The following is a 72,089-nucleotide window of genomic DNA, read 5'->3' as shown; positions in this document are numbered from 1 at the left end:
ATATCTTACAAGAAGCTAAGACTGCTTTTCTGACAAACTTTGACCAGATATCCTGGTTTTATCTAGTTTGAATGTTTATCTGAGCAAGAAAGATTATGATCCCAAAGTTCTGATGAGTGAGAGACATGGTGGACTGCCTGCTTAGCATGCTTGCTTGGCTTCCTGTCAGTATCACATTCTTCTGCAGAAGTAAATTATGCCTTGCTGGGTTCCTTTTGAGTTGGGATATCAGGTGTCACATAGGAGAGAACATCAAGATATTTCCAACAACTGCTCTGATGAGCTTAAACTTACTTGGGATAACTTTGGAAAAGCACAATTTAAAACTGTATATTAATTATACAAAGGGATTTTACTGTTACTTCCATGTTTACAAGGTGTACTTTTAACAGAATTTGATCACTCTTCCCCTTTTTATGGGCAACTTTATGGAACATACTTCAATCATCTTCATCTCCATCACTTTCACCTTTCCTGTTCCCCATCTGGCCGGTTATTGCTCCAGTCTGTGGGTTCTTGTTTGCCTTGTATATCTTTGGCATAAGTTATTGTAAGCAAAAATACTTACAGAAAATAGACTAAAGACTGTGCTAACAAGATTTAAAAGTCTTAGAATGGAAGAAGCATTATGTTAACTCGGATATGTCTATCTTCAAAGTTTTCTGTTTTCATTCTTTTCCATGAGGGGGCTGCTTTCAAATCTGAAGTGTTTATTATTATTTTCTGTTTAACCATTGAAACATAAGCATCTCCCATTACTTATTCTGAAAATGTAGGCACCCATTGGTGGTGAGACTGCCTGTTAGTGAGCAAGGGTAGTTTTCATTTTATTGGAGCTTTGGTTCTGGTTATCATTTTATCTGCTTCTCCCTCTGCAATCTGCTTTTCACTCTGCAGTCTTTCCGGGAATAAAGCTGAGCAGTGGCAGAGCAAGTAGTCAAATGCTATGTTCACTCAGTGTGCTAGTCAGCAATCTGCAAAGTAGGTATGTGCTAACGGTGGTCCATTGAGGCATGGTGAGAAACTATTATGTAAGTTATACATACACACCAGGAAGTAATCTGTCTTTAGCAGTGATGTCATAAATACAAGATTTTGAAAATATTTTTGGGACTTCTCTACAATTAAGCTGGAGTTAATTTTGTGTTGCTATTACAAATACTTGATAGTCACCTTAGAAAGGCTTATTTTATCTCAAAAATTTTGTGGTTCCAATCTATAATTGGGCAGACCTACTGTGGTAAGGCCTCCTATGTGGAGGATGGGGATGACATGATGGGTGTATGGTGTAGGAAATCTATTCACTTCATGGTCAAGAAAAATCTGGGGTCCTATTTTTCAATTCAAGGACACACCCTACATAACCAGAAGACCTCCCATGACACACCCTAAATAACCAGAAGACATCCCCCTGGGTATTACATTCTCATTTGCACCATCTCCAAGAAGCTAAGGGCTGAGTCTTTAAAACACAGGCATTAGGTGGACACTTAAGATCCAGCCTATAGCATTACTTTATGAATAGTAATGTGCATATAAATTATTTGGGAGTTTGAAATGTAGCTTCAGATTCAATGAGGCTGGGGCTGCTGAGAATTTTTGAGTTTCTAATAGGTTCTATATTAACACATGTTTGGGTTTGGGGATTACTATTGGAGTAACACTGCTCTTTGTACTGCATTTGTGCCATAAGCTTCAAGTATTCAGTCAGTATCTTAACACTGGAGGAATGAGAACAAGCAAAAGAAGATACATAGCTATTAGGCCCCTAAAAGCCACAGAAGATAGTCAAAGAGGTAGCTTAAACACTAGCACAGATTTATTTGGAAGAAAAGTCTACAGAGTTAGCCCTGGACGGTCAATTGAATAAACTATCTTTTAAGACACTGGCCAGTGTCTGTGACTATGTCCAGGGGGTCAGTCCACTTCATCTGGAGGGCCCAATGAGATCCTATTCTTGCCTGAACAGGATGACCCCTGTCGGACCTGACTCCTGTGTCAGGGGACAGGCCACATGGGTGCACCTAGTGGAAGGCCTCTGAGGGACATTCCTCAGCACCAGGTGCCCTTGCTCTGTGGAACTCCTGAAATTGACTCTGAAGTTTGTTCTACCAGTAAATTTCTGCCTGTCATCATCATGTAAAAACATAAATGAGTTGTTTTAAACTCCCAAGCAAAGTCATCAAGTTTTGGTGTTAGCAAAAACTTGAAAATTAACTACTGTTCCTCTTCAAAATAATGAAATAATCCCTTACGTTTTTGATAAATCAGATAATTTGATTACAATGAACAGCTTAATGAATTAAAACACCAGATTGGTTTTCTGTAATATCCGAGTTACTAATTCATTGGCAGAAATTTCTTCCTGTTGTCTGGCCTCAGTCCCTCCTGCAGTTAGAAATTTACTCTCCCCTTGCCGGGCGCTGGTGGCTCACGCCTGTAATCCTAGCTACTCAGGAGGCTGAGATCTGAGGATCACGGTTCAAAGCCAGCCCGGGCAGGAGAGACCATGAGACTCCTATCTCCAATAAACCACCAGAAAACCGGAAGTGGCGCTGTAGCTCAAGTGGTAGAGCGCTCTCCTTGAGCTGAAGAGCTGAGGGACAGCGCCCAGGCCCAGAGTTCAAGCCCCACGACCGACAAAAAAAAAAAAAAAAGAAATTTACTCTCCCCTTTTCCCTGGGAAAAGAATAGCCATGGGTACAAAACTGTGAAATCAGAAAACAAAACAAAATTATTGATAAATGGCAAAAACCTCCTGGTAAAGAAAACACCCAGACAAAGGCTGACCAGTATTCAGCTTTTGTCTCTTCCCCAATCTTGATAAAAAGCAAAAGAACATCACTCCCTCACTCAAGTTTTCCAAACTGGCAGCTTTGCAAAAGGCTATTGCCAACCTGAGGCTTATCACCAGCTGCATTAAATTGCTCTGTTAGGAGCTTATAATAAAAATAATTTCTAAAATAGTGTCAATAGCTTTGATAGTATTGATCATGCTGACCAAGTCAAGATTATGTTTTGCCTATGCTCCTGTGAGTCAAGGCTATGTTTCTGCCATGTTTAGCTTCTGTAACCTTGCTTGTTTGCCTCAATAACAAGGCCTTAAGCTCACCAATTGAAGACTACCGCTGAGTGGTCCCACTATGAGTGGCCTATTACAAATTATTACATATGATATTATCATAAAGAACAAATTAATTTAAAGATCATATAACTGTAACTAATGAAAAATATGGCAAACCTGCCTTGCATGGCTTGTCTATATAACTCTATGTAACCTAGCCCTATAAAAACACATCCTAACCTGAGCTCAAGACTCTCCTACTTTCCCGGTGGTAGGAAGTGGTCCCATGTGGTGGTAACAAAGTTCCTAAGTCCTTTAAATGGGTTTCATGGAGTCCCTTCTGGATCCGGGATATAATAGATGTAGGCACCAGTGAGATCCAGGACGCCAGGCCTTGAGCTAAGGGATTTTGGACTGGTGTCCAGAAGGGCCACTCCCTAGGAGATGGCTGTGGAGTGAAGTTCCTAGCAGGAACTTAGAACTCAAAAGCCTCTAGAGGTAAGTTGAAAAGCCTGGCCAGGTGTAGTAGAAGGGGTAGAGGGGAAGTGGGGCACAGCAGAACTCCCAGCCCTGGAGGAGATTGGGATGCCTCTCTCCCCAGTGGAGGCAGATTAGGGTTCTTAACCTGGACTCTGGCCTCACTTGGGTTGTCTCATTTGTTCTGTCTGTGTCTGTTGGAGGTGCCTTCTGGTGCTGTTTGCTTAGATCTGTCTGACCATTTGGTTTGTGTGGCCACCTGTCTGTGTCTGTTTTACTTGACATTTCTGTCTAAATGTCTGAGAACCATAAGCATTGGAGAAAGGGATGAGATGGAGAATTTCCTGTCAAACCAATGTCCCCAACACCAGATGTTGGAGAAATTGTGGGATGAGGTGGAGAATCTCCTCTCAAACTTGGGTCTCCACTCTGGTGCTGATAAAATGCCAAGGGCAAAGCTTATTTGGCCCAAGCAGGAAAAGTAAGAAACAACTTCTGTTTAAGCTAATTCTGAGATCACTGATTGCTTTCATTTTACAGAAATGCACCAAACTTATTTATCCATTATTTTTGGAAATGCTTTTAGGTCCCTTTTCTTATTTTCAGGAAAAAGCCAGGGCATATGAGTACAGTTACCCAAGGTCATCTCTGTACTCTCTGCCAGGTAGATTGGCCCTCCCTTAATGTAAACTGGTTGCAGGAGAGCTCCTCTAAACTAACCCCTCTCCTCTAGGTTCAGAGAGTTATTTGGGGGCTCTCAGTCACCGAAATCAGGTCCCCTAAATGCCAGAGCTCACCATTCTCTGAAAAAACCCCAGACAATTATTCAAGTGATTAGAATCTGTTATTGTTATTCATTTGGACATCTCTGGGGGAATAAAAGTTCCAGCTCTGTCTGGGCCTGGTCATAGACCTGCTCTGTTTTGTCCATGTTGCAACAGTCAAGAGGTGGGCATGCAACGACAAATGCTAGAGGGGATGTGGAGAAAGAAGAACCCTATTACACTGCTGGTGGGAATGTACACTCATACAACCACTTTGGAAAGCAGTCTGGAGGGTCCTTAGAAAGCTAAAGATTGACCTCCCTTATGACCCAGTCATACCACTTCTAGCCATCTACCCTGAATAACAGGAACCAATATACAAGGACACGTGCACCTCCATGTTTATTGCAGCCCTGTTCACAATAGCTAGGATATGGAAACAACCCAGATGCCCCACCACAGATGAATTATTCCAAAAATTGTGGTATCTATACACAATGGAATATTATGCAGCCATTAGAAATGACAAAATAATGGCATTTGCAGGGAAATGGATGGAGCTAGAAGGAATCATGTTGAGCGAGGTAAGCCAAGAATGAAGAGACAAATGGTACATGGTCTCCCTGATAAGTGGATGATAAATCCAAAATGTTAGGTGACACAACAAAACTAACAGGACTTAAGAAACAAAGAACTCCCACTCATCTGGTTGAACCACTACTAAATATCCCCATGCTGCTGATCACATATATGGTATATAACATGTGAACACCGTTATATGTTACAGACTGTGATAGGCAATTTGCTCCAGGAAAGTTAGAATGAACTTGTGACTTTAAATGAGCATCATTATTCCACAATACTGTGAATTTCCGGAAATTATGTAATCACTTAATCACAATCAAAAAGAAAAAAAGAACCTTGGGGAAGGTAGGGAGGGAGGGGATGGTAGGGGGAAAACAATGGAGGGGGTAACAATGTTCAAGAGGAAGTGTACTCATTACCTCACTCATGTAACTGTAACCCTCTGTATAGTATCTTTACAATAAAAAAAAACCAAAAAAAAAAAAAAAGGCAACATTTAAGGATCTTACCAAACACTAAAAAAAAAAAAAAAAAGAGGTGGGCATGGAAGGTTGTTCGACCTTACAAGCTTCAGGCTGCATTTTCCTGCAGAGGCAGCTGGAGGTGAAGGCATAGACAGTTTGAGCCCAGTTTGGACATTTGGCTTGTCCGAACAGTTAAAAAAACTTGTAAAATGCTCTTGTCTGAAAAAAAATGGATAAAAGATAGGCCAGTTCAGTTTCAGGTGACTCCCACCTAGCCTTCCTCCAGCTGAAGGTATTCACAAGGCCAATTCGTAACATGCCTTGCTAAACAAGCAAGCCCTGGGTAAATGAAGCTCAGCAAAGGCACTCTGTTTCACAAATCTTAAATCTTTAGATCAAGATTCTGGAAATGTAAGACTGATTTTCATTTTTGTGCACTTTAAGGTTTGTGTGAGTATGTTGGAGCATGTGCAAGATGAAAATCAGCATGTTGTAAAAAAAGAGCTTAAACTCTAAGGAAGGTCATCAGATTAGGATGCCAAGTGTCTTAAAGGATTATTGTATTGTTTTAAACAGGAAGTTTAGTTAAACTTTCTAAGAATTCTTTGATTTACAAATCAAAATCTGTATTTTAAAATTTGGTATTTTAAAATGCAAAGGCTGTTTACACTGTAATCAAGTTATCTGACTCAACGAAAAGACATTGGCTGTTTGGAATTTAGTTCCCTCTGCTAAAACTTGGGGATACTATTAGAAATTTAAATATAAAGGTTTATTTAACACTGCCAAAGATTTTACCTGTTCTGTCTGTCTAAAACTATTTCATTCAAGAACCAAGAGAAAAAAAAGGAAAAACGTAGATTCCAATAGAAGACCTATTTTTAGAGGTGAGGGCTGTACAGGCAGAAGTGCAGCTCAGCCAGTCATGCCTAGGGTGGGACAGGCCCTGGGGGGAGTCCATGCATGATAGAAGAGAGCAAACTGTCACAAAGGCAGCTCAACTAACCCTAAAGAGATGGGTGCATGCCCATTCCTTAGGAGGGGCCGTGTGGCCTATCTTTGTCCTGTCCCTTTCTCTTGCAGATAGACACTGGAAACATAATGGTAAAAATGAGTGATGCCATGATCTGATTAACATTGAAAAAGTCTTAAAAATATGGTTAGAAAGTTTATCAGTATGTGATTTGCTTTCAATGATATTCTGCAATTGGATATTTTTATTAAAAGGCATATAGGTGGGCTGGGAAGGTGGCTCATTGGTAGTGCACTTGCCTTGCATGCATGAGGCCCTGGGTTCGATTCCTCGGCACCAAATAAGCAGGAAAAAAAGCCGGAAGTGGCACTGTGGCTCAAGTGGTAGAGCTTTAGCCTTGAGCTGAAGAGCTGAGGGACAGCACCCAGGCCCAGAGTTCAGGCCCAAGACGAGGAACCCCCCCCCCCAAAAAAAAAACTATAGGTGTTAATTCTACCTTCTTGGTACAGTGCTGGTGATTAATTCTTGCATTAACAAAAAATGGTCATTTGAGTTCAAAAGTTTTTAATGTATATCTGTTTTAAAATGAGCAGCAAGAGGAAATGAGTGGTATCTAGCCTCAAGCTTTCAAAGGATTTTTCAAAATGCAAATGAAAAATAAAGTATAAAATGATAACGCAGAGATTAATAAAAGGCTTAAAAAATTAGGATTGGTAAGTCTTTAGCCCACTTATTTCTTGGGCAGTTGTATCTTTGAGGTTTGTTGCTGGGGGATTTAATTTTTTGAGTTCCAGGTATATTTTAGATATGAGACCCTTGTTGGGCTGAAGGTGGCTCAGTGGTAGAGTGCTTGCCTAGCATGCTTGAGTCCCTGGGTTCGATTCCTCAGCACCACACTTTCAGCCCCTAATAAGTTCTAGGTAGACTATGCTTTAAAAAATTATTTCTAATGACCATCTTTGTTGCTTTTAATTGGAGTAAACGTGGCCTTTTGTTTAGACTTGTTGATCTGAGAACTGAGGTTCAAAGCCAGCCTGAGCAGAGAAAGGTCCCTGTGAGATTATTTCTAATTGGTCAGCAGAAGAGTTGCTTTGGGGTTCAAAGTGGCAGAGTGCTAGCCTTGAACTCAGGGTCTGAGCACTATCCCTCATCTCTCCAGCTCAAGCCCAGTGATTAAGGAAAATGCCAAGGTGTATGTATCCTAGCATGGAGAAAGACACTCCTGGGACCCTGGCAATGATGAAACATCCAGAAGCAGTTACAAGCCACTTCTCGGATGGCAGATATGGTATCAGATCCTATTTCAACCTTCAAAAATTGAGGGGCTGGGAAGGTGGCTCAGTGGTAGAGCACTTGCCTTGCATGCATGAGTCCCTGGGTTCGATTCCTCAGCACCACATAAGCAAAAAGAAAAAAGCGGGAAGTGGCACTGTGGCTTAAGTGGTAGAGCACTAGCCTTGAGCTGAAGAGCTGAGGGACAGCACCCAGCCCCAGAGTTCAGGCCCCACAACCAGACCCCCCCGCCAAAAAAATAATCAGAGCCAGGAAGTCATGGGAAAGTAAATTGTAATCTTGCCTTTCTAAATGTCTGTCTGCTACATAACTGGGCAAGAATGTGCCAGTCATCTAAGTGGGTTGTAAAATATGGGGGATAGTTTAAATCCCCAAATTAGGACTTTGAGAAGATATAGGGCATAACTGTTGGAGACTTCTTTCGTTACAGAAGGGGTTCATTTCACCTAACATCATCTTATCTGATCTTTTCGGGTTGTCTCAGACATATACTAGTTATTGCAAATAAGGGAAACCATGGTGAAGAGCAATAGTAACTCCATTTTAAGATCAAACCCCCTGAGCTGTGCCGCCCTCAGAGTAACCCCAAAAGAGAAAGTTCTAGAGCTAAAGAGCTGAGGGACAGTGCCCAGACCCCCCCCCAAAGAAAAGATGTAATAGTCATACTGTAAACATTTTGCATCTCTTTTGTGACCTAATTTTACAAATATTTAAAATTGTGTTGCATTTCTGCTTTGCTGTTTAATAAGAAGAAGTTTCAGAGAAAAACCAAGCTTTCTCTTATATATGCTATGATATACCAGCTCTAGGGTTTGGTTGCAAGGTTTATTTGTTGTACCCAGTTGTAACCAACTTTCTCTTCAGAAGCTAGTTTTTGCAGCTCGGAAAGAGTGCCTTTTCTGTCCATGCTTCACATCTGTTGTCTGCTGTAAAGGAGACCCAAGCAGTGGTGGGCAGGCCCCCAGAACCCAACACCAGCAGCAGCTCTTCCTCAGAGAGCTTGGCATGGAGGCCCACAACTTCCTTGCTGATAACTTGGAGCCTAAAAATCATCTTTCTTACCTTGGCTTCTCTGTGCCAACCACCGCAGCCAGTGCCATCTTAGGACCTCATCGTGGTGGGGTCTTAAGCATTTTATTATATAATAGTACAAATTCTCTCACAACTTACAGTAAATTATTTACTCAGTCTTCTATGGTAATATCATATTTTCTTGTTGTCTGTCTCTTTAATAGAAAAACAAAGAACACTTTGGTTCATATGTTAATTTCAAACTTTCCGTGGGCACTACGGTGCAAGGAGACAATTAAGAGGTTAGTCTCTATCTTAAAAGAGCTTAATGTAAATGCCTAAATCAGAATGAAATACTTGCTTGGTGGAGCTACAAATGTGTCCTTGTAGTTTAGGTGAAACAGTTTATCCTAATACTCTGTATTTTATTGTTACTCCCTGACTTTATCCTAATACTCTGAAAGTCAGGGAACAACAATAACATATAAAGTTTGACTAAAATGAGAAAATGACTTAAAAGTTAAGAGAGTCCAAGGATCAGAAAGAGACAGGTGTAGCAAAAGATCTGCTGTACAGAAGTGGTAAATAGAAATATTTAAATAAGTCTTTCTGATCTTGAACTCATTTTTTATTATCTCCGGTTGTACATATGAGTTACCATTTAACAAAGCAATTTATAATACAACTCACTTGATCAGTGTTACTCAACATTCTCACTCACCCCTCCTGACCTTTTCTTAGTAGTTCTTCCTTTTCTTAGTTGTTTGGAATATACATGGAATTCTTGATTTCTCCCCCTCTTCTCTTCATTTGTCTACTGCTCTCTCCTTGGCCCCACCTACCTCTTGCAAGTACTGTTTCTTGGTGCTTATTTTGTTGGGCTATAACTTAGCCTTTGTAAGGAATTTTGAGTACTTTGAGTATTCACTTAAATCTGCCACTTGGATATCATCCATGTTTACTTACAGGTTTCATTGTTTAAATATGCCACATTTTCTTGACTCACTTGTCCATTTAAGAGCATCTGTGCTGATTCCATTCCATACTGGATATCCACTTGCTATTCCTTAGGTTACACAGCCTTTTTGTTAACTCATAGAATCCAGCCAGACGTCACATGTCTCCAATCCTAAGTGTCTGTTACTTTCACTGATCTGTTTGTTCTTCAAGTTTCTCATCTGCAAAATGGGGTAATTGGACACACCCATCTTTCTAATGTTGCTAAAATTAGCAATTAAATGTCAATATACAAAATATAATTGAAACAGTTCCTGACATATAGTGTTCAATGTTATGTGAATCCATACCATAATTTGCTGGTGTTTAAAATGAAGATAACAAGGAGATGGCAATTCTGACCTCTTAAGATTAAATGAGATGTTGAAGTACCTAACATATAATAAATATAAGATCCCTTACTACTTTCATTATAAAGTACTTTTACAAAACTAGACGCTGGTGGCTTAGGCCTTTAGTCCTAGCTTGTCAGGAGGCTGAGCTCTGAGGATCATGGTTCAAAGCCAGCCAGGGCAGAAAAGTCCATGAGACTCTTATCTCCAATAAACAACTCAGAAAACCAGAAGTGGCACTGTGGCTCAAGTGGTAGAGCTATAGCCTTGGGCTGAAGAGCTGAGGGACAGCACTGAGGCCCAGAGTTCAAGCCCCATGACCCACACCAAAAAAGGACTTTTACAGTTTGAAATAACATGCACGCATGTGCATGCATGTAAACACACACACACACACACACACACACACACACACACACACACACTTAAAGAATACCATGGTAAACTCTCAGAAGGCAGTTTTAGAAATCTGTGAAGTTGCCAGTAAAAGGATTGGCTTAAGTTTTGCAGGGCAATGTCTTTATGCCTAAGGTCCAAAAGTTATCAACTTCCAAAAACTGACATAGAAATTTACATGATATACTTGATGAACCTTTTGGAGAGACTTATTTATGTCATTTTAGAATAAAGCAATTCTATCTATGTTGATAAAGTTTTGCAGCACTCATTTTTTCCACCCACTTGAACAACTTTAAAGACTGTAAGCTTGTCAAGAAGCTGTTTTTCATTTCACTTTGGAACTATCCATGATAATAAATGAGAAAGCCTACGTTAAAGGGCATTTATAAAAATAGTAAAAAAAAAAAAAAAAAAAAAAAAAAAAACGCTCTTACACTTGGAGATAAACCAACTTTAAAAAATGAGTTTTGGCTATAAACTTTCAGATTAAAATATTTTGAACAAAAGCATGCAAATGTTTGTGTGGGTAGCTGTATTTTTTTCATAAATAGGGTTTTTTGAGGTTTTATATTTCACAGCAAAAAGATATTAAGTAGAAGATACAGAGATTTCCTATGTACCCTGCCATACTATCACTATCCTCTGAGTAGTATATTGTTAAAAATGATACCTCATTATCAACTGAAGTGCCCCCCACAGTTTCTATCAGGGTTAACTCTTGGTATAAATTTATTCACATTCATGGGATGAACATCACCATGAATCTATCATGATAGCATCAGTCGATCTCTTTATCCTGCTTTCTCATTGCTGCACTCTGTCCCTTTGCCCCTGGCAACTACTGACCTTTCTACTATCTCCATGGCTTTGCCTTTTTATGCCATGTAATTGGAAAGGGAACATACATTTAAAAATAGTGCATACATATGTACTATTCTTTTTGGTTTCTTTTAATAAGAGATTAAATTTCCTCCATGTCTATTGCTGGATACTCACTTATATTTTAGCACAGATTACTACATTGGATGGGCCACAGCTTATTCATTCAGTTAGTTACTGAAGGACATCTTCTTTCCAAATTTAGACAAGTATGGATAAACCTGTTGTGAATGCCCACATTGTAATTTCATTTTAGACATGAGTTTCTAGCTCTTCTGTGTAAATAGTAAGGACATGATTTCTGACAAAACATTTTCACCAGATGACCTCGCCATTATGTTCCTTACTTCCAGTGTACCTGTACAATTGCATTCTCAATAGAAATGAGTGAGTTTCTGTTCATGTCCTTCAGCATTTGGTGGAGTGAATGCTCTGGATTTGGGCCATTCTAATAGGCTTATAATAATACTTTTTGGTTAAATGCATCATTCCCTTGGAGCATTTTTCAGGCATATTTGTCATCCTTGCATATTTTTGTAATATACACAGTAGGATTTTTTCACATGTTTTTGCTTGGGTTGATTATTAATAGTATATTTATCAGGATATTCAGACTTTTTTCTTGCTCCTTAGTAAGATTTTATCCAATTCCTGTTAATTACTGAGTTTTTTACCCCATAATTGTCCTGTGTTTGGAATGAGTTTCATGGAAATCAGCTGCACCAATACCTCAATCTGTAGTAACACCAAATAACCTTTAAATTTTGATATGGTTTGCACCAATAAACTTTAAAAAGTCTTGGTGCAGATCAATTGAAAACTGTAAGTTGAATTTTTTAAATCAAAGCTAGTTTTATTAAAAATAGCATTTAAACTAGAGATCTGAGAATCTTGATGTCATGGCTTCACAGTTTGAAGCCAGTCTGTTTAGGAATGTCTGTCAGACTGTTAACCTCTATTAGACAAAAAAAAGGCTGGAAGGGGAACTATGGTTCAAGTGGTAGATGGCTAGCCTTGACAAAAACTTGGAGACAGTGGCCATGCCTTGAGTTAAACCCAGGACTAGCACCAAAAAAAAAGGTATTTAATAGGATGGAATTTGTGCATTTAAAACTATGACATTAAGTAATTCAAAGAAAAGGTAAATGAATGAAAGTATAGTCTATGTAAGGGACTTAACAAAAATTGCTGAAAATGTCCATGCACTAAGAAGCAATGCATAGATTCAATTCAATCTTTTAAATTTCCAGTGGCACTATTCATAGAAATAGTTAAAAAAATAGAATATACAAATGGTACCACAAAAGACCTATAACCAAAGCAATCTTGATTAAAAAAAATGAGCTGGATTATAACTCTAGCTACTTAAGAGTCTGGGATCTGAGGATCACAGTTCAAAGCCATCCTAGATAGGTAGTCCCCTTATATGATTCCTGTTAGTGAAATGAGCTCCTTTCCCATAACTTAGTATACTTCTTCCCCTCTCTACAGCTTAGCATGCTCCCTTCCTAGGCAACACTAGGCCCATTTAGCAAATGCAGTAAATAATCAGACTCCAACCACTTTTATCTTGAGAAGGCATTACCACCATATAAGGCAACAAGAGCCCCTTACAGTGACCTTCAGGTCTGGGCAGTTGCAGGACAACTTATCTATCATTTGGATAGCAGCCATAAACCCTAGTCTGCCATGATGAAGCCCCTGGCCCACAGAACCACATCAGGGTCTCCTCCTAGCCCCATCTAGCTCCTCCTAAGCCTCCTAGGTTATATAGGTCACCTCAGACAATAGCTGGTACTTCTCACTTCTCCCTTGTGGGAAGGGGTCTTGTGGTTCCTTTCCTGGCAGCAATAAAACTTTCTTTGTTCTCTGTACCTGGATGTCTGCATGATTTTCTGGCAAAGTGTAATTTATTCTAACAATTCCTTATAGAATCATTTTTGAAAAATGTGGTTCTGCCTAGCACTTTGGAATGTTACAAGTATTATGTTGGAATGGCATAGTTAAAATCCAGTTTATGCCAGGAACCAGTGGCTCATGCCTGTAATCCTAACTACCCAGGAGGCTGAGATCTGAGGGTTTTGGTTCAAAGCCAGCCCAGGCAGAAAAGACAATGAGACTCTTGTCTCTAATAAAATATTCAAAAGGCCAAAAGTGGCACTGTAGTGCAAGTGGTAGAGTTCTAGCCTTGATCACAAAAAGGCTCAGGGAGAGTGCCCACACCTTGAGTTCATGCCCCAGGACTGGAAAAAAAATCCAATTTACTATCATCTCACAAATCCAAGGAAGGCTATCTATTTTTGGAATGTTCTAACTATGCAAAGCACTTTATCGTACACTTATAAAACAACCCACAGTTTTCCATAGCTAGCTATGTTTAGGGTTGCACAAAGCAGCTAATTCTTGCTGGATCATTATGGTAGGTTCAACAATGGTTTCCCAAAAAAATAGTTACATTGTAATTCGTAGTACCTGTGGGTGTTGATGGTAAAGAAAGAATATTTGATTAAGAATCTTAAGACTAGATTATTCAAATAGATCCCTCATGGCTATAATCATGACTGTACTTAAACTAAACACAGAGAAATATAGAGTACATTATCTCCTTCATTTGTGGTAGCTACAATGTGCCTATAACTTTCTAAAAACCAGAGGGTAAGCAGTGGGTGAGCAAGGGGTTACAAATGAATTAACTGAAGTGTGATAGACTCTATGATAGAGAGTGCAAATAGAATAATTCTTTAAAAAACCTCTTCAAAGTTCTTTAAAAAGTCAAAGTCCAACAAAATAAATACCAGGAAATGGGTACTAGTAAGAAGGGCAGGTGAGGCCAAGTGGAGGGAATGAAGAGAGAAGGGGTAGAATACAGGCAAGTATTAATTGTGTATTCCACAGAATTGAGAAATATAAGGGAAGGAATGTGTCAAAAGTGGTGATGATGTTGAAGTGACAATACAGATTAAGATGCATTGTCACAAACTGCTGGGCTAAATGGCAAATTTAATGCATAACCCAAAATTAAGATAAATGAGGGAAAGGTGTGTTGGGAAAGATGGATGATTAAGAAGTTTTACAAAAGAGTTTCCATTCACCAAAGCATAGGTAGATTTCATTAGAGAGGAGGTAATGTGATGAAAGCAGAGTTGGGGTGATTATGGTTTGGTGATGGAAGAAGACACCACAGAGAAAGAAATAGTAATGGTCACTAGAAGCTGGAAAAAATAAGCTAAAAATTTGCTGTAGAAACTTGGATCCATAAGTATATTTCAACAAGGAATGTGATGGTTATAAGCCATCAAGTTCTTTCCACAGAGCACACTTAATTTCCAAGAAAAAATAATGCAGCTAAGAAAAATCAAACAACCATTACCTTAGAATAGAATTGAAGTGAAGATCATCAGTAATGGAACTGAGTGAAAACAGGGACTTTCAAGTGGATATCCTGGGAAGAACTCAGAAGTACTGCTGTACATTCCTCTAAGCATGGATTCTTTAGTCTAACCCTGATGGAAAGCGCACAAGTCCACACCAAAGGATATTCAGGAATATAAGTGGTTGTGATCCTCAAGACTGATAAGATCAGGGGACTGAAGGGACTTTGGAAGATTTCCAGGGAAGAGGAGGAAAGGCAGATCCAGGAAAATCTGACCTAGACTGAACTATTATGTGACAAAAGACAATGGGGGATAATTGTCAGTATTTGACATGAGCCTAAGAAAGAATTAGACTTGTATATTAAGGTTATCTTCCTGGGGTATGAATGCTGATTTCTTATTTGTTGCAAGTAAATAGAAATACACAAGAGAGTATGTTTCTTACTTATTCAATTTGCTACAGATGGATCAGGGAACATCTACTTTGTGTTATACTTTTAACATTTCTTCTTGAAATAGTTTCCCTTTAAAAACTCAAACAGCACTTGTTGAGTACAGACTGAAAATGTTCTAACACCTTTAACAAGGTGGGTTTGTCTCATTCTTATAGGCATTAAAAACAGTAATTAACCTGGCATGGGTATCTCACACCTGTAATCCTAGCTACTTAGGCTGAGATCTGAGGATCACAATTTAAAGATCATTTAGGCAAGACAGGCTGTAAGACTCTTACATTCAATTAAGCACCAAAAAAAGCTGAAAGTGGAGCTGTGGATCAAATGATAGAATGTTAACTCAGAACAAAAAACTTAGGGACAGTGCCCAAGCCCTGAGTTCAAGCCCCAGGACTGACACTACACACAAAATAACAATATTTGTGTTATCTTTTTTCTTTTTCCAAGTACAATTTAAGACCCTGGGACTGAATCCTGCATTATGAAAAACAGGAATCCCTGGGTCCTACAAGACTCTCTGACAATAAATCTTCCATTTGTGGTCTCAGAGAAGACTATCTGGGGTATGATCCTGAGTTGCAGAAAGAGCACGGGAGGATAGTGATTTAGGATAAAGATGGAGGCAGTGTGATTAACAGTGTAATTGGCCTACCAGCCTGCAAGTGATAATCAGAATTTGGGCAATCATTGTCTGACTGGACAGTGTCAGAACGTACTCTGTGCACAGTGAGTGGTCTCAGAGGCACTTGTGAGTAACAGCTCAAAACCAGATGATACTGATTAACATCATTGGACACCTTCACATTTCTGTTCTCAATTTTTTTCTATAAACTTTAGTTACAAACAGCATTCTGATTTATTAAATAACATGTAATTCTCCAAAAAGAAAATCTATGATGCAAAGTGTGTGGGCACATATACAGCTACTTAAAGCATATTGACCATCATCAGTACCAATTTTGATGCTATTGTCTTTCTTTGTTGGGACTGAAGTTTGTATTCAGGAATTCAAACAATCTGGGTAAATGACCACATTCCAGCACTTTGACTCTAGCACATTTTTGAGGGAGAATCTCAGGCTGTACTGAGGGTGCTCACAGAACACAGTACTCTTACCTTCTTACCTATGCTTTCCATATAATCACAGTTATAGACTTACAAGTGTGAGGTTTGCTAAATTTTTGCCCTGGCTGCTGAGGAAAAACATTAAAACAACACTATTTTTTTACCTGCCTCTATTTACATTTTATTGGAAAGGTGACATATGGAGGATTTACAGTTACATGAGTCAGGTAAATAGTACATTTCCTTTAGAACAGTGTCACATCTTCCCTCCTTTCCTCCCAGTGTTGCCTTTTGAAATTTGAAATCATCTTTGGAACTCCTCATTTTACAGTATTGAGATCTCCATGAAGAGCACATGTGTCCAGTGAAATACGACATTTACGGAAGAGTGAGGCATGGTGCTTCCATAATCATAGCTAGCTGGAAACCAGTGAACCTGACAGGGCTCACTGTGACCCCAGAAGCACATTGCCTTTTGCTTGCCCTGGTTGAGATGCATTAGAAAATCTTATAGTGCAGATTTAAAGAAAAATGAATGAGACAAAGGATGCCTGTTTTCCTTTATATATGGAAGCCAGATTTAGCTTATAAATTTACTAGTAAATAGGTTAGTTGGTTTACAAATATATACAAATATATTCATTGGAACATGGTAGATTCCAGGGAGCACTCAAATAGTATTATTCCTTAGAATGGTGAAGTCAAATTTCACCAAAACAAGAGTAGAGGGCAGGCACTTGAATGAAATGGAGTGGGATCAAGGGCAAAGGGGAAGAAGAATGAAGCTGAGAAAAGGAGAATGCAGATAAGAATTCAATGCAAAGCCAGGTGCTGGTGGCTCACACCTGTAATCCTAGCTACTCAGGAGGCTGAGATCTGAGCATCTCAGTTCAAAGCCAGCCTGGGTAGGAAATTCTGTGAGACTCTTACCTACAACAAACCACTAGAAAACTGGAAGTGGCGCTGTGGCTCAAGCGGTAGAGCAATCACCTTGAGCTGAAGAGCACAGGGACAGCACCCACACCCAGATTATAAAGAGTGCACAAAGAGTGGGTAGGGATGGATGGTGAGAATGTTTTAAGGGAAGACATTGATCAAGATGATTGTATTCATAACTTGCTTTTTAAAATGGCAATTCTTTTGTACAACTGCTGAAACATTAAAACTTGAGAAACAAAATTAATGATGGAATGGTAAAGTAGGTCCTCTCTGTGTATGGGTACTCATGGGACAGAGAGAGAAAACAGAGTTAAAGTAGGTAAATATGGTCGAAATACTAGATGAACATATAAAAATGTTTCTAATGAACATTCAGCGGTGTAATTGTGCAGTGATAGAAACCACATGAGTCTAAGAAGTGAGGGTATGTAATGTGTAAAAGAGCCAGATCATGATTTTCAAGGAAGGACAGCAAAACTGTTTTGAATTAAAAGCAGACTGAGATCTAGACCAGTTAAGGCAACCTGTAAGTGGGTCCTTTTGTTACAAATGCTGTTACAATTGTCAAAGTCAAAATGGTCTTGCAGTCCACAGGGCATGATTTAGAATATAATCATTTTATTGGGTCATATTAGAGAATGCCCTGTTTTTAAGAAATTTTTAGTGTGTAAAACTATGTGGGCATATTCTGAAATGAATGAGAAGAAAATACATTTTTTACTACACTTACAACCCGTCTGTAAGGGTAAAAATGTTTCAAATAATTTACAATACAAAATAAAATTGCTTAACCATATGCTGAAATTATTCTTCCTTTGTAAGACAAATCACTTTTCTACAAGTATCCAAGATAATAATGTTTCCTCAAGGATATGACCCTTAAAAACCCATATGTTTCTTAATGCCCACCTAATAATTGCCTAAGTCTTGCTCTTGTTTAGGGACCTCCATATTCTGTCCTTTGAGTGTGGCCTAATTGGAAGTTCTTACCAGTAATGATAAATATATTTGTCAAAGAGAAATTAATTTTCACTTCTTCCAGCCAAGCAAGATGGAACCAGAATTAGGATAAACCTAAAACCCTGGACTAGTCATGATCTATTGCAAAACAATGACTCCCAAGTAAGATTCAAATCAACATCACATCACTGAGTTTGGAAACATAGAGAGGAACAGAGAAGACAGAGATCAAAAGCTCCACTAGGAATGTAAGAATGCCAGAAAGTCCTGACACCTGATGAATCACGAAGGACCCTATGAAAAAGGCAGTGTCTTCATTCAAGTCTTTATCTTCTTTTTCAATTGGAGCCTTATCATGTCACAACAATAATCAGAGCGTCTGGTCAACCAGAAAGAACTTGGAAACCCAGAAAATGTGGTATCACTCTTTAATATATTTCATTGCTCCCAGAAATTAGACCACTCACATAGTGCTCCTTCAGTCATTCTGACAGAGTGGACAATTCAAGTATCAAATTTCCTTTGGAGGAATGGGGGAGTATGATGGAGGGGCTGACACGATGTATTGAACTAATAAACTGATTTGGAGAATGATACCTTCTTATGCTAATACTTAATAAAAACATAATTTACAAGGTATCAATTATTTTCATCATCATTACCATGTGGCAACAAAAGTTTCAAACTAAAAAGTTCAAGCCTAAATTTCATAGACTCTATGTGTTTCTTCATTGGATCTATCCTGTTCATAGGATAGATCACAGCAGTAGTCCATTCCCCAGGTCCACAGTGGGGCCAACCCTGCTGCAGGGAAAGAGAGCTCAGTTGCTCCTCTATTTTTGTTTGACTTCAGGTTTGAAAGCCTGCAAAACTGCCCACATTGGCTTCTTCTGGCAGGTCCACTAGATAGTATGTTGATTAGCCACATAATGTTTAGGTGATGTTCTTGGAGTAAACTGGCTTCCCTTGCTCCTGTGTGGAATGGCTACTCTTGCTGATAGTTGTAAATATGAATAACAGGCAGAAAATGCACATTCTGGAATTCAAATTACACAGTTTTATGAAGTGTTATGGAATAGATTCCTGCAAAGCTTTAAGAAACGCATCCAACAAGGCCACTGCTAATTAAGCCTGCAGAAGCATCCCCAACACCTGTGGCTTCAGTTTCAGGAGACTCTCTAGCGAAGAAAGATATTCCTGTAACTCAGAAGTATTACAACTCTGTAACAGTACAGATACCAGAGACCAAGGCTCTTGGCCTGCAGCCTTTCCTGTATGGACTATGTCACATTTGTATTTCTTGAGGATTCATCCATTGTGTTATCCCAAACCACCAATCTGATCTTGGATATAGATGCAATGTATATTTTCCCACATACAAATTCACATTTTGTGAAACATCAGGAGAAATACATGACCACAGAATACATTGCAAACATATTCTTTGCAAACAAAAGTTATTTATCTCAATTCAGATGAGAACCACCCACTTGGTGGTTCTTCTTCAGAAGTCTCAAGTAAAATTCTAGGACTAAATTATAATGGGAATCCAAAGGAGTATTTCATTTATAGACTTTTAAAGAAAATAATAATCTTCTTATTTGCAATAACTACTATATGTTTAGGAAAAGCAGAAAAGGTCAAAAGCTATGTACTTATGACCATAAGATGACATTAAGTGAATTGTTTATAATGTACGTATAATGTACTATGTGATTTTGTTTGTTTCTTTGGTATCTTCCTCCTCACAGTATAACCCGTGTTTCACTGTATTTTTGGGGAGGGGAAGGGAAAAACAAAATGTTTAAATAGGGATACAGGTTGACCCATTGTAAAAATGAGATGTACATGACACTATACTGAATATGAACTTTACAACTTCGGCGCGGGGGGGAGGGTGGGTTGAGGGGTGGGAAGGGGTTGGGGGGTTAGTTGTAGTTGGGAATTGTAGAGAGCTGCGAGAGGCCACACCTGGAAGATGGCGCCGGCTTCCGCCCTCCGCCTTCCCGATGGCGAGTGCTCTCTGTGGTAAACAACAACTTATATGGCTAAGGCAAAGAATCTGGCTTGCTTCCGCGCACCTGAACCTATTGGCGGTTCCCACGTGGCGTATCAGGGTTGGCTACCCAGCGGGTACTTAAGGCTGTGGGGAATTCTCCCCGGGGTTGGGGTCAGAAGATTACTAAAAGGTCCTGAATAAACTGCAGAGAGAAGAGTTCGGTGTCGCGTCTTCCTTGCTGGTCGAGGCGGTAGCGAAACGTGGTGGCCCGTACGGGGAACTCAGCCATAACCCCAACGAGGACTCAGAACTCTCTGCGGTCAGGGTGGTGCACTGGTAAGTTCCCAGGTAAAAGGGGAATCCGCGACAAAAGCGGGGGTAAGTCCCCAGGTAAAAGGGGAATCCGCGACAAAAGCGGGGGTAAGTCCCCAGGTAAAAGGGAAATCCGCCAAAAGAGCGGGAGTAAGTTCCCAGGTAAAAGGGGAATCCGCGACAAGAGCGGGGGATTTTTGCTCTTCTCGGTAGATAAAGAGAGAGTGAGAACCCGGGGCTAGTCAGTAGAGTAGCCAAAAGTGAAAGTAAAAGTTTGTTTACCAGCTTTAAATGTTTAAAACATGGGCGCTTCTTCTTCGCACCCAATTTTTTTGGCTCTCAATGAGCTACTGCACTCAAAAAAGTTAAAAATAAAAAAGAGTACTTTAGAGAGATTTTTGAATGAATGTGACATCATTGCCCCATGGTTCGCTGTCTCCGGAAGCCTCATGGTGGCCTCTTGGGAGAAACTAGGGAGGGACCTAGATTTTGCCTCTGAACAAGGAACGCTTAAGAGCGGAGTGAGACCAATATGGAAACTAAGAGGCTGTCTCGAGGACCAGCGTTGCAGTGAGGCGGTAGAGAATGGTCAGGCCGCCTTAGAAATGCTGCAGGAAGAAAGATTGGAAAGGGCAGACAGCGAAAAGGAGGAGAGCAGGGGGGGGTCATACCCTGATTTTGCCGAACTAGAGACCTCTGAGTCTACAGACTCAGAGGAACTACAATCACTCATAGAACAAATAGAAAAAAACAAAGATAAGAAAGAGGAGGAAAGGGAAGGAGAGAGAGGACCCAGATAAAGACAAATACATGCCCTCCGTGCACCGCCCCACACCCTCGGCCCCTCTGCTCTATGCGGAGGACCCCGGGAGTGGCAGCCCTGGCTGTTCTTTCAGCCCAGGCGTGTGGAAAGCAGTCAGAACCGAGTTACATCTAGCCTGTCCAATATTTCAGGATCCACAGGGACAGCGATATCATGAACCCTTAGATTTTAAGGTTATAAAATCTTTAGCTGAGTCTGTGCGGACATACGGAATCACAGCCTCCTTTACTGTAGCCCAGGTGGAGGCCCTAAACAGACACTGCATGACACCCGGTGATTGGAGTGGGCTCGCACGAGCTTGTTAGAGGCCAGGTCAGTATTTAGATTGGAAGGCCTTTGTGATTGAATTTGCTAGTGAAGAGGCTGCGGCCAATCAGGCTGGGGGAAACCCAGCTTGGGACAGAGATATGCTGCTTCGACAGGGGAGATTTGCCAATCAGCAGATAGGCTACCCGGTTCAAGTTTATGAACAAATCAATAAAATTGGCATAAAGGCATGGAAGGCCTTACCAAATAAAGGCGAGGTGAGTGGCAATCTCACCAAAATCCTGCAGGGCTCTATGGAGCCGTTTTTGGACTTTGTTGCTCATATGGTCGAGGCTGCTGGCAGAATTTTTGGTGACCCAGACGCAGCCATGCCATTAATTAAACAGCTTGTTTACGAGCAGTGCACTAAGGAATGCAGAGCCGCCATAACCCCATATAAGAATAGGGGACTTGAAGCATGGATGAAAGTTTGCAGAGAGCTGGGCGGACCACTAACTAATGCTGGATTAGCTGCTGCTGTGGTGCAATTAACCCAGAAGAAAGGGGGAGGCTCAGGTGCGTGCTTTAGATGCGGCAAGATGGGACACATAAAGCGTAATTGCCCTGAAAGAGGAAGTGTGATAGAAACAGGAAAGGGACAACAGCCTAAGCGGCTTGGGCTGTGCCCTAAATGTAAAAGGGGGAAGCACTGGGCAGTTGAATGCCGATCTGTGAAAGACATCAACGGTCGAACCTTAACGCAGGCCCATTCAAAAAACGGGCAGCAGGGCCCCCGCCCTCAGGGCCCGCAAATATATGGGGCAGTCGAGAACCAGGACAGGAGCTACTACCCAGAACAGTGGCCGACCCTCCGGCACCCCAAGGACCGCGGAGAGCCACTGCGGGCTCAGCAGGACTGGACCTCCGTGCCACCACCAGACTCGTATTAACTCCCCGAATGGGGGTCCAGTTAGTTGACACAGACTTCCAAGGACCCCTTGAGCCTGGCACGGTGGGATTGTTGATAGGGAGGTATCCACAATTCTGCGGGGCCTTAAGGTGCATCCTGGTGTGATTGACCTAGACTATACTGGAATTGTAAAGATTATGGTTGAATCTCCTAAAGGAATTTTAGCCATCTCCCCAGGAGATAGAATTGCTCAGCTTTTGATTTTACTCAGTTTACATGACCATTTTGCGGCTCAGCCCAAGCTAAGAGGAAAAGGGGGTTTTGGATCCACGAGAACAGACTTAACATTCCTGTCTCTTGATTTGGACCAAAGACCAGTTCTTGAACTCAATGTTGATAATAAGAAAATTTTGGGTCTTTTGGATACTGGGGCAGACAGGAGCATTATTGCCAGAAAATATTGGCCATCAGGATGGCCTGTACAAGCGTCCTCCCAAACCTTACAAGGTCTGGGATATGCTAAGGCCCCTGACATGAGTGCGAGACAGCTGCACTGGAGTGATGAAGAAGGACATTCTGGTATAATACAGCCTTATGTGTTAGAGCTCCCGGTTTCCTTATGGGGCAGAGACCTTATGAAAGAAATGGGATTTAAATTAAGTAATGACTATTCCCCTGCATCACAGGACATGATGGTGCGTATGGGTTATCACCCCAGTTTTGGACTAGGTAAATTTCTACGAGGGAACAAGGAGCCTATTAAAGTGTACCAGAGAAACCACAGGCAGGGCTTGGGTTTTTCCTAGGGCCACTGGGGGAGGGATCCTCATATCCTGGAAAACAGAGGAGCCGGTGTGGGTGCCTCAGTGGCCACTTTCCTCTGAAAAATTAACTGCCGCCAGGACATTAGTACAGGAACAGTTAACCCAAGGACACATTAAACCATCAGTATCCCCGTGGAATACACCCATTTTTGTTATTAAAAAGAAATCTGGAAAATGGCGTTTGTTACATGATTTACGAGCCATCAATAACCAGATGCAAATTATGGGCCCCGTACAACGAGGCCTACCTTTGCATTCTTCCCTGCCGGCCTTTTGGCCCATTATTGTGATTGATATAAAGGATTGTTTTTTTTTTCCATTCCCCTACATGATCAAGACAGTGTGAGGTTTGCTTTTACTATTCCCTCCTGCAATCATGAGGAGCCAGATAAAAGATATGAGTGTGGGTAGTTTTGCCTCAGGGGATGGCCAATAGTCCTACTATGTGCCAACTTTATGTGGATGAAACTCTTGCCCCTCTTAGACAAAAATATCCCAAATTAAGATGCATTCATTATATGGATGATATTTTACTAACAGCAAAGAGTAAACATATGCTGGAAAAGGCGTATGTGGATTTGATTGAGATGCTAAAGCACAGAGGACTGTTTATAGCTCCTGAAAAGGTACAGCAGGACCAGGTTATAGATTACTTAGGAGCGAAAATATGTAAAAATTGCGTTACTCCACAAAAGGTAGAGTTGAGAAAAGATAATCTAAAAACCTTAAATGATTTTCAAAAATTGTTAGGAGATATTAATTGGGTTAGAAGCTATTTAACGCTACCAAATTATGAGTTGAGACCCCTTTATGCTATATTACAAGGAGACTCTGCTTTGGATTCTCCTAGACAGTTAACCAAAGAGGCAAGAGAGACTTTACATAAGATAGAAGAGAGATTACAAAATGCCTGCTTACAGAGAATACAGGAAGACAAGAGTATTACCCTGTGTATACTCCCTACCTTGTCTCAACCTACTGGGTTGTTGTGGCAAGAAGGCCCGTTGTTTTGGATTCACCCGAAAATATCACCGGCCAAGTCCATTGAATGTTACCCTACTGCTGTGGCTGGTGTTGCACTCTCTGGAATTCAACAATGCTTACAGTATTTTGGAATTGCCCCGTCTATCATTATAGTTCCTTACACCAGCCATCAAGTTCAAACTTTGTGTGCTACTATAGATTATTGGGCTATTTTACAATGTAGCTTTACTGGACAAATAGACAACCACTTTCCAAAACATCCCCTTTTGGGGTTTTTCAAGGAACACCCAATTATCTTTCCTAAGGTAACGACTTCTCAACCTATTGTAAGTGCCCCTAATGTATTTACTGATGGCTCAAAAACGGGATGTGGTGTATACATGGTTGAGGCACAACGACCGGTACAACACCAGTTTGAGCCCGGTGCTCCTCAGATGGTAGAGTTGAAAATTGTTATAAAAGTTTTTGAAGCATGCCCGTTTTCTTTTAATTTAATATCTGATTCTGCTTATGTTATTAATGCTCTCAAGGTTTTAGAGGTTCCCGGACCTATTAAGAGTTCCAGTCCGGTTGGTCCATTGTTTCAACAATTACAACAGTTGATTTGGCAGAGAAAATCATGCTTTTATCCCTTGCATATTCGGGCTCATACGGGCCTGCCAGGACCCCTGGGCAAAGGAGATGATGTAGTGGATCAATGGACCAGACAAGAATGGGTATTTATTAGCTCTGTCTTAGACAGAGCCAAAACCTTTCATAAAACATTTCATGTTAATGCAAAAGCACTACAACAAAAATTTCAAATTTCTCGAGCCGATGTGAGACAGGTGATATTAGACTGTCCTCGATGTGTAATTTATCAGCATCTGCCTAGTGTTGGGGTTAATCCCTGGGGTTTGCTCCCACTAAAAGTTTGGCAGATGGATGTGACTCACATCTCTGAGTTTGGACACCAAAAATATGTACATGTGTCTGTGGACACCTGTTCAGGTGTTATACATGCCACGCCCTCGGCTGGAGAAAAGGCACTCAATGTTATTGCCCATTGCTTGGAGGCCTGGGCAGCCTGGGGAAAACCTTATCAACTTAAGACTGACAATGGACCTGCATACACAGGACAACAGTTTGCCTCCTTTTGTCATCAAATGGAGGTGCAACTTATACATGGTTTGCCCTACAATCCCCAAGGCCAAGGCATTGTGGAACGTGCTCACCACACGATAAAAGAGTGCCTACAAAAACAAAAGGGGGGAATTGGCCATGGCCGTACCCCAAAGGAAAGACTTTCTCTTGCTCTATTTACTATTAATTTTTTAAATTTGGATGCTCAGAGTCAATCCGCAGCAGATAGACATAATGAACCTTATGGCCCAGCAAAAGGGATGGTAAAATGGAAGGATGTATTGACAGGGCTCTGGCGTGGGCCCGATCCCGTACTGACATGGGCACGAGGCTCTGTTTGTGTTTTTCCTCAGGACAAACAAGATCCGGTGTGGGTGCCTGAACGCCTCACTAGAAAAGCCCAGTGTGAAGAGGCACGAGATGCGGGGAGTGATGGTCCTCCTGCTCATCCTTGCGATGGTGCAACCGGGAAGACCAGTACTGAGATGGGGAACCCTGTCTGTGTTCCCGAGACCGATGCCCGTACGACATGATGCATAACTGTTTCCTTGATTACAGCCTCTTCGGGTTCTGGTGCCGTGACTCGTGTTGTGGCAACTGCTACGGGTTGCGGCGGTCAAAGTGTTAAACCTAAATTTTCTATTACTCACAGGCCTACCTCTGTGCGTGTATCCCCTATTTTTGTTCATTGTGAGTATGGAAGAACTTACCTCGTGCATTAACCCAATGCTGGAATGCCTCAAAGTTTAAATATGCTTTAGTTACCCGAATGCCTCGTTGGGTGTCTGTGCCTGAGGATGCTCCTAATGCTATGACCCAATCATCTTAAGGAGAAGGGCTGGGAAGGTGGCTCAGTGGTAGAGTACTTGCCCTGCATTCATGAGGCCCTAGGTTCAATTCCCCAGTACCATATAAGCAAAAAGAGAAAAAAGCCGGAAGTGGCGCTGTAGCTCAAGTGGTAGAGCACTAGTCTTGAGCTGAAGAGCTGAGGGACAGCGCCCAGGCCCAGAGTTCAGGCCCAGGAAAAAACCTATTTAAAAAACGCTGCAAATTTGTCTAAACAGTTGTCTAGTTATCTTTTAGGTAATTGAACTGGGGAGTTCGACAGCCTGATGGAACAGCTCAGGGTTGCCATTGTCATGGTGAACTCGACCTGAGTGGATGCCGGATTGGGGGAGGGGTTATCTTCATGGATCTCCGCTGCTATGAATCATCTTAAGGAATGGGCGGGTTTAGGAGCCCTGACAGGCCTTCTGGTGTTAGCCTCCTTGGTATGTCTGTGGTGCATTTGCCAAACTAGAGGTTCTCAGCGTCGCAGTGCAGCCATGATTATCCAAGCCTTTACAGTCATTGGAGCAGGTTAGTCCCCCCAAGCGTGGCTTGCCACCCTAAAACAATGAACACAGATTGCAAAGCCAAAGTACTGCAGTCGAGAGGCATGAGTTTTGCCCTCGAGGAGAGCATGTTTGATTGCACACGGGTTTGATTCGCCTTTTCCCGTCCTTGTGAAAAACGAATCAATGGACAGGCTGAGTCATCCCTAGAGAAGGCGCCCTCTGGGAGAAGGCTTGTATGCAGTCCTTGCATTGCACAACAGGGATCAGACCTCTGTTCTCATCTGTGTTCTTTAAACAAAAAAGGGGGAACTGTAGAGAGCTGTGAGAGGCCACACCTGGAAGATGGCGCCGGCTTCCGCCCTCCGCCTTCCCGATGGTGAGTGCTCTCTGTGGTAAACAACAACTTATATGGCTAAGGCAAAGAATCTGGCTTGCTTCCGCGCACCTGAACCTATTGGCGGTTCCCACGTGGCGTATCAGGGTTGGCTACCCAGCAGGTACTTAAGGCTGTGGGGAATTCTCCCCAGGGTTGGGGTCAGAAGATTACTAAAAGGTCCTGAATAAACTGCAGAGAGAAGAGTTCGGTGTCGCGTCTTCCTTGCTGGTCGAGGCGGTAGCGACAGGGAAGGAAGGGATGGTAGGGGGAAAATAAAGGAGGAGGCATCAATGCTCAATAGGAAATGTACTCATTACCTTACTCATGTAACTGTAACTCCTCTGAACAGTATTTTTACAATTAAAAATGTATAAAAAAACATTACTACTGACAGATTACATATGGGACTCATGTTTTTCCTTAGTAAATCTCCACAATCTAGGTTCCCCAGATCTTCCTTTAAGTCCAGATCTGTAAGTGTTTAACTACATGATTTAATACACTGTTACTTTGTTGCCTGTGGATAAACTAGAACAGAACAGAAAAAAGTGGAATGATGTGATCCAATAGAGAAGGTTGAGCAGATTGGGAGACCAGACATCATTCCCATCTCCCTTTAAACTCCCTTTCAACACTAGGCAAACTCAGTTTGTAGGAATGCAAGTTAGCATAGCCAGTATGGAGGACAGTAAGGAAGTTACTAAAATACCTAAAAAGAGACATACCAGATGATTTGGCTACCTCACTCCCGGGAAAACATCTGAAGGAAATAAAGCCAACATACAAAAGTGATATTTATAAAGGAATTTCTGCATATATAGATTTATTGTGATACTGGTATCACTAGAGAATATTTGAAATTGATCAATTGTGCTAGAATCAATTAGAAAGTAGTGATGAACTGGTCCATATATGTATGTATATCTGTGTATATGTGTATATATATATATATACATATGTATATATACAGAACATATATAAAGAAACATGAAATCCTGTAATCTACAACAAAATGAATGGAACTGGAGGACATTCTGTTAAAACGGGCAAAACGAAAGGCCATTATGTATGGTCTTTCTGATTCAAACAAACAATTAAAATAGAAGAGTAACTATGTGGGCCTGAAAAGGGCTCCAGATCAGGAGGCAGGAGGGTGAGCACAGGGGAAAAATAGAAGGACACGATCAATGTACATAATATATATTATGTATGTTATATTATGTATAAATAGATTATGTATATCAATATACATAATATATATGGAGAATCCCAGAATCTTATTAATAGATACTGCTAAAATATGTTAATACAATAGATATCAGAAAAGCAATGACTAAAATCTGAAGCAATGAATCTGTTCTTTGTATTATAAACAATTCCTGGTGGTAGCTCATACATGTAATACTAGCTATTCTGGAAGCTGACATCTCATAATCCTAGTTCAAAGCTGGCCTGGGCAAGAGACTTTGTGAGGATCTTAGCTCCAATTTACCACCAGAACTGGAACTGTGGCTCAATATGTTGGAGTGCTAACCTTGAGACAAAGAACTCAAGCACCAAGAGTGACAATAACAATAACAAAAAACCATTGCTGCTTAGACTATTACTTGTGTTATTGTTTTATGAATCTCAGGTGTTGACACAATTCACACTCAAGTCTATATTGTCTATATCTGAGCAGCTCTGTCAGCAGGTGGAGGCACCAGGAGGAGCAGCTGGGCAGCCCAGACTCTCACTTCTGCTTCCCTGGGAGGTTTTTGTCATAGCTTATATCACTGTGGGAGGGTAACTATAATGATCTTGACAGTAATAAATGGCAACATCTTCAGGCTGCAGGCTGCTTATAGTGAGAGAATAATCTGTCCCAGATCCACTGCCACTGAACCTGGATGGAACGCCAGATGCCAAAGTACTACTAGCATAGATCAGGAGTTTAGGGGCTTTCCCTAGTTTCTGCTGGTACCAGGCTAAATATCTATAAATGTTTCCACTGGCTCTGCAAGTAATGGTGGCTGTGCCTCCTACAGATGCAGACAAGGTGGATGGGGACTGGGTCATCTGGATGTCACACCTCGCATCTGGCAGGGGAAACATGAAACAAATATCCACATTAGTAACCGAGTTATAAGAAGGCTCTCTTGAAGAGTAAAGCATCATGGATCACACTGAAGAATTTTAATGCCCAATATTCTTTATCCTTACCTGGGAGCCAGAGCAGCAGGAGCCCCAGGAGCTGAGCAGGGATCCTCACGTCCATATTGTGTGCTGACTGGAACAGACTGCTACACCGACTATGAGCAGCCTATGAAGAAGTCCTGAGGGCTGTGCTGCTGGCACATGCAAATCATCAGCATCTGGACAAGGTTAAACACAACTGTACGGCTGCCTCATCTCAGTAGATCTACACAAATTTGAGTCTCAGGAGACTTAGGTCAGGCAACAGTCTGTATTGTAGCCACAGAAGAGAATCAGCACATTTCTTTCCTGTGGGTGGAGCAGCCCACTGATCTCATTGAGGATAAAAGTCTCTTTTCTTTTTATTCCTTTATCTGAGACAAGACCTATCCATCAAAAGGTTAGTTCCAGAAATTTACAGACGTTTGTACAACACTCATTTGGCACAGGCATTTATTATCCAGAGCAGGAATTTTGGGAATTGCTCTGATTCACTGATCATCTTTATGTGGCAATTTGTCAGCACTGCTGCCCTGTAATGCGATCCTTAGAGATGAAATAAGAATGTGAAGCTATTACATTGATTAGAAAATAGTTAACCTTGTGACTTGTGCAGCACAGCCTTGTTTTCTCCTATATCTCTGAATTTCTTGCATCAGCAGATACATAAAAGCAAGATATTTTCTTCTCTTCAAACCTGACCAATCTTTTCCACCATCCTAGGGGTGTGTATAGTTTATAATGTCCATTATTGAGGTCTGCATATTAACTTCTGGGTTTTAAACATCTTAACCAAAGCTACTGTGTTTGAATCAGAGATTCTCCTTGAAAAGAAGGATAAACTTGGGTTATGCTGAAGCCTACTGAGTTGCCTAAACCTACATACATTCCTTTCATTTGGTAGTCTCTTCTATTTGAGAAGAGAACACTGTGTTTAACACCTGGGTTAAAGATATTGGGCTCAAGTAGAGCGAGTAGAACCATAGAAAGGAAGATCATGTTGGAATTTTTTAACAGAATCCAGGAGCCAGCAGTACATGGAAATGTCATTCATATTGAGAGGAGGCAACATGGGCTTAGAAGCAAGAGTGAGGAGAGCTGATTGTCTATGCCGGGGAGAAAGATCATTGCAGGCTGCATTGAAGGTGCTGAGGTGGAATGAGACACGAGGACATCCATTTGGGCCTGTGCAGTTGTCAGGGCCCACAAGTCACTACTGCATGGGATGCAAAGTTGACTCATCTCAGCAGTGTTATGCCAGTCTGAGTAATATATGAGCGAATATGTGAGGGGGGTTGTATGCTATGATCATGTAAGTGACAGTGACAGCTGGTGTTTCTCATCATTCAAAAAGTTGATCATGTGGCTAAATTCATGAGTGATTAATGGAGCCAACAGTCATACTCTTGAGGGAAAGAATTGTAATCTAACTACAAGAGAACTTTGTCTAAGAATGTGTTTAAGAATAACCTATTGCTGTACATGTAGGTGGAGAAATCACCATAAATTCACACATTATATGTATGTATGTATAAGACTAGATGAATGAATGTGTGGATGGATAATTTTTCACAGTCTAGAAGTAATGATGCTCTAGTTCCATGAATAGATAGCACCATCACTAATGCACCTGTAAACTTTTTCCAATAAATGCAACAAGTGACCCTTGTGGAAATAATCAAAGCTAAGAAAGTGTAAGATAATTTTGGACCATTTTGTGCCAAAAAAAAAAAAAAAATCGTGGTGTGCGAGGTAAAGGAAAAATGGAGAGAATCAGCTAGCAAGGGATGCCCACTGGCCAATTTCAAGGGATTTTGAATACCATACAAATGCTAATATACAGCATTAAATCAATTGTAAATCCTTGGATTTGCCATGATATTTTCATAAGAAATGGGATATTCTAAAATGATAAAAAATTCTCCACACATTTTCATAAATTGCAAAAGGGAAAAATTGTTATACAGCAGAGAAATCTGGCAGCCAACACCTAGTCTAGAATTGAAATGAAGATCACAAGTAATGATGATTCAAACTGTGGGTCTGTTGGCAGTCACCATAAAAAGAACACAGTGGCACTTCTGGACTTTCCTCACATATATGCACTACTGAATATACCCTGGAGTAAAATTCCATGAATCTAGTTTGAGAGACATTCAGAAACATGGCTGCTGTGCAGTCACTAAGAATGATAAGACTGTGATTTTATTGTGTTTTTTTCTACACAATAGGATGCAAAATAACATATATTCTTCCATTAGAACTTGCTCATCATTTGGCAATATTTCACTGGCAGTAGGCAGAGATTTCAGTTTATAGAAGAATGGAGAAACAAAAGGTAATTCAAGGAGGAAGCTCAAACAAAACTTAATCCGGGGGTTCATTTGTTATAGCAAGATATGATTTTTTCCTACCTCTCTCCGCTGTCCTCCTGTGTCCTATTTCTGTAATTAGGAGAAGGTTTTTCTTTGCTGTTAACAAATTATAGGACTGTGTATTCTCCTTGCCATGCACAGGCCTCTATCTACCACTAGGATCTCAGTTTCTTTCCATGAGGTCAAGACAGGTAAGATCAACTTGGACAAATGCAGGAGACAATCACTGCCCAGGGAATGTATTCTCAAACAGGCCAATCAGCTGTCCTGCAGTGGGATTAAATTAAACATCCTTAAAACCAAACTGCCTACAGACAATAATAGCTGTTTGTAGAAAGAGCTCTAAAGTGCATAACAGATGCATTGGAAGAGCAAACATACATGTCCATAGTTTCATCTATGACGAAGGCCATGAGTTTTGATTAAAGAAGGAAAGTAAGTTACATTTTGAAGGAAGTATCATGAATCAGAGCGATACCAAACATAATTTCTCTCCCTTTGCCTATGAACAAATCACTTAAAATGAAGATTGGTTCTCTTCATTAACAGAGATATTAAAAATGGTCTAAGAGGCTCTGTTACAAGGGGATCCAAGTTTGTTTTGAATAGAGTCAGGTTCTGGTTCATGTTACTCATCTGGGTGTTTGCTGATTTCCAATTGCAGGGACATGATGGAATGAAAAATTAATATTCTTATTCAGAAGATGATTTTGTTAAATGGGCTTCAGTGAGATCACACAGGATATATTTAATGAACCACAGATGTTCAATTTTAACTTATTTCTTCTTCCTTTCATTCTAATCATGCTAAGAGGTGAAAAGACAAAATGTGTTCCAAGATGCCCACTACCCACTTCCCTTGAGTAATAGTGTTGCTAGAGTGGCGAAAGGGGAGCAGATGGGGTGGGGTGACTGGAGTCTCAGGAAACAGGACAGCATGAGAAGTATGTGTTCACTGTCTTGCCTTTGCATTAAAATGAGGGTTCCGTAAGAACAGAGGTTTGTGTCTACAAGTGCTCATGGTACTGTAAGGAAATGTAAGAGAGCTCAAGAACTGAAGATACTTCAGCTTTTACCCCCAGTGGGAGCTGTGGCACCTTAAATCTCTTGGTGACAGAGGGACTGTTAGCATTTGAGATGTCATTGGAGGAACTAGTTGTTCTGAGGTGCAGCAATGAGAGGAATTCCTAAGTAAGTGAGAACTCATTCTTGAAGATGGTGTTTGCACTGATGGAAATCTAAGAAGTCTCTTTGGATGATCGGGATGTGTTAGCTAAGAACTCATACATATGTGGTTGTTATGTTTTCTATTCTCAGATTCCCATTTGGTCTCTTTCATATTGTTATTGAGACCTTATTTGTTCTATTATTTTCTTCATATATTGCTTTTTAGGTGTTTGATCAAATATCAGAAGCTTCAATGATGTTTAAACATTCATAGCATTTATAATCCATAAAATAACTACTTTGAAGTCTATTTAGCATTTGGTGGTTGGTTACTGATGTCACTGATCTTTTTTAAACTTTACATTTCCAATTTATTGTTTGAATCTCTAATGGCTTACCTTTATCTACACAGCATGACAAATGCCAGTGATGGGTCAGGTTTCCTACACTACAAGTCCATTTTGCTTCTTCCATACACCCTGGTATGTGAATTGAGAGTGCATTCAATGTCCAGCCAGGTATTCTACCTTCCTTGGGCTCAAGGTCTCTCTGTCACTCACACATGGAGTGAGGTTTCAGAGAAGAGTATTGAGGGGAGGCTTAGGAGGGATCGGGGAGAATGATGAAAGGGTGTCATACTTATAACTGTACTTGTACTTATAAACATTTGTTGAATGGTAACCACTTTGTATAACTACTTAAAGACAATAAAGATATAATTAAAATTAAAAAAACAGTTTGCAGAACACCGGTATCAAGTACTATGGGGGAAGACCATACAAAGAAATAAACAAAAAAAATCACATAGTACATTATAAGTACATTAAAAAGAACAGCATGAAATATAAAAAAAAATCTATCTTAGGGTTCATTTCACTTAACATCAGCTTATATAGTCATATTTACAGAACTTTTGACCTTTTCTGCTTGTCCTAGGCATAGACTAGTTATTGCAGATAAGGGAAACCATATGACCTATGATTCTTTGGGTCTGACTTACACCACTTAATATAAATTTTCCAGTTTTTCCTTTTCCTAACAAATGGGGTGGTGCCATTTTTTGTGGAGGCATAGTTTTCCTTTTCTTAATCCATTCATCTACTGAGGGGCATGTGTGTTGGTTCCATAGCTTAGCTATGGTGAATAATGCTGTAATAAACATAGTTGTTCTGGTAGTATGGCCTTGTTTGTGATCTTTTGGGTATATGCCTAAAAGTGGGATTGGTCAGTGATAGGGGAGCTCTATGTGGAGTCTTTTGAGGAACCTCCATACTGCTTTCCAAAGTGGTTGAACAAATTTACATTCCCACAAACAATGCAATAGGGTTCCCTTTTGGCCACATCCCCTCCATCATCTGTTATTAGATTTCTTGATTATAGCCATTTTAACTGGGGTGAGGTGGTATCTCAATGTTGTTTTGATTTGCATTTCTTTTATGTCTAGAGAATTTGAGCATTTCTTCATGTGTCTATTGGCCATTCTTATTTCCTCTTCAGAGAAGTCTCTCTTTAAGTCTTTAGCCCACTTATTAATTAGGCTGTTGTTTCTTTGAGGATACATTGTTGGGGGATTTAATTTTTTGAATTCTAAGTATATTTTAGATATGAGGCCCTTTTCCATTGGATGGCTAGTGAAGATCTTCTCCCAATCTGTGAGCTTTCTATTGATCTTGCTTGCTATGTCCTTTGCCATGCAGAAGCTCTGCAGTTTCATGCAATCTCTTTTGTCCAAATTTTCTTTTATTTGTTGTGTTTCTGGGTCTGTGTTAAGAAAATTTCGGCCTGTGCTAAGGAGCCCTAGAGTTTCTCCTATTCCTTCCTGTAATATTTTCAAGATATCTCTTTTTATATTGAGATCTTGGATCCATTTGGAGTTGATTCTGGTGCCGGTGGTATATACGGATCTGCCTTTAGTTTAGAAAAAGGATTTTAAAGACTCTTTGGTGAAGAAAAAAATCCCTTGACAACAAGGAATTGATAAATGTTTAGGTTGATGAACTAATTTGTTTTTTACAGAGATCATTGCCAGTAAGTTTGACATATAAAACCAAAATATTTTTATGCAATTATCACTTTTTAGCTTGTTAAAATGTCATATTTTGCTAAATTTCCCAGAAGAGATTTTATGGTTAGCTTTCTTTCAGAACCCTAACTAGAGTCAGACTTGTTTGTTGGTGCTGCTTTTCAATTAAGAATGACTTTAAAAGATCTACATTTTATTAGTATTTATTTTTAAGAGTTGAGGTTGAACATATGGCTTTACAGAAGAGATTTTATGGTTAGCTTTTTTCAGAACCCTAACTAGAGTCACACTTGTTTGTTGGTGTTGCTTTTCAATTAGGAATGACTTTAAAAGATGTACATTTTATTAGTGTTTATTTTTAAGAGCTGAGGTTGAATATATTGCTTTTCATTTACTTGAATGGTCCTCGATTACTTAGGCCATGCACCCAAAAATGCTTTTAGAGGTCATTTTGGAGATAGGTCTTGTGACCATTTTTTCTTAGACTGGCTTTCAATCAGGATCCTTCAGATCTCAACCTCTTAAGCAGCCAGGGCTACAAGCCTGATTGCTGCCTCCCAGCATCAATCTATAGCTCCCATTGCTCTAGCACTTGTGTTCAGGTGTGTGAGCATTGTTCCGAAGTGAACTGAAGGAGGCACTCTTTTCCAGAAGATGGTTATTCTAGTTTCAAATGCAGTAGGGAGAAATGGAGCATTATCACATATTTTCCCTGTTGAAATGATTAGTCATGCAAGGTTCTTACACCTGTAGGCAGTTATCATTAAGTGAAGCCCAGGAAAATGTGAGCCACAAGCTAATTGCAAACAGAACTCTGTGCATCCTGGCTTGGACCCAATAGTACTATGCAAATCATGAGATGATGTGAAAGAAAAGTACAACTGTGGTAAATCTTGGAAAGGGAGACAAAAATGGAGTTTTCCCAAGAATTGTCATTGTGAGACTGTGAATGGTCAATATTAGCATATTAAGTGCAAGATTCTCACTAATATTCACCAAAATTTTCGGTAGTTAAATACATTAAATATTAACTAAATTCTTCCAACAGATACATCATGTGAAACATGATATGGTTGGTACCAGTATAGTTGATTACAAAAATAAGGGAAACATTACTTCTTGTGTTACCTCATGCAAAATATTTAAGTTATTGGACAGGATGAGAACAGAGTGCAGGGTTCATGGCTCCTTGTTTGAGTTTTAAAGTCATGTTTAAGTTCCTCTTCTTCGGTACATATCAGTTCCAGACATCAGAGCAGACTTCTGATATCTCTCTCAGTTCAAGCACCACTGCAGAACCTTGAGTCACCACGTGCTCAGGAGTCACCTTTGTCACTGCTACTCAGGTCAGCCAGACTATCCTGTCCTAGTTCAAGTCCTCCCTATGCCTGTCACTGACATGTCTAAGGTTCCACTCCTCCCCCTGGTGGTAAAAGGTGAAACAGCAGCAGGTCTCAAGTACAGGTGTTCATTTATTCCTATCACCAACACAAAGGAATTATTTACTATTATATACTGATAGTTATCATTAACAATCACCAGCAGTGAAGTCTTGGGTATATCAAAGAAAATCGTGACCTCAGAGAGTTTTAATATTAATGAGACTGAGAGAAATCAAATGAACAAACACTGTTTCTATCGCTGATCCTACTTAGTTCTTTGGGATTCTCATCCCCTTTTTCAATGTTGTTGTGACTTTTGAACTTAAGGCCTGGATGCTATGGCTGAGGTTTTCTGCTCAAAGATAGCACTGAACTACTGGATACACAGTTTCACTATTGGCTTTTGGTTGGTTAATTGGAAGTAAGTGTCTCACAGGGGTTTGTGTGTGAGCTGGCATTGACCTGTGATCCTCATAGCTCAGTTTCCTGAGTAGCTAGAATTACAGGTCTGAGTCACTGGTCCCCAGTCATATTCTCCCACTCAGCAATGTCCTTAATCAGGGCACATGGGATTGGACTTCCAGTTCCATTTAGTGTCTTCTAATTTCTTATAATGAATAGAGAAATAGACAAGAAGTTGAACAGTTGAACATTATATTTCATGGAAATTAAACTCAACTGTGTTCTGACTAGTGGCCAGTTATCCAAACTAAGGCAGAGGTCTTCTAATCCATCATGTGTTCACAGCTTGAAGCAGTACACACTGGTCAGTGAGGATAATTACTCTGTGATTAAATTTATATAAACCAACACAGCCCTATTTTTAGAAGAGTGTGTATTTTTACTATATTCATCATGTGTTTCAATAAAAAAGTAGCCTGTCCATTTATTTAAAGGGAAGCATTTGAGGGTAAAAAAGAGAAAGAAATGTTAGTCTCTTATATCCCCAAGTTTCTCAATAACCCCTTTTAGTGCTATGACTAACCTTTGCCTTCTCTGATTAAGTCACAGCATTGGTCCCTAATTGTAGAGTGGACACTTGCTTCTCTAAAACACTGATTTTTCCTTCTTAATTCTCAGCTATTACTTAGTGTGCTGTTCAGTTTTGAGGATGTTGATTCCCATCACATTCCATAGATTAGGTTCAGCCTCACTAACTGGACTTTCAGAGAAAACATGTCCTAGGAGGCAATGCCATGTGGTTATCTATCCTCACGGGGCATATTACCTGTGCTTCCCTCATAGGAGAACACTGTAACAAAGATTGTTGGATTTCAGTCTTTATTCACATCCAGGCCCAAGCATCCATATCTCTGTCTCTCTCTGTCTCTCTCTGTCTCTCTCTGTCTCTCTCTCTGTCTCTGTCTCTGTCTCTGTCTCTGTCTCTGTCTCTGTCTCTGTCTCTGTCTCTGTCTCTCTCTCTCTCTCTCTCTCTCTCTCTCTCTCTCTCTCTCTCTCTCTCTCTCTCTCTCTCTCTCTCTCTCTGTTCTCTGTCTCTCTTGCTCTTTCAATTTTTCTCTCTCTTAAATTCCAAGGGATTTCTAGGCTTTCATGTCTTGAGCAGAGGAGGATGAGCAAATATACATTTTTATTGCATCAGAGCCACATTTAGGATATATATTTATTTTTCTAGTACTCACACATTTAATACATTGTCACAGTTTTCAGCCAAGTGTAAGTAAAAGTTTTCCAAATGGCCATCCAGTTTCTGCTCTTGTTTGGACATAGTAATGAATAAACTCCATGTGGGAACCCTCCTCACTTCACTCTAGCTTCACTGCCTGTAGTCTTTGTCCTCACTGCCTGGAGATGTCCTCTGCATACTGTGTGGCTCCAGTTCCTCATCCTCAATCTTGGTCATGTTGCATTTCACCCCATTTGTTTGCATGTTTGTGTCTCATTCATTGAAAACACCATCACTTAGACACTAGAGAAATGGGAGAGGGATATAAGGATATTCAGATGTATGGAATGGAGTAGACTAAGGTAAATGTGAACCCATGGTTTAGAGGAAAACAACTTCTGAGGGGCCAAAGTTTCAGATAATAAATTTAGGAGACACTCTGCATTGAAAATCTTAGAAAATGACTGGTGCTGAAAAGAATAATGGTTAGAAAGAAAGAAATAGAACCAAGTTATTTCCTTCATATGAGGGGGAAAATTAAAAAAAAGATTTTATGAGAAATATCTTGGATGGAGGCTTTGCGAAAGAACATTCACAAGAGAAGAAAAGCAACCATTCATCGGAAGTGCACAGGGCAGCAATGCGAACACCATGGGCTGGTCTCTACATTGCAGATCATGATTTTTGGTTGCACTTGCTTTGTTTAAAATGGTATTTAAAAAAAATTTAAATCCATCCTGCTACCAAGGTAGCTGTCTAGATTTTCCTTCCTTGTTTCTTTGTGTCATTGCTTTAATCTATCTTAAATTTCTTTTATTTTTTTCTACTTCACTAACTCCATACATTTCTACATATCTACTTCTACCTAGCCAACTACCTAACTACCTATAATCAGTGTTATAACTTATCAACTTCTGGGTAATGATGATTATGATTAACTACACTTTGGGGTAGGGCAGAAAAACAAAAAACTCAGATATCTGGTACCAAGGCAGCAGTCTTCTATAATTATTTTCATTCTGATTTTTTTTCTGAGTGACTGACATTTAAAAAGCTATTGTGAATATCCTAATATAGATCCTGTTGAAACGAAAATATACTTTTTAGGTTTCTTTGCTTGGTCGTGGGGCCTGAAATCTGGTCCTGGGCTTTGTCCCTTAGCTCTTCAGCTCAAGGCTAGCACTCTCCCACTTAAGCCACAGTGCCACTTCCAGCTTTTTCTGCTTATGTGGTGCTGAGGAATCGAACCCAGGGCCTCATGCATGTGTGGCAAGCACTCTACCACTGAGCTACCTTCCCAGCCCATAAAAATACACTTTTAAAAAAAGAGTAAGAGAGTCGTTCTGTCTTTGGAAAAACATTTTTCAAGGACAAATTTGTGATGTGCAGGTCTCATTGGGACACATGGTAACTTTAGTTCTGGGATTTGATCTAGATTTCCACCACCCTGCATCTGTGCTGACTCTGTTGCTTTGCCTAGTAGTTGACGATTTGCATGCACCCAGAGCACAGCCCACTTCACCTGAGAACTTCTTTAAGGCTGCTCAAATTCTGTGATTCAGTCAGTCCCAGTGAGCACATACCATGGACAGGAGGGCCCAGCTCCTGGGGCTCCTGCTGCTCTGGCTCCCAGGTAATGGTCAGGCAGGGTTTGATGTACACACAGAGCAGAAGCTAGAAAAGGCACAACTGGGCTTCCAGGTTCTGAACAGAAAGCCTCGAAAAAGTTGTAGTCTAGCGTGTGCTGAAAGGAAGTATTATAAATTTTATCACAGAGAGAATAATCATCACTGAGGACATTTGGTTTTTACATTACTGATTGGCTATAATATTACTGAAGAGAAAATTGCATTTTTCAATAAATACCTAATGGTTTATCTGGTCTTTATATTCAGGTAATTATTTTCCTGGTTGTTATAGATTACATTTTGTTGTATTGTCATAAACTCTTCACCTCTACTCAGAATGACTCTAATATCAACCTCAATATCTTCCTCCTAGGCAAACTCACACAATCTGCTGGGCTGCTCCCCAGACCAGCCAGCCATGAGGACAGTTCACCCAGCCATATGGGAGGTTTTTGTTCAAGGCTGTATCACTGTGGGAGGAATATGTGTAGTTTGCATGCAGTAATAAACTCCAACATCCTCAGCTTCCACCCTGTTGATTGTCAGTGTGAAATCTGTGCCTGAGCCACTGCCACTGAATCTGTCTGGGACCCCAGATGCTAGTTTAGAAATCAAGTAGATCAGTTGATGTGGAGACTGGCCTGGCTTCTGCAAGTACCAGTGCAAATAGGTGTTTCCATTGCTATGCAGAAGGCTCTGACTAGACCTGCAGGAGATGGAGGCTGGCTCACCCAGGGTGACAGGCAAGGATCTTAGAGTCTGGGTCATCACAACATCTCCAGTGGATCCTGAAATTAGAATAAGGCAGAGTGCAAGATTATATATAAACATAGAGAACCATGCATGCATTACGTTTATTTATATGTTTCCTCTTTTCATTTTCATGATTTGATTTTTTTTTTTTTGGGTCCAGTCGTGGGGCCTGAACTCTGGGCCTGGGCGCTGTCCCTCAGCTCTTCAGCTCAAGGCTAGCACTCTACCACTTGAGCCACAGCGCCACTTCTAGCTTTTTTCTTATGTGGTGCTGAGGAATCGAACCCAGGGCATCAGGCATGCAAGGCAAGCACTCTACCACTGAGCCACCTTCCCAGCCCCATGATTTGATTTTTAATTTAAAATACTAAGTATCAAAAGAGATATTTTTGAAGCACAAAAGTGTATCTAGGAGTCAAGAACAGTATTCCCACCTAGCAGAGTCTTCACTCAAGCACAAATTCTTGCTCTTTCTGAACTGTTCCTCACTCTCTCAGAACCTAAATCTCCTTGCCCTACCATGAACATCTAACACATGGATAAGTTACCACTAGTCCATGAGAGCTCACCCTCCCACCCTCTCTGATTCCTCACCTCCCTTTGCCCTTACCAGGGATCCAGAGCATTAACAGCCACAGGAGCTGAGACAAGGACTTCATTTTTAGGAGTGAAATGAGGAGTCTTGACAGGCCAAGGCAAGATCATAGCTGAACCTTTATTTCAGACTTAGAAAGGAAGGTCCCCTTAGGAAGCAATATGCAAATAGCCAGATGGATGTAACTGTGTAAGAAAAGAAAAAGGAACAGTGTCTATTGGCCATCCTTTCCTCTTCAGAGAAGGTTCTCTTTATGTCTTTACCCCACTTATTTCTTGGGCAGTTGTTTCTTTGAGAATTTCTATTTGGAAGTTTTAATTTTTTGAGATCTAAGTATATTTTAGATATGAGACCCTTGTCCACTGCATGGCTAATGAAGATCTTCTCCCAATCCCTGGGCTTTCCATTGATCTTGCTAGCTATGTCCTTTGCTATGTAGAAACTCTGCAATTTCGTGCAATCCTATTTGTCCAAACTTTCTTTGACTTGTGTTTCTGGGTCTCTTTTAAGAAAATTTCCACCTGTACCCAGGACACCTAGGGTTTTTCTGATTCCATCCCGTAATGTTTTCAGTGTCTACTTTGTCTTCGAGGTCTTTGATCCATTTGGAGTTGATTCTGGTGCAAGGTGATATATAAGGATCTAGCTTTAGTTTTCTACAAGTGATTAACCAAGTTTGCCAGCACCATTTACTGAAGAGGCAAGAAATCTAATAACAACAGATGCTGGAGGGGTTGTGGACAGAAGGGAACCTTAGTGCACTGTTGGTGGGAGTGTAAACATGTTCAACCACTTTGGAAAGTAGTATGGAGGTTTCTCAAAAGACTCCACATAGAGCTACCCTATGACCCAGCAATCCCACTTTTGGGCATTTACCCAAATTATCACAAACAAGACCATACTAAAGCTACCAGCACAACTATGTTTAAGCAGCATTATTTAACATAGCTAAGATATGGAACCAACCCAGATTCCCCTCAAAAGATGAATGGATCAAGAAAATGTGGTTATATACACAATGGAATTATATGCCTCCATCAGAAAGAATGACATTGCCCCATTTGTTAGGAAATGGAAAGAGTTGGAAAAAATTATATTAAGTGAAGTAAGCAGGCCCAAAGAAACATAGGTCCCATGGTTTCTATTATTTGCAATTACTAGTATATGTTTGATATAAGCAGAAATGGTCAGACAAGTTGATGTTAAGCGAAATGAACACCAAGATAAGGATTCAAATGTTTTTGATTGTTTCTAACATATTTATAAAATGATTTCTTTGTTGCTTTGTGTGTCCCTCCCCCAGGGCATAACCCCTGTTTTCACTGTATTTAATGTTGATATAATTTGTGGAGGGGAAGGGAAAAAACAAATTGTTTAAATAGGGATACAGGTGGACCCATTGCAAAAATGAGATGTACAAGACATTATGGTGACAAACGAACTTTACAACTTTGGCATTGAGGGGCAGGGCTGGGGGCTTCATGGGACTGGGGGCGGTGTGGGTAGATGGGAAGAGATGTGAATGTGAAACAAAGGAGGAGGCAACAATGCTTGATAAGAAATGTACTCATTACCTTGCCCATGTAATTGTAATTCCTATATATGATATTTTCACAAAAAAAGCCTCAATGGATGTATATATATATGATCAATTAAAATTATGGTTTATTTCTTTTGGTTTTTGCTTTCTATTTTTATATCCTTTCTGGCTGTTTTTGTTTTCTGTACCCTTTGTCTTATATATAAATTTTGTTTTATTTTCAAGAGAGTAGGGGTTGCCATAGTAATGGTGGGACAAATGGTCAACAAATGCATCAGTAATACTCACTAGACACTGTTGAAAATGAACTACACAACTTTTGGGGAAAGGATCAGGAGGAAGGAAAGGGAGAAAATGGGGGAAGGGATGACACTGTTCAAAAATTAATGTACTTATTACCTGTCTTATGTAACTGTAATCACTTTGTATATCACCTATACAATAACAATAAGACATGAAAAATAATGAGAGTAGTTTATTTTGAAAAGATCAAACAAAAAAAATTAGATCCAAACTTTCCAAAATGGCAGTACAAAATCTTTATTATTTTGTCTCAATGTTTTTTAAGTTAATAACAAATTCATGATTCCATTTGACTTCCAAAAGTGCTCTGACAGTGGCATTGAGAAATAACAATAATTCATGTGATATTCAGCATGAAAAAGAGATTAATTTTCTGATAGTAAGATTACAATGTTGGCTGTTTTGTTAAGACATGAGTAGAAATAAGTTGTTATAAAGATCTAATTTCCTGAAGAAAAAAGTTGACTATACAAAAATAATAAATGCTTAAAGTGGTGAACTAACTTGTTAATTAATTCCTTTAGATCATCGCACAATGTTTTCAAATATAAAAAATTATATTGTACATCAAATTAGATTGTACTGTGGCAATCAGTAATTATTTTAAAAAATTTTAATGACTTTATCATATAATACTAATTTTCAAAAATCTTTTTCACAAGCTATATTGTATTAGCCTTGCATCTCCAATATACTCTTCTGTAATTCGGGTAGGGGAAGGGAAAAAACAAAATGCTTATATAGGGATACAGGTTGACCCATTGTAACAGTGAGATATACAAGACACTACGTTAAAACAAACTTTTCAACTTTGGTGGGGGGGAGGAGGACTAATTGTGGATGTGGGAGGGAAGGGATGGTAGGGCAAAAACTAAGGAGGAGGCAACAATGCTAGATAGGAAATGTACTCATTACCTTGCTCATGTAATAGTAACCCCTCTGTACAGGATTTTTACAATGAAAAACATACAAAAATCTGCTTTGACCTACAGAAAAGTGTTTCCTCTTTATTGGGTGACTGCAAATTATTAACACAATCTCAGCTACACATGAGTACAGATGCATATTCCTTGTAAGTCATAATAGGCATTGTGTGTGCTGCTTGGGATAAGCAGAAAGACACAGAGTTAGAGTGTGAAGATGCCTCCATGACCTTTCCCCCAATACTTTCCCATGATCTCAAAAGTCTGGCTGCATCTGAGAAGCTCTGTCAGCAGGTAGAGGTACCAGGAAGAGCAGCTGGGGCAGCTCAGCCTCTCACTTCTGCTTCTCTATGAAGTTTGTTATGACTTGTATTACTGTGGAAGGGTAACTACAACTCTGTTGACAGTAATAAAAAATAAAAAATAAAAAAAACTAGTAAAATCTTCAGGCTTCAGGCTGCTGATGCTGAGAGTGAACTGTGCCCAGATCCATGCCACTGAACCTTGATGGTACTCCAGATTGCATCCTAGTTGCATAAAGGGTCAGGACCTTTGGAGATTTCCCTGGTTTCTACTGGTGCCAAATTAAGCTATTGCTAAGCCCTGACTGGCCCTGCAAGTGATGGTCACTATGTCTTCCAGAAATCCAAATAGGGGTGTTGCTTATGTCAACCTGATGTCACATCTGGCACCTGACAATGGATATATGGAAAATGTTATCTGTTTAGTTAATTCTACTATCCAAATATTTCCATGAAGAGCCAAGCAGCTCTGTGAACAGATTGAGAAATCCTCAGTATTCCTTCCTTACCTGGGACCCAGAGCATCAAGAGGCTCTGTTGTTGAGGAAAGGCCCTCATGTCTGTGCTGTGTGCTGATAAAACCTCCTGCACAGGTTGTGAGCAACATATGAAGAAGTAGACTGTGCTGTGGGCACATGCAAGTCAGCAGGGCTGGGCAGGGCTAGGTAGAGTTGCAGGCTAGCAGATGTCAGTGACAAAGAACAAACCTAAATACCCCAGATTTCCACTTTGTTTCTAGAACATGTGTTTGCCTCTGGTGAGGAAAGAACAGATGTGTGTTCTGAGAGCAGAATAATAATCTAATGATATTATCTAAAATTGGCAGGTTTTTTATTCTTAATGTAAGTCACTCAGAGATAAACATATCCAAAGCAAGTTAATTTTAAAATTCATCGGTTTTTGGTATCAGTGGATTTTATGACACACAATTCCTAGAATATGATTAATAAGGATCATTATTACCCAGACACAAGTGTTATAAAAGTGATCATGCATATGGAGATAGAAAGAGAGATTAAGAAAATGCATAGGTAAAGAAAACTATTAAATTTCTTAATGAAAGATAATACTTCAAAAGTATATTTGATTTGTGTTGTCAAAGCTCATAGAGTTCACAAACTTTATAGATCATGATAATGACATTTTACCTTGTGTAGGTTAAAATGTTTGTGGCTTTAACTAAGCGTCACTATTCCACAATACTGTGATATTTATGTATTCACCTAATCTCAATTTAAAAAATTAGTGAGAGAAGGGTTGGGTTAGGAGGATGGGTGACAATGTTGTCAGAAACCTTGTATTCATATACTGTTTTGTAGAATGAGAAATTCTTTGTACAATACTTAAAAATATAATAATAGAAAATATTTTAAAAAAGGAGTTAAACCATACGTAAATGGGAAAATGCTAACAAAAAGTATCTGTGCAATTAGGTTTCATGATCTGAGGTGTATAGACTATCTGCTGGTGTTTGGGTTGGTGCCCTGTACATTATTTAGAAATAAGTGTTTTCCTTTTCTTCTGAAGGCTCTTCATCATCACCTCCCTCTAGGACAGGACAGCTCACATTAGACATTTCCCAATTATTCTTAAGAAGATACATAGCATCATATCTAGCTTGGTGTGCATATGCACTGCTGTGCTAGATATATAATGAATTTTTAGAGGATGTTTATGTCTGTTATCTTAATGGAAATTGTTCCCTCTCAGATGCTGAGGTATTCTCTAAATCAACGGCTCAACTACTATAAATTCCCTGTGTTCCTTTAGCCTGAAAATCTTTCAAGTTACATTTTTAGGTCCTAAGTAAAACAATATATATATATATATATATATATATATATAATTTATTTATAATTTATTTATTTATTTTTGTCAGTCATAGGACTCTGGGCTTGGGCGCTGTCACTCAACTCTTCAGCTCAGGTTGAGCACTCTACCACTTGAGCCACAGTACCACTTCCTGTTTTCTGGTGATTTATTGGAGAAAAGAGATTCATGGCCTTTCCTGCCCAGGCTGGCTTTGAACCATGATCCTCAGATCTCAGCCTCCTGAGTAGGTAGAATTACAGGCATGTGCCACCTGCACCTGGCTACTAAAGCAATATTTTGAGTGCCAGGACTACAGCTTTAACTTGGGGTCTAAGAGGTTTCCTGAGCTTTTGTGCTCATGTCTGGTGCATTCCCACTTGAGCCATAGCTTCACTTCCAGATTTTTTGGTAGTGAATTGAAGGTAAGGTAATTATGGACTTTTGTACCAACGTGGCTTCAAGCCCAAAGCCTCAGATCTCCAGTTTCTGTATACATGTGGTACGGGCATAAACTACCACCAACAGACAGTAAAGCAGTTATTAATGGTTGTTTTGGGACATATGACCCAAGAAAATTCAGAAGGTATAAAATACACTGTTGTCAAGGGTGAGGACAATTAACTGAAGCCACACAGTATGGAGAGGATGTCTTCAGCCTGGGAACAAATGAAACTGTAGTGAAGTAAATAGCCCCCACCCACATGGAGATCAGCATGAGGGGCACATCACCCCATACTGAAGGATCTCTTTTCATTATCATTCACTATATAATCTGCATCTGAGTTGTGTTTTGATCATCCTTAGCTTCTAAAACATTGATGCTCTCTGCAGTACATACTAACATAACTGATCCAAGAAGTACTTTGCAATGATGTTTTTATCCTACCTGAAAGTTTTACCCATCACTTTCACTCCTCTGATATTTCACTTCTGATCTTATCACATGGTTTCCCCAAGTAGCTGCTATTGACTTTAGCTCTACCATGCACTGCAAGACAAAGCAAAAAACAAGAAGGCGGCAGCTGGTGTTGAGTAAGAGTGAAAGCCACCTGGTAAATTATAGGGGACATATTAATAGGATGAGGAAGGGAGATCCTAAGAACATCTATTTGTGTGGGCTTGAAAGAAGCCAGGCTTTAAAATCTCAAGAGCCTTGTAAAAATGCTTGATAGGAAATATTCATTTCCTTACTCACGTAACTGTCACCCCTTTGTACATTATCTTTACAATAATATATTATATATTATGTTATATATTGTATATATGTACATAAATGTGTATATATAAATTCTCAAGATCCATGCTCCAGAGCTGGTTTAGCAAGTGTGGCCTTCTGGCTGGTGAATTTCAAGTCCACACAGACTTCATGTACTGGAATACTTGGAATAGTGGTCTCAAACCAGAACTGTAGTTTGGCTTACCCTGACCTTGGTTGTGAGGGAAGGAGCTCCTGGCTGAAAAGCGAGAGTAAGGATGTGGGAACAGAAGGAGACAAAGACTGCTTTCTATGAGGTTTATTGGCAAGAAGGAAGTGTTTATAGGATGAGCCATGAACCTGAATTAGGTCTGGGACCTTGGTGAAAGTCTGAGAGTCCCAGATTTCAGAGAAGGGCTGACTCTGTTGGAAGGATGCTGGGGGAAAGGGGGAGGGTGGCTGGATAAGGTGGAGAGTCTTTTTTGTTGTTCTTGGTCATAGGGCTAGAACTCTGGGCTTGAGCGCTGTCCCTGCACTCTTCAGCTCATGGCGAGTGCTCTACAATCTGAGCTACAGCGCCACTTCCAAGGTGGGAGTCTTCAGTGTCTTTAGGATGGTCTAAAATCCACTGGAGACACTTTCATTTTTTTATTGTGAAAATACTGTACAGAGGGGTTACAATTACATGAGCAAGGTAATGAGTACATTTCTTATCAAGCATTGTTGCCTCCTCCTTTGTTTCCCCTTCCCATCCCTACCCTCCCATCTCTGCCCCTCCCCACCACCAAATTTGTAAAGTTCATTTTTCGGTATAATGTCTTGTACATCTCATTGTTGCAATGGGTCCACCTGTATCCCTATTTAAATAATTTGTTTTGTCCCTTTCCCTCCACAAATTATACCAGCATCAATTACAGTGAAAACAGGGGTTATACCATGGGGGAGGGACATACAAAGCAACAAAGAAATAATCTTTTAAATATGCTAGAAACAATAGCAAGAAAGAAAAACAAATTGTGTCCTTATCTTGGGGTTCATTTCGACTAACATCAACTTATTTGACCATTTCTGCTTGTCTCAGACATATACTAGTTATTGCAAATAAAGGAAACCATGGGACCTATGTTTCTTTGGGCCTGGCTTACTTAAAATAACTATCAGATTTGAAAGGAGGACTATTGTTTAAATAGGGATACAGGTGGACTCATTGCAACAATGAAATGCAGAAGTTGCTATGTCGAAAATGAACTTTACAACTTTGGTGGGGGGGAGATCGGAGGGCAGGGATGGTAAGGGGAAATGAAGGAGGAGGCAATAATGCTTGATAAGAAATGTACTCATTAGCTTGGCAATGGTGGCTCATGCCTGTAATCCTAGCAACTCAGGAGGCTGAGATATGAGGATCATGGTTCAAAGCTAGTGGGGGCAGGAAAGACCATGAGACTACTATCTCCAATAAACCACTAGAAAACTGGAAGTAGCACTGTAGCTCAAGTGGTAGAGCACTCGCCTTGACCTGAAGAGCTGAGGAACAGCACCCAAGCCCAGAGTTCAAGCCCCACGAATGACAAAAAAAAAAAAAAAGAAATGTACTCATTACTTTGCTCATGTAATTGTAACCTCTCTGTTCAGTATTTTCACAATAAAAATTATTAATAATAAAAAGGAACGCAGAACTTTACATAGAAATGAATGCAGAAGCTATATGACTATTTTATATGCAATAAACCAGTTATTAAAATATTAATAATACTAATTTCAATTGTATAACTGGTCATTTTAAATTTTGACCAGAGAAAATATACTAGGGCACAATGGATAGTCACCACCACATGGTCTTTCCTCACTCTTATCCTGAGCATCATGAAGATCAGGATGCAATCTGTGTCCCTGAGGACAAGCAGTGATCTGCTCACTGCAGAGGACTCTGGGGACCCACTAGGGTCAGCACTGACACTGCAGCCTCTTCTCATCTACCATAACTGGGCATGGTGTGTGCATATGATCCCTTGAGGACTTCAGATCTACAAAGTCCACCCTCCTTCCCTCACCTTGCTGACCTGTACTTAATGAGCTCCCTATAAGAATCCTGGTGGACATGTCAGCATTGTAAAGTGATTATGAAGAGTTAAAAGTGGCTTCGTTAAGTATCAGTGTCCATTCTGCTGCTCATATTAACCCCGAGCCCACCTGAGTTCCAGGAGTTGACTTGTTTGCACTGAAACTACTAAGCCACAAATTACTTGAACAGAACTGCTGTGAAGTCAGGCTCCACTTTGTATTCTAGCTGACCTTAGACCCAACAGATCTGATAACTCCTTACTACCCCTTATCTAACCCTTATCTCCCTGGAATGGCTTGTTGATGCCTCTGGTTGCTGTAAATTTGTCAACATGTCTGGTAGCTATAAATTTGTTACTTTGTGATTCTTGTCTTTAAAAACCCGGTGAAATTTCAGCTCCGGACTTCCTCTTAAGCTTCTCTGTGTTGGTGTGTAGGATGAAGCCCGAGCTGAAGCCCATCTGAATAAAGCCTTGCTTTTGCATTTCAGAACGTCTGACTCTCGGTGGTCTTCTTGGTGGGGGTCCTGCGATGGGGGCACAACAATTACACTTTACAAAATAAAATATAGAATAGTCAGCAACCTGTACATTAGGAAACATGACCTCCACACACACGTAATTATAGTCCCAGTAGCAATGAGTGTTATGAAAGCATGGCAGAATACTCCCCAACTTCAACTTTTTAAATGGAAGCAGCATCACCCATGTTTTCCCAGGGTTTCTAAAGTCAGGGATCAGTATTTTTTTCTCTCTTTGTGGGGTTTTAGTTCCCACTAGTGGCAATGTCATGACATAACACCTGGCAAGATTTTCATTTGAAGTACTGGTTTTGTTTTTTTACGTTAAATGTTTATCTCAACAGTTATGCAAGAGAGTCTCAGTAAATTTATGTGCAAAATTATGCCATTTTATTTATATTACATTTAGATTAAAGCAAACAGAAGTTTTTCTTGATGTCTGCTGATTTCAGCTTAAGTAACTACCAGTGCCTTGACTGTTCCTGAAAGTGATGACTCTGTCTCCTAGAGCTGCAGACAAGGATAGAGAGTGAGTCAGCTGGATGTCACATCTAACACCTGGCATTGAAATCTTTAAAAAAACAAACCTATAATTATGCATTACTTAGAGAACTTCCTTGAAGCAGTGTTGATGACAATGAGCTGGGTGAATCTATGTATTTTCTTTCCTTACATGTGAGTCAGAGTAGCAGGAGAACCAGGACCTGAGCAGATGCCTTCCTGTCCATGCTGTATGCTGATTGGGAGGATTGATTTCTACATAAGGTGTGAGCTGCCTTACAAGAAGTGCTCCAGGCAGTGGGCTGTGCTCTGGGCATGTGCAAATCAGGGTCTGGGAGGAAGGAGCACAGCTGCAAGGCTAATTGACTTTAGTATCTCAGCACAGACCTGTATTCTTCAAGGTGCCCTAGACATGAACAGGGTAGCCAGCTGTGCTTGCAGAAGATGTTTTTCCATGGAGTCCAGAGAACCACCTGAATTCATATCCTATCAATAGAGTGAATTGTGATTTAATTGTTGTTCATGGCAAGTTTATCATGCTAACTTTTTATCTAATCCAATCTTTTCAGTGAAAAATAGATCCAGAAATCTATAATTCATTATTTTGATTAAATTTCCTATTGAAATTGTTTCTATAAACTTTTTAATTGGTAACTATGAACTCAATTATATGTTTGCCCAGAGATGGAGCAAAATTTTAGAGTGATGATAGCTACCAAGGTAGATAGTTATTCAGCTAAAGAGGTAGATGGATGATGGATGGATGGATAGATAGATAGATATAAAGATGATGATAGAAACCTAATCATTTTAAACTGAATAACAATGAAAAGTATAAAAATATAATATGTGAATTTAGTGTCATTTACAATTTACCCAGTGTATATCTGCTATGAACTCCATATAAATAACTTGCTGTCTTCCGCACGTGAATGTGCTTTCCCACAACAAGTTCTAGGACAGTTAACATTAGATATTTTCTCTGTTAGCCCAGAAGCCTCCTCTCAAAGCTTGGCATGCTTTTTTCCGTAGGCAACACCAGGCCCAGGTAGTAAAGGCAGTAAATGATTAGCCCCAACCCCCTTTCCCCGAAAAAGTGCTCTTTCTGAATAGCTATAACCATAGAAGGCAGCAAAATCTCCTAGACCTCATAGGTTGTATGGTGTCCTGAGAACACTTTTTTGCTAGCTATTTAGCTATGCCAATCTTCTAGAAAAAGACAGCTCCAGAGTTATACAAGTAATTATTGTTTTACTAGATACCATGACTCATTAGCTTGTTTTTATTAATTAACAAACTTTATTGTTTAGTGATCATGAATAGAATTACTCAATTACCCAGAGATAGAATGAGACTTAAGTCTGAAGATAGATGGAGAGATAGATAGATGATTAGAGAGAAACCTAATATATTTCAATGAATGATGAAGAAATATATGAAAATATACTTTGTGAAATATATTGTTATGTCCTGCAAAGTACAGTCCACCTATTGGCTATCTGCTATCTACTCCAGATAAGCTATTTGTTGTCCTCCACTCCTGAATGCACTTTTCCATAACCAAGATTTAGGACAGTTAACATAAGACTTTGACTCTACATATTCTGAAAGGACATCGATTCATGAACAGCTTTGTGATCATTCCAAGTGTCTGAGCTAGAAGTTTCCTATACCTTTGGATGAAAATCATGTTTCTGTCCTTTCAAATTGTTCCCATTCAGAAACTGAGATATTCTCTCCTACAAACTGAAGTCTATTCAGATTACTCTGCTCTCTAAACATGTGCATTACTATGTTACTCATCTCTTTTAGTGTCAAACTGAACAAATCTTTAGTGACTGAACTAATGTCTGGGCTTGTAACCCAGACAAGCAGAATCCCAAAACCCTACTTGAAATAAATGACCTTAAGCAAAAAGATCTGGATATGTTGCAGCAATAGAAGAGTCCTTGTGAAGTCATGAGTTCAATCCTCAGTAACACAGAAAAAAAAGCCACAAGACTAGCATCTTAAACTAATGTTACACATTTTCATGTACAGAATTCCCTGGTGCTGACAGAACTTCTGTGTGGCTGCCCTGCAGAACACTAAGATGATCCCCATATTGTATCTGTGCCAAGGCTGATGAACCATGAACACTCAGATCCCATGTTATGATGTTATTTATAAATGTGAAAATTTCCCAAGCCATCTGAGATGGTTTATAATTTTGCATTTGTCACATGGTCTTCGTGATGTTGATGATGTTGAATTCTGTAAAACTCTGAAGAGAAAGAAATAATACTGCATCCCTATTTAGTTGAGTTTGCTTTTTATATTGTTAAGAAAGATTTTGGTTTGTTTATGAAGAACTTCTTACATATTTCATGCAAAAATTTCATTTTCCATTGACCTGTGACTTAATGAAACTTTCCAGTGTTGCTTGCAAAATGTTGATGATACTTAGAATCAATATGGAAATGTTTTTGGGTAATGAAATCTTGATCAAATCATTGAGTTTTGGGTCATATGACCAAAAAGGGTGGCCAGCACTCAATTTCTATTACACAGTTTCTACAGGAAGTGTATTTCCCAGAATGCTTTTCCCTCTCTGGTTTCCTGTGGATATGCTAAATGAGGGCTAAATGAGGTTTCTAGGCCCTAAGATGACTCAGTCATATCCACCCCCAGATATACAGGAGGAAAGACTTGAGAGCTGTAGACAACTGAGGATTCATAAATTTTTACATATTTTATATGTATTTGATATGTTTTATATTTTTATTGTACAAATACTGTACAGAGGGTTATTGCTACATGAATAAGGTAATGAGTACATTTCCTTTCTAGCATTGTTACCTCCTCCTTTGTTTGGCTCCTACCATCCTTTCCCTCCCCACCTCCCAACTCCTCCCTCCCCCGATGTTGTAAAGTTTGTTTTCAAGATAGTGTCTTGCATATCTCATTATTAAAATGAGTCAGCCTTTATTATATATGTTTTTATAGATTATGTGTGTCTAAGTATGTTTTTACTGTTAACGTATACATGTGAATATCTATCAGTAATTTCATATATGTAAGCCCATTTCTAATTCCTCTGATCTTGATTAATGTTTATGGGTAAATTGCAAATTGTTTCTTTTTCAGAAGGTTCTTTGGTAGATGCAACTGCATTACTTTTATTTACATAATCTCATATTTGTCTCTGTACTCTATCACTTTATATTTATTTTATAAATACTTATATTATGTAATCAGTTCTCATAAAAATGCATCCTCTCAGTTTGTTCATGTTTCATATAAAAGCAGGCATCATTTCAACAATAATAAAGTGTAACAAACTCCTGTAAATCTAGGGGCTCGTAACACAAATCATTTATGTTATGGCAAAGACAAATTCACAATTGCACTGATGTGCCCAATCCAGGCAGGGCTCAACTTCTTCATTTTGTTGCAGATACCTGGTCTTGTCTCCATTGTGTGGAATTGTTTGATCTGGAACAGAGACATAAGAGGAAATGACCACTTAGGATTATATACATTCTGCTGTGGTCAAGCTATTGTCACAAATTTATGTCCAAATATCCCCAGAATAGGACCATGAATTTTTATCAAATTGCTTATAAACATTTATTCCATTATACTTTCAAAGGACTGGATCATATAACTGAGAAATAATCATGAATTTGCAGTTTGGCATCCAAGAACAAAAATTAGTTGTTCTTAATTAGACAAAGGTGTAGTTGTGTTGCTACCATTTTTTTTCCATAACAGGTCTTCGTTGAGGTCAAAATCTCCTAAAGCTTAGATTCCAAAACATCCCATGGAAACCTGTTAACTTGTTGAAATGCAGAGTATCATTCCTTGAAGAAATGAATCAGCTATTTTGCATTTGTAACCAGTGCTTCAAGGATGATAAGAATATTTCTGGTTTCAGGAAAAGAATGAGTAGTAATGCTTAATTATATATATTTAGGTAAACAAATATTCCTCCATTATATTCCATATGTGTGTTTGCCTGTGTATGTGATTTATTAGAAAGTTATTCCAGTGTTAAATGTTAACAACAAATATTTAATGTAATTTCTCATTTTGTAATTACCATTACTACAATGAATATTTCTTGATATGATAATAGACTCAATAATAATATCTGGAATTAACTCCACGTGAGTTCCAGTCACAACTATTAGATAGGAAGTAATAATAACAGCTGACTTTTTAATCATACAGCAATAGCAGGGTGCAGAGTCCAAGTGAAACTTTATTTTTCTTTTCTGATGAGTCACAGACTTGTGAGGAGACAATGAGGAGCCAGATGAAAATTAGAAATCTGATGGGAACTTCTGTTAAAATGCCTGAGCAGAGAGGAGAACTGAGATTCAACTCTGACATTTTTGGCTGGTCTTCCACAAAATGCTACAATTGTGGGTAAACATTGCATTAATTGTTCCTGTTAAGATGTTTCCATAAGTAACTTAAAGCTATTCCATAAGTTCATATACATTCCAGACCTACACTTCTTCTATGAGTGATACCTTGATGAAATCAGAGCATTTCCAACTTCATGCCACTTTTTCACAGCTGGATTGGAGAGCATCATGGCGAAACAATTTATAGCATCTGAAGCAGATGCACACTGGACACTGGTGGAGACTTGAGAATTCCTCAAGTCCTAGCCTGTGAGATGTCATAGTTCCATGTGTCTAAGGTGATAGAAGTGGATACAAGGCAAACAAGATTAATGATGCCCTCCTGAAATGTTTTTTTTTTTTTATATAAAGACACAGAGGTTGACCAGGTAAGATTGTGAATATAGCACTCATTGAAAAAGGGTTCAATCTCAGACTTCTGGGACCTATGAACCATATTACAGGATTTCACCACACACCATTCTCTTAAGTAGAGCCAGAGCCCCAGGACATAGAAGGCAGACATTACTGTGCTTTGTACAATTTTGTATGTTCCCCAGGTTGATCCAGCCAAGAGACACTGATCAAACTCTGGTGATGGCTTGATGGTCAGGCAGGGTTTGATGAACACACAGAGCAGAAGCTAGAAAAGGCACAACTGGGCTTCTAGGTTCTGAACAGAAAGCATAGCAAAAGATGTAGGCTACCATGTGCTGAAAGGTAGTAGTATAAATTTCATCACAGAGAGAATAATCATCACAGAAGACATTTCGGTTTGAAGAGAAAATTGCACTTTTCAATAAATACCTAATGGTTCATCTGGTCTTCATATTCAGGTAATTATTCTGGTTGTTATAGATTGCATTTTGTTGTATTGTCATATACTCTTCATCTCTACTCAGAGTGACTCTTATACTCTCACATTAATCTCAATATCTTCCTCCAAGGCAGACTCACACAATCTGCTAGGCTGCTCCCCAGACCAGCCAGCCATGAGGGCAGCTCACCCAGCCAGATGGGAGGTTTTTGTTCAAGGCTATATCACTGTGGGAGGAACATGTGTAGCTTGCATGCAGTAATAAACTCCAACATCCTCAGCCTCCACCCTGCTGATTGTCAGTGTGAAATCTGTGCCTGAGCCACTGCCACTGAATCTGTCTGGGACCCCAGATGCTCGTTTGGAAACCAAATAGATCAGGCGATGTGGAGACTGGCCTGGTTTCTGTAGGAACCAATACAAATAGGTGTTCCCATCGCTATACAGAAGGCTCTGACTAGACCTGCAGGAGATGGAGGCTGGCTCTCCCAGGGTGACAAGCAGGGAAAGTGGAGTCTGGGTCATCACAACATCTCCATTGGATCCTGAAATTAGAATAAGGCAGAGTGCGAGATTATATATAAATATAGAGAGCCATGCATACATTATTTTACTTCACTCAAGCACAGGTTCTTACTCTTTCTGGAGTGTTCCTCACTCTCTCAGACCTAAACCTCATTGCCCTACTATTAACATCTAACACATGGCTAAATTACAACTGGTAATTCTTGCCACCCACTCTCATTACTCCCTTTACACTTACCAGGGATCCAGAGCATTAATAGCCACAGGAGATGAGAGACAGACTTCATTTTTTAGGAGTGAAATCAGGAGTCTTGACAGGTCAAGGCAAGTTCAGAGCTGAGCCTTTATTTCAGACATAGAAATTAAAGTCCTCCTTAGGGAGCAATATGCAAATAGCCAGGTGGATGTAACAGTGTAAGTAAAGAAAAAGGAAGGGTTTCTAGTGGCTTTTTTCCTCTTCAGAGAAGTTTCTCTGTAAGATTTTAGCCCACTTATTTATTGGGCAGTTGTTGTTTTGAGGAGATTTAATTTTGTGATTTCTAAGTATATGTTAGATATGAGACCCTTGTCTGTTGTATGGCTAGTGAGGTCCTTCTCCCAATCCATGGGCTTTCTATTGATCTTGCTAGCTATGTCCTTTGCCATGCAGAAGCTCTGCAATTTCATGCAATCCCATTTGTCCAAACATTCTTTGACTTGGTGTGTTTCTGGGTTTCTATTAAGAAAATTTTGGCCTCTGCCAAGGAGACCTAGGGTTTCTCCTATTCCATGCTGTAATGTTTTCAGGGTGCTGACTCCAAGGCTTTTGATCCATTTGGAATTTATTCTGGTGCAGGGTGAAATATAAGGATCTAGCTTTAGTCTTCTATAAGTGATGAACCAATTTTGCCAGCACCATTTAGTGAAGAGACTGTCTTTCTTCCAGTCTATTTTTCATCGAAGATTAGATGGCTATAGGTCTGTGGGATCATTTCAGTGTTTTCATAAAGAAATGCTCAAATATATGATGATCTCAACCTACCTTGAACTCTCTCACTGACTACTTGATGACACTAAGAGATCTGATATTCTGCTTTCTCTTAAGGACAATTCAACTTGAAACAATTGAACTTCAAACCAAGAAATGTGGCTTAAAGTATGTTTTCATTTGCAGGTAGCTGGCTGTCTGCATGTCCTGGAATAGAAAATCAATTTTTAAATAAATTTCTATTAACCACTTTGAAAAAAAAAAAAAGAAATGCTCAACCTCTCTAACCATGAAAGAAATGCAAATCAAAACAACACTGAGATAACACCTCAACCCAGTAAGAATGGTTATAATCAAGAACTCTAATAACAACAGATGCTGGAGGGGAGGGATGTGGACAGAAGGGAACCTTACTGCATTGTTGGTGGGATTGTAAACTTGTTCAAGTATTTTGCAAAGCAGTATGGAGTTTCCTCAAAAGACTCCACATAGAGCTCCCCTATGACCCAGCAATGCCACAATAGGGCATTTATATGAATGATCACAAACAACACTATACTAAAGCTACCAGCACAACTATGTTTATTGCAGCATTGTTTAGCATAGCTAAGATATGGAACCAACCTAGATGCCCCTCAATACACAATGGAATTCTAAGCCTCCATCAGAAAGAATGACATTGCCAAATTTGTTAGGAAATAGAAGGATTTGGAAAAAAATTATATTAGGTAAAGTAAGCCAGGCACAAAGAAACATAGGCTCCATGGTTTCCCTTATTTGCAATAATTAGTATATGTCTGAGACAAGCAGAAAAGGTCAGATAAATTAATGTTAAATGAAATGAACCCCAAGATAAGGACTCAAGTGGTTTTTCTTTCTTGCTATTGTTTCTAAAATATTTATAAGGTGATTTTTTGTTGCTTTGTATGTCCCTTCTCTGCAGTATAACCGCCATTTACACTGTATTTGATGTTGGTATAATTTGGGGAGGGGAAGGGAAAAAAAATTTGTTTAAGTAGAGATACAGGTGGACCCATTGCAACAATGAAATGTACAAGATGCTATGTCAAATAACGAATTTACAACTTTGGTGGGGGCAGCACAGGGTGGGGGTAGGGGATGAGAGGGCAGGGATGGTAAGAGGAAACAAAGGAGGAGGCAACATGCTTGATAAGAAATGTGCTCATTACCTTGCTCATGTCATTGTAACCCCTCTGTTCAGTATTTTCACAATTAAAAAAATAAATATGTTTATATACATATATAAAATTTAAAAAAGATGGGTAAAGCCTGCTCTTCTGAGAAGTGTCATCAAAGTGTCTGTGTTTAATGATAATCAATAAAAATCCATGATGCCTGTGGTACTAGGCAGAGGGACCCCACTGTGAAAGTCAGGAACTGCAGGTTCCAGAAGGTGAACATGTTTCCACCACCATACTATAATTAGTTTTATGTCCCAGCCTGTCTCGTCTGACCTCCTTCAACTAGTATATGACATAGTGCCCACCATCAGCAGCTCTGATCCTCAGGAATTTGACCAATACGAACACAGAGTTGAGGGATAAGAAGAGGCATCTGACACCATACTTACCTAGATATCTGTTTAGGGATGTTAGTTACTAGTGGTAGAAACCCTGTTCCCAAAGAACTTCCTATTAATACCTAGAGTAAAAAATTGTCAAGGAGAAGACACTTTTCTCTTACAGATAGTGATCTAATGGAAAAGGAAAATGGTAGAAATGTTTATAATTAAAAATGAATGACAAATTGAGGTGAAACATCTTTGTGTAACTTTTTAAGCATAATCACACACACATATACGTCATAATTCCCTTAAATCATCACTGGATCTCCAGTCTCAATCTAATTTAACCAATCTTTGGGTATTTGTCTCAGAGTTTGCATGGTCTTCTTGTCTCCAAAGATGCTGGCCCTATCCTGAGGAAGAACATCAGCTAGGAAGAAGGAGCACCTGGAGAAGGAGGCTTGTGCTGATTCCCTAGTGAACCCCACTTAGCCATTGGAAAAGGTGTCTTGTGGGAAGTGATTAGGCCATTGGAGTTCCTGTATTCAGGAGGGTTAAAGCTACTTTCATGGAGAGAGTTGCTTGAAATAATAGTTGTTCATTATAAAATGAAGACACTCAGATGCTTGGTCGCTTAAACTTGCAGCTGGTTCTCTTTTTATAATATATCGTATTTTACTATGGATATGATAGCCATTTCCTAATGAGGACACTGGTAAGAATATTTCATCTAGGGCTTTTCCATCTAAATCTGTGAATTAAACAAAATTCTTTATTCAGTGCTTAGGTCAGTTACTTTGCTATAGAAAAGGAATGAAACAGGTATGAGTGTGTGTGTGTGTGTGTGTGTGTGTGTGTGTGTGTGTGTGTGTGTGTGTATGTGTATTTGTGTGTGTGTGAGAGAGGGAGAGACAGAGAGAGAGAGAAAGAGAGAGAGAGAGGTTTAAGTAGAAATGATCTAAAATATGATGAAGAGTAAAATGTATCTCCCTACCTGTGATACTCATGTCCTCCTAAACACCACTTCCTATGCTGTAAAGGGTTCACTTGTTAAGTTTCTGAAGTGCAGATTTACATTCACAAGGTCTGAGATTGTTTTGTCACTTTGTATTTGTAACATGCTCTCAATTATGCTGATGATAATCCTAAATTCTGGTCCAATTCTGAGTAAAAAAGAAAATAATATTGCATCCATGTTTAGTTGTGTTTTCTTCCTTTGTGTCAAGATGCAGGTTTGGTAAACAATGTTGCAATGAACATGGTTGCATCGGTTTCAATATGTTTGTGGTCTATGAGATAAATGCCCAAGGGTGGAATTGCTGGGTTGTAGAAAAGCTGTATGCTATGTCTTTTGGGGAACCTCCACACTGCTTTCCAGATTAGCTGAACAAGTTTACATTCCCACCAACAGTGTAGTAGTTTTCCCTTTGGTTGCATCTTTGCCGGCATCTATTATTGTTAGTTTTCTTGGCCATGGCCATTCTAAACTGGGTTGAGATAGAATCTCAGTGTTGTTTTTATTTGCATTTCTTTTATAGACAGAGATGTTGAACATATCTTTATTTTTCTATTGGCCATTCTTATTTCTTATATGGAGTTATCTCTTTTACTCTTTTTTTAAAATAAGTTTTTATTGTGAAAATTCTGTACAGAGGGGTTACAGTTACATGAGCAAGGTAATGAGTACATTTCTTATCAAGCATTGTTGCCATATCCTGTTTTTCCCCTACCATCCCTTCCCCCTACCTCTTCATCAATACTCCCCCTCCCCCTCACCCTGCCTAATTTGTAAAGTTCTTTTTTCGACATACCGTCTTTGTACATCTCATTGTTGAGATGGGTCAGCTTGTATCCCTATTAAATTTGTTGTTTTTCCCTTCCACTTCCCAAATTATGCCAACATCAATACAGTGAAAACAGAGGTTATACCGTGGGGGAGAGACATACAAAGCAACAACAACAAAAAAAAAATCACATGATACCTAATGAATACGTTAGAAACAATAGCAAGAAAGAAAAAAACACTTGTTTCCCTATCTTGGGGTTCATTTCGATTAACATCATCTTTTGTGATTTTTTTTCTGCTTGTCCCAGTCATATACAAGTTATTGCAAATAAGGGAAACCATGGTACCTATGTTTCTTTTGGCCTGGCTTACTTCACTTAATATAATCTTTTCCAAGTCTTTCCATTTCCTAACAAATGGGGGATGTCATTCTTTCTGATGGAAGCATAGAATTACGTTGTATAAATATACCACATTTTCTAGACCATTTATTAGTTGGATTGTTGCGGATTTGCAGGCTTATTTTTAGGAGGTTTAAATTTTTGAGTGCTAAATATATTTTAAATATATTTAAAATCATGCATAGCAAGTAAAAATCTTCTCCCATTCTGTGGGCTTTCTATTTATCTTGCTAGCTATGTCCTTTGTCATGTAGAAACTCTGCCATGCAGAAACTCTCCAGTTTGAGGCAATCCACTTATCCAGTTTTTCTTTGAGTTGTTTTGATTCTGCATCTTTACTTAAGAATTTTTGAGCTATGCCTAAGAGCCTTAGTGTTTTTCTACTCCTTCTTGTCATATTTTCATCGGATCTTACCTTACCCTGAGATATAGAATCCACCCAAATACCCATCAATGGACAAATGAATCATATAGACATATGTCATATGTGATATATGTCATATGACTTATAGACCAAATGGAATTCTAGGCTTCTATCAGAAAGAATGATATTGCATCATTCATAAAGATATGGAAAGACTCAGAAAAATTATTAAGTGAAGTGAAACAGACCCAGAGAAACATAGGTTGTATGGCTTACCTCATTTGTGGTAGCCAAGAGGTGCTTATGGATCCACAAGTAATCACACTGGATGGCAAAATCAAAGAAGAAAAGTACACTTGGACATGATAAATTATACAGGACTCTATACATTCACTCAGTTAAACCAAAGGAGAATATGTTTATAAGAAAATCACAAAGCTTCAATGGAAATATATACATATATACATATATACATATATATATATATGAGCAATTAAAATCATGGTTCCTTTATGTTATTTTTTGCTTTTTATTTTGTATCTCCTTTCAGGCTATATTTGTTTTCTCTAGCCTTTGTTTTGTATAAATTTTGTTTTGTTTTATTTTGAAGAGAGTAAGGGGTACCATAGAAATGGTGGAACAAATGGTCAACAAATGCAGCAGTAATACTCACTAGACACTGTTGAAAATGAACTATACAACTTTTGGGGCAAGGATCAGGAGGAAGAAGAAGGAGAATATCGGGGAAGGGATGAAACTGTTCAAAAAGTAATGTACTTATTACCTGTCTTATGTAACTATAATCACTTTGTACATTACCTTTACAATAGCAATAAAAATTTAAAAAAATGAGTGTATTTATTTTGAAAAGATCAAGCAACAAAAAATTAGGTCTAAGTCTTTCAAAATAGGGGTACACAATCTTTATTATTTTGTTTTTATATTTTTAAAGTTAATAACAAATTCATGATTCCATTCAACTTCCAAAAGTGGTCTGACAGTGGCATTGAGAAATACCGATAATTAATTTGATATTCAGCATGAAAAAGAGATTAATTTTCTGATAGTTAGATTACAAAGTTAGATGTATTGTTGAGACATGAGTAGAAATAAGTTGTTATAAAGATCTAATTTCCTGAAGAAAAAAGTTGACTACACAAAAATAATAAATGTTTATGGTGATGAACTAAAAGGTTAATTAACTCCTTTAGATCATTGCACAATGTGAGCAAATAAAAAAAAAACATTATATTGTACTTCAAATTAGACTATGCTGTGGCAATTGGTAATTGTTTTCAAAAATTCAATGACTTTATCATACAAAATAATTTTTCAAAAATCTTTTTCAGAGGCTATATTTTATTAGCCTTGCATCTTCTATATGCACTTCTGTAATTCGGGTAGGGGAAGGAAAAAAAAAACCAAAATGCTTAAGTAGGTATACAAGTTGACCCATTGTAACAGTGAGATACAAGACACTATGTTGAAAACAAACTTTACAACTTTGTGTGGGGGGGGTAGATGTGGAGGTGGGAAGGAAGGAATGGTAGGGGAAAAACAAAAGAGGAGGCAACAATGCTCAATAGGAAATGAACTCATTACCTTGCTCATGTAATAGTAACCCCTCTGTACAGTATTTTTACAATGGAAAACATACCAAAAATCTGCTTTGACCTACAGAAAAGTGTTTCCTCTTTATTGGGTGACTGCAAATGAAACACAATCTGAGCTACATGAGTACAGATGCATATTCCTTGTAAGTCATAATAGGCATTGTGTGTGCTGCTTGGGATGAGCAGAAAGACAGAGTTAGAGTGTGAAGATGCCTCCATGACGTTTCCCCCAATACTTTCCCATGATCTCAAAAGTGTGGCTGCATCTGAGCAGCTCTGTCAGCAAGTGGAGGCACCAGGAAGAGCAGCTGGGCTAGCCCAGCCTCTCTCTTCTGCTTCTCTGTGAAGTTTGTTATGACTTGTATTACTGTGGAAGGGTAACTACAACTTTTTTGACAGTAATACAAAATGAAAATAAAAAATAAAAAGTAACAACATTTTCAGGCTGCAGGCTGCTGATGCTGAGAGTGAACTGTGCCCCAGATCCATGCTACTGAACCTTGGTGGTATCCCAGATTGCATACCAATTGCATAAAGGATCAGGACCTTTGGAGATTTCCCTGGTTTCTACTGGTGCCAAAGTAAGCTATTGCTAAGGCCCTGACTGGCCCTGAAATGATGGTAACTATGTGTACCAGAAATGCAGACAGGGGTGTTGCTTATGTCAACCTGATGTCACATCTGGCACCTGATAATGGATATATGGATAACATTATCTGTTTAGTTAATTCTACTATCCAAATATTTCCATGAAGAGCCAAGCAGTTCTGTGAACACAGGATGAGAAATCTTCAGTATTATCCTTCCTTACCTGGGAGCCAGAGCATCAAGAGGAAGGGCCCTCATGTCTGTGCTGTGTGCTGACTAAAACCTCCTGCACAGATTGTAAGCAGCATATGAAGAAATGGACTGTGCTGCATGCAAATCAGCAGGGCTGGACAGGGCTAGGTAGAGTTGCAGGCTGGAAGATCTTGGTGACAAAGAACAGACCTAAAGACCCCAGATTTCCACTTTGTTTCTAGAACATGTGTTTGCCTCTGGTGAGGAAAAAACAGATATGTGTCCTGTGAGAAGAATAATAATCTAATGAACATTATCTAAAAGTTGCTAGTTTTTTTTCTTAATGTAAGTCACTCAGAGATAAACATTTCCAAGGCAAGTTAATTTTATAATTCCTCTGCATTTGGTATTAGTGGATTTTATGACACACAATTCCTAGAATATGATTAATAAGGATCATTATTACCCTGACACAAGTGTTATAAAACTGATCATGCATGTGGAGATAGAAAGATAGTCAAGAAAATGCAGAGGTAGATAAAGAAAGCTATCAAAATTCTTAATGAAAAATACTTCAAAAGTATATGTGAATTTGTATTGTCAAAGCTCATAGAATTCTTTTTTTTTTTTTTTTTGGTCCGGTCGTGGGGCCTGAACTCTGGGCCTGGGCGCTGTCCCTCAGCTCTTCAGCTCAAGGCTAGCCCTCTGCCACTTGAGCCACAGTGCCACTTCCGGCTTTTTTCTTTTTTTGCTTATATGGTGCTGAGGAATCGAACCCAGAGCCTCAGGCATGCAAGGCAAGCGCTCTACCTCTGAGCCATCTTCCCAGCCCCAGCTCATAGAATTCATAAATTTTATAGACCATGATAATGACAACGTGCCTTGTAAAGGTTAAAATGTTTGTGACTTTAACTAAGTATCACTATTCCACAATACTGTGAAATTTATGTAATCACCTAATCTCAATTTAAAAGAATAGTGAGAGAAGGGATGGGATAGAAGCGATGGGTGACAATGTTGTCGGACACCTTGTACTCATAAACTGTTTTGTAGAATGAGAACTTTTTACAACTACTTAAAGATATAATAATAAAAATGTTGAAAAGGAGTTAATCCATAGGTAATTGGGAAAATGCTAACAAAAAAGTATCTGTGCAATTAGGTTTCATGAGCTGAGGTGTATAGACTATCTACTGGTGTTTGGGTTGGTGCCTTGTACATTACTTATAAATAAGGGGTTTCCTTTTCTTCTGAAGGCCCTTCATCATCACCTCCCTCTAGGACAGGACAGCTCACATTAGACATTTCCCACTTAATCTTAGGAAGATACATAGTATCCTAGCTAGCTTGGTGCATATATGCACTGTTGTCCTAGATATTCAATAAATTTTTAGAGGACGTTTATGTCTGTTATCTTAATGGAAATTTGTACCCTCTCAGATGCTGAGGTGTTCTCTAAATCAAGGGCTCAACTACTTTAACTTCCCTGTGTTCCTTTAGCCTGAAAATCTTTCAAGTTACATTTTTTAGGTCCTAAGTAAAACTGTATGTATATATATTTGTTGGTCATAGAACTCTGGGCTTGGGCCCTCTCCCTCAACTCTTCAGCTCAAGTTGAGTACTCTACCACTTGAGCCACAGTGCCACTTCCTGTTTTCTGGTGACTTATTGGAGAAAAGAGATTCATGGCCTTTCCTGCACAGGCTGGCTTTGAACCATGATCCTCAGATCTCAGCCTCCTGAGTAGGTATGATTACAGGCATGAGCCGCCTGCGCCTGGCTACTAAAGTAATATTTTGCATGCTAGGACTGGAGATTTAACTTTGGGCCTTAGAGGTTTCCTGAACTTTGTGCTCAGGGCTGGTGCATACCCACTTGAGCCACAGCTTCACTTCCAGATTTTTTGGTAGTGAATTGAAGGTAAGGTAATTATGGACTTTTGTACCAAGGTGGCTTCCAGCCAAAAGCCACAGATCTGAAGTTCCTGTGTAGCTGGTGGTATGGGCATAAACTACCACCAAAATACAGTAAAGCAGTTTTTAATGATGGTTTAGGGCCATGTGACCCAAGAAGGTTCAGAGGTATAAACTACACTGTTGTCAAGGGTGAGGACAATTAACTGAAGCCACATAGTATGGAGAGGACATCTTCAGCCTGGGAACAAATGACCAGAAGCAGTGAACCCCCCACCCACATGGAGACTAGCATGAGGGGCACATCACCCCATACTGAATGATCTCTCTTCAATATCATTCACTATATAATCTGCATCTAGGTAGTGTTTTGATCATCCTTAGCTTCTACAACATTGATGCCCTTGGTATTACATACTAACCTAATTGATCCAAGAAGTACTTTGCAATGATGGTTTTATCCTACCTGAAAGATTTACCCATCCCTTTCACTCCTCTGATATTTCACTTTGATCTTATCACATGGTTCCCCAAGTATCTGCTATTGACTTTAGCTCTACCATGCACTGCAAGACAAAGTGGGTACTCAAAGAACAAGAAGAAGGCAGCTGGCTGGTGGCTAAGAGTGAAGGCCACCTGGTAAATTATAGGGGACATATTAATAGGATGAGGAAGGGAGATCCCAAGAACATGTATTTGAGTGGGTTGATAGAAGCCTGGCTTTAAAATCTTGAGAGCCTTGTAAAAATGCTTGATAGGAAATATTCATTACCTTACTTGTGTAACTGTAATCCCTTTGTATAGTATCTTTACAATAATATGTAATATATTATATATTCATATCTACATAAATATGTATATATAAAATCTCAATGCCCATGCTCCAGGGCTGGTTTAGCAAGTGTGAACTTCTGGCTGCTGAATTTCAAGTCCACACAGACTTCAAGTACTGGAATATATGGAATAGTGGTCTCAAACCAGAATTGCACTTTGGCTTACCCTGACCTTGGTTGTGAGGGAAGGAGCTCCTGGCTGAGAAGCGAGGGTAAGAATGCGGGAACAGAAGGAGACCAAGATTGCTTTCTATGAGGCAAGAAGGAAGTGTTTATAGGCTGAGCCATGAACCTGAATTAGTTCTGGGACCTTGGTGAAAGTCTGAGAGTCCCAGACTTCAGAGAATGGCTGACTCTGTGGGAAAGATGCTGGAGGCGCGGGGAGGGTGACTGGGATATAGTGGAGAGTCTTCAGTGTCTTCGGGAAGATCCAAAATCCACTGAAGCCGATAATCTTTTTTTGTTGAGTTTTTTTTTTAATGTGAAAATATCCTACAGAGGGGTTATAATTACATTAGCAAGGTCATGAGTACATTTCTTATCAAGCGTTGCTGCCTCCTCCTTTGTTTCCCCTTACCATCCCTTCCCATCTCCAACGCCCCCAACCAGCCCCCACAATGCTACAGTTGTAAAGTTAGTTTTTCGACATACCTTTTTTTACTCTCAGGGTTGCAATGGGTCCACCTATATCCCTATTTAAACGGTTTGTTTTTCCCTTCCCCTCCACAAATTATACCATCATCAAATACAGTGAAAGGTTATACCGTGGTGGAGGGACATACAAAGCAACAAAGAAATCATCTTATAAATATGCTAGAAACAATAGCAAGAAAGAAAAACTATTTGAGTCTTTATCTTGGGGTTCGTTTTGCCTAACATGAACTTGTCTGACCATTTTGCTTGTCTCAGACATATACTAGTTATTGCAAATAAGGGAAACCAAGGGACCTGTGTTTCTTTGGTCCTGGCTTACTTCACTTAATATAACTCCTAACAGAACAGAAAGGAGGACTATTGTTTAAATAGGGATAAAGGTGGACCCATTGCAGCAATGATATGTACAAGATTCTCTCTTGAAAAACTTTACAATTTCGTGGCTAGGGGATATGGGAGGGCAGGGATGGTAAGGGGAAACAAAGGAAGAGGCAATTATACTTGATAAGAAATTTACTCATTAACTTGCTCATGTAATTTGAATCCCTCTGTATGGTACTTTGACAATAAATATTATTAATAATGAAAAGGAAAGGAAGACTTTACATAGAAATGAACACAGGAGCTATATGATTATTTATATGTAATAAAGTAGTTATTAACATATTAATAATACAAATTTTAATGGTATAACTGGTCATTTTAAACTTTGTTTTGAGAAAACACACTAGGGCACAATGGATAGTCACCACCACAAGGCCTTTCCTCACTCTTATCCTGAGCATCATGAAGATCAGGATGCAATCTGTGTCCTTGAGGACAAGCAGTGACCTGCTCACTGCAGAGGACTCTGGAAACCCAGTAGGGTCGGCACTGACACTGCAGCGTCTTCTCATCTCCCACAATTGAGCAAGGTGTGTGCATATGTTCTCATGAGAGCTGCATGTCTGCAAAGTCCACCCTCCTTCCCTCACCTTGCTGACCTGTACTTAATGAGCTCCCTATAAGAATCATGGTGGAAGTGTCAATCTTGTAAAGTGATTACACTTTCCAAAATAAAATATGGAATAGTCAGCAAACTGTACATTAGGAAACATGACCCCCCTGTAATTATAGTCCCAGTTGCCTTGAGTGTTATGAAAGCATGGCAGAATGCTCCCCAACTTCAAACTCCTTTTTACAAGGAGGCAGCCTCAACCATGTTTTCCCAGAGTTTCTAAAGTCAGGGATCAGTTTTGTTTTGTTTTGTTTTGTTTTCTCTTTGTGGGGTTTTGTTTCCCCCTCGTGGCAATGTCATGACATAACACCTGGCAAGATTTTCATTTGAAGTTCTGGTTTTGTTTTGTTATGTTAAATGTTTATCTCAACAGAGATATGTAAGAGAGTCAGTAATTTTATATGCAAAATTATGTCATTTTATTTACATTACATTTAGATTAAAGCAAATTGAAGTTTTACATGATGTCTGCTGATTCCAGCTTAAGTAACTACCAGTGCCCTGACTGTTCCTAAAAGTGATGACTCTGTCTTCTAGAGATGCAGACAAGGATAGAGAGTGGGTCAGCTGGATGTCACATCTAACACCTGCCATTGACAACATTAAAAGACAACCTATAATTATGCATTATTTAGAGAACTTCCTTGAAGCAGTGTTGGTTACAATGAGCTTGGTGAAGCTATGCATTTTCTTTCCTTACATGTGAGACAGAGCAGCAGGAGACCCAGGACCTGAACAGATGCCTTCTTGACCATGCTGTATGCTGATTGGGAGGATTGATTTCTGCATAAGGTGTGAGCTGCCTTACAAGAAGTGCTCCAGGCAGTGGGCTGTGCTCTTGACATGTGCAAATCAGGGTCTGGGAGGGAGGAGCACAGCTGCAAGGCTAATTGACTTTAGTATCTCAGCACAGACCTGTATTCTTCAAGGTGCCCTAGACATGACCAGGGTAGCACAGCTGTGCTTGCAGGAGATGTTTTTCCATGGAGTCCAGAGAACCAACTGAATTCATATCCTATCAATAGAGTGAATTGTGATTTAATTGTTGTTCATGACAAGCTTTTCATACTAACTTTTTATTTAAGCCAATCTTTTCAGTGAAAAATAGATCCAGAAATGTATAATTCATTACTTTGATTAAATTTCCTATTTAAATTATTTCTATGAACTTTTTAATTGGTAACTATGAACACAATTATACCTTTGCCCAGAGATGGAACAAAATTTAAAACTCATGATAGCTAGCAAGCTAGATAGTTATTCAGCTAACAAAGTAGATGGATGATGGATGGATGGATGGACAGTAAGATAGACAGACAGATAGATTAAAATATGATTATAGAAACCTAATTATTTTAAATTGAATAACAATGAAAACTATAACAATATAGTATTGAGCTATAGTGTCATGGTCAGCAATTCACAATTTACTCAGTGTAAATCTGCTATCAACTCCATATAAATGACTTGCTGTCTTCCAGTCCTGAATGTGTCTTCCCACCACCAAGGTCTAGGACAGTTAACATCAGATATTTGCTCTGTTAGCCCAGAAGCCTCCTCCATCATGGCTTGGCATGCTTTGTCCCTAGGCAACACACTGGGCCCATGTAGTAAAGGCAGTAAATGATTAGCCCCAACCCCCTTTCCCCGAGAAAGCCCTCCTTCAGAATAGATATAACCATAGAAGGCAGCAAAATCTCCTAGACTTCATAGGTTGTATGCTCTCCTGAGAACATTTTTACTAGGTTTTTATCTAAGCAAATCTTACAGGAAAAGACAGCTCCAGATATGCATAAGTAGTTAGTTTTTACTAGATACCCTGACTCATTAGCCTGTTTTCTTTTATTAAAAAAAACTTTATTTAGTGATCATGAATAGAATTACCCAATTACCCAGAGATAGAATGAGATTTAAGACTGAAGATAGATGGAGAGATAGAAAAATGATTAGAGAGAAACCGGAAATATTTCAATGAATGATGAAGACATATGTGAAAATATACTTTGTAAAATATATTGTTATGTTCTTCAAAGTACAGTCTACCTACTGGGTATCTGCTATCACCTCCACATAAGCCATTTGTTGCCCTCCACTCCTGAATGCACTTTTCCATAACCAGGATTTAGGACAGTCAACATCAGACTTTGGCTCTCTGTATTTTGAAAGGACAAAGATTCATGAACAGCTTTGTGATCATTCTACATGCCTGAGCTAGAAGTCTCCTACACCTTTGGATGACATTCATGTTTCTGTCCTTTCAAATTGTTCCCATTCAGAAACTGAGATATTCTCTATCCTACAAACTGAAGTCTATTCAGATTACTCTGCTTTATAAACATGTGCATTACTATGTTACCCATCTCTTTTAGTGTCAAACTGAAGAAATCTTTAGTGGCTAAACTAATGTCTGGGCTTGTAACCCAGACAAGCAAAACCTCAAAACCTTACTTGAAATAAATGACCTAAAGCAAAAAGATCTGGATATGTTGCAGCAATAGAAGAGTCCTTGTGAAGTCTTGAGTTCAATCCTCAGTAGCACAAAAAAAAAAAACACAAAAAGAAAGACCAGCATCTTAAAACTAATGCCATACATTTTCAAGTGCAGAATTCACTGGTGCTGACAGGGCTTCTGTGTGGCTGCCCTGCAGAACACTAAGATGATCCCCATATTATATCTGAGCTAAGGCTGAAGAACCATGAGCACTCAGATCACAATTATGATGTCATTTATAAATGTGAAAATTTCCCAACCCAGTGACTACTCAAGATGTAGAAATGAATGAATCATTATGGTACTGGCAAGTATTAAGTGTATTATTCTTTCTTTGAGGACACTAATTTCACACATTTCCAATCTAATTGTCTGTTAATACAAATGTATTAGCATATGGACAGGCACTACTAACATTTCGATGTGCCTTTTCCACAGTCTGTGTAAGAAGGATTTTCCTCATTGGACCCCTGTGTGTCTATGCTAAGAGCTAGAAGACCTCAAATGTCAGTGACCTGGGGGAAGTGTTTAGATCACTGACGGTGCTGCCTTTGGGAGGGTTAAAGGAGTAAGTCAGATCTCTTTAATAGTCAATTGGTATGACGTGAAGACAATCAAATAATCAGCCTCTTCAACATGTGGCTTTCTAATAACACACCATATCCTAATACAGACATGACAGTCCTCACCTGAGAGTCCTCACCTCCACTGCACCTAGAACTTCCTAAATCTAAAAGTATGGATAAAACAAAACTGTTCTTTGTACAGTGCTCAGGTACTTTGTTTTAACAACTAGGAATGAGCTAATGAAGGTATGTGTATGTGTGTGCACATGCATGTATATGCAGTTGCATATCTGTGTATTTAACATGTGGGTTAAATAGACATGTTCTAAAATGGGGCTAGTAGAGATGTAAGGAGACTCTCTTACCCTTGATACTCATCCTGTAAACACAGCTGATTTTTCTTCTGCCAGTCCTCATGCTGGAATGCGCGGCCTAGGCACTTTTCTTGCAGTATGTGCACGCAAAACTCGTGCTCTACCACTAGAGTCAGAACTCTACTACCAGATCTTTTTGGTTAATTAGAAATAAGAGTCTTCCTTTACTGTCTGGGTTGGCTTTGAACCACAATCTTCAAATCCCAGTCTCCTGAGTAGCTGTGATTACAGTTGTGAACAACCAGGCCCTGGCTTGCACACAGCTTCTTAGACCTAACAAGGAACACTTGTTATCTTGCTGAACTGAATATTCACATTCAGTAGATCTGAGATGGTCACATGGTCTTCATGATGTTGATGATGGTGAATTCTGTACACACCCTGAAGAGAAATACTGCATCTCTATTTAGTTGAGTTTTGTTTTTATATTGTTAAGAAAGAATTTGGTTTGCTTGTGAAGAGATTCTTACATATTTCATGCAAAAATTTCATTTTCCACTGACCTGTGACTTAATGAAACTTCCTTGCTTTGCTTGCAATATGTTGATGATACTTAGAATCAATGTGGACATGTTCTTGGCTAATGAAATCCTGATCAAATACTTGAGTTTTGGGTCATATGACCACAAAGGGTGGCCAGCTCTCAACTTCTATTACACAGTTTCTACAGGAAGTGTATTTCCCAGAACTCTTTTCCCTCTCTGGTTTCCTGTGGATATAATAAATGAGGGCCTCACATAGGATTCTAGGTCTTAAGATGACTCAGTCATATCCATCCCCAGATATAAAGGAGGAAATAGTTGAGAGCTGTAGGCAACTGAGGACTTCATATATTTTTACACATTTTATATGTATTAGGTATGTTTTATATTTTTTATTGTACAAATACTGTAAAGAGGGTTACAGTTACATGAATAAGGTAATGAGTACATTTCCTTTTGAGCATTGATACCTCCTCCTTTGTTTTGCTCCTACCATCCTTTCCCTTCCCACCTCCCCAGCTCCTCCCTCCCCTACCAAGTTGTTCACTTTCAACATAGTGTCTTGCATATCTCATTGTTACAATAGGTCAACCTGTATATTATATGTTTTAACGTATTTTATATGTCTATGATTTTTCTGTTAACATATTAATGTGTATATCTGACTATCAGTAAGTTCATATATGTAAGCCCATTTCTAATTCCTCTGATATTTATTGATATTCATGGGTCAATTGCAAATTAATT

The 72,089-nt window shown here is 39.4% G+C and overlaps 1 long non-coding RNA gene, 1 other non-coding gene and 1 gene segment (V, D, J or C); 1 reads left to right on the top strand and 2 right to left on the bottom strand.

Moving 5' to 3' along the window:
• Window positions 1-28,631: 28,631 nt before the first annotated feature.
• On the bottom strand, window positions 28,632-29,268 carry LOC138833332 (immunoglobulin kappa variable 1-27-like). The segment is given in 2 exon segments: window positions 28,632-29,062; window positions 29,187-29,268. Coding segments are annotated over 2 exon segments (366 nt in total).
• An 8,694-nt stretch (window positions 29,269-37,962) lies between these two features.
• On the bottom strand, window positions 37,963-40,784 carry LOC138833331 (uncharacterized). Its single transcript, XR_011373864.1, has 3 exons — window positions 40,722-40,784; window positions 40,090-40,146; window positions 37,963-38,033 (listed from the first exon to the last, which is right to left on the bottom strand). It is a non-coding gene; the product is annotated as an uncharacterized lncRNA (long non-coding RNA).
• A 15,808-nt stretch (window positions 40,785-56,592) lies between these two features.
• LOC138833388 (small nucleolar RNA SNORD81) lies at window positions 56,593-56,668 on the top strand. Its single transcript, XR_011373867.1, has one exon. It is a non-coding gene; the product is annotated as a small nucleolar RNA SNORD81 (small nucleolar RNA).
• Window positions 56,669-72,089: the final 15,421 nt, after the last annotated feature.

The sequence above is a fragment of the Dipodomys merriami genome, unplaced genomic scaffold (assembly GCF_024711535.1).
Source record: "Dipodomys merriami isolate MVZ:Mamm:240054 unplaced genomic scaffold, mDipMer1.0.p SCAF_204, whole genome shotgun sequence".
NCBI classification, from domain to species: domain Eukaryota; kingdom Metazoa; phylum Chordata; class Mammalia; order Rodentia; family Heteromyidae; genus Dipodomys; species Dipodomys merriami.
Note: the sequence above shows the minus strand (reverse complement) of the source record. Positions and strands in the feature narration are given on the sequence as shown.